Here is a 72,089-nt window from a genome sequence, read left to right on the forward strand (position 1 = left end):
AAAAATTCTTTTAAGAAAATCTCTTTTGAAAACTGGTTTAAAATTTTGAAAATCATACACCTGGTCGTTATTACTATATGAGTTGATTGTCGTTGTTTTCAACCACTACAGAGTATCAAATTGGGAACACAATCAGATAAAAGCTCATTCATTTCTGTATATCCTCTATCCCTCATTGGGTCCACCTTCATTGGTCGAAAAAAATTCCAATTACTGTTGTGTATTATTTTATTCGTAACTTTACTTCCAGTCTTTCATACCGGTAACACTCCCATCATCATCTCTTATGATTACTAGGTATAACAAGTCTATCCAGTAATCATTAAATTCATTTTATAAAACAAGGTCGACTAATATCACATCACATTACTACTATACGTATCAAGATTGTTCATAACATCATCATTAATTCCAAGAAAACTCTCAATATTCAACCTTCTCAAATTCCTTTAATATCCATCTAGCTCACTTCACAAGATAATCATGGGTGGCATACTTACTAGTAGTTCCATATAACCTGGTAGCGGTTATCTTCCGGAACACATGTATCCTCACTCTAGGATCTTTCTCACATTTCTTAACACCTCGTATACTTATTATATGTTGTAGCTCTCGAATCCATCCTCATAGGTGTTGTTACTTCATAAGACTAGTTTTAAACGGATGTTATAGAACAAGGTATAAGGTAGACAAAAAAGATGCGCTCACAGCTTAATAACCAGTAGAACCAGAATCAACGTGGGGGATTCTTGAATAGGTAGTCTCACATCAGGGGATAGGATAATAGCTTGAAAAGGTGTAATCGTCGTAACAGGAGGTGATATGGATAACACCAGTGAAAGAGCGGGGCATGAATCAGATGCTGGTCCTCCGACTGAAGGCTTCGAATGATCAGACGATCCTGGGATAAAAGAATCTGCCATCGCAGCTATCTGATAATCGCGTTACTAGATAAGAATCTCGAATCTCATAACGAATCATACCAAAACCTACAATTTAGTCGCACTCAACCTCTCGACATTCTATCTTTCTATTTCCTAATCCTAAACCTCAATCCATTATCGACAATCTAGGCTTGTTTCAGTGACTTATAACCTGTAGCTCTGATACCAAACCTGTAACACCCCCCAAACCCGGGTTAGAAGTTTGGGGTCCACAACACACACACACACCATATTTAAACCTGTATATAAAATGTTATATATATTGACCCTTCTTTACACAACCACGGATCGTAACAGGCTAAAGTATAAAAACAAGCCACCACCTTAACTTTTATTTCATCGTACCGAATCCCACCTAGTTCAACTTACAACTGATAATAATATCATTCTTACAATCTTGCATAACTCATCTGCAAAATAAAGCTCCTGCTAGCTCGATCCAACTTAACCTGGAATCCTAGCTTGCACACTAGACTGGGAATCCTCGTTACCAACAATTTCCATTTTCAACTGTTTAAAACATAAAAAGGTTTGCAAGAGTGACCTACTAGCTCAGCAAGTCATAATAGCAATAACTGGGGTTCAACAATAATCAATTAAAATGATTCAGAAAAATCAAGTTTCTGAATAAGCAGTGATTAAAATTGGATATTCACTTTTTATTTTAAAAACCAAGGTTAGGTTGCTGATCAGTCACGCACTAACCCCGAGCAAGGCTCCCAGCTTTGCTATATATACTGGATCCAAGGCACGCATTGGCCTATTATGACCATGAATCTGGTCCGACCACGAATCTGGTCCGACCACGAATCTGGTCCACATTTATTAAACCATCCAATTCTAAAACAATTCAATATGATAACCAATATAATTCAATAAGTTGAATCATAAACAACATTTATCTTAATGCATATGGTGATTCACAATACAATGAAGGTATAACAAGGAATTCAAAAAGATTGGCTTTCAATTAAGGAAAGAATCAGAAAGTAGAAGACCAAGGGTTCAACGGTTCCAAGGATTGGTCTTTTGTTAAACAAAGAATAAGGGTTGGTATTTCAGACAATTCAATATCAGAAATCAGTATATGGTAGATATGTATTTATGGAGTAGTATCTCGTATGTGTCTGGATCGTATCTGAGAATTCAACAATCAATATGAAGAATAAGGCTTATAGCTCAAGATCAATAAGAATCATGGTTCAAGGTTGAATAGTTTAAAGCGCTTGCAATATAAAACATGATTTATTTTGAATACTAGAAACATGTTATGAGAATGTTTGAAAATATTTGCAATATATCTTGAAGAAGGTTCAGAAGTACTTTCCTTATCACAGATGATTTCCAACTTTACTTGTACTCATCTAACAGTTTTACTCTTCAATCACTTTCCTTCTTTTTCTATGCCTTGCCTCTATTCATCAATCACTTGCTTTCTTTTTCTACACTTCAGTTCTATTTACTGATCACTGGCCTTCTTTGCTATGCCTCGCTTACTCTGCTAGGCATCACAAGTATCTATCAATATTCAATCTTATATCATTCTAATCATCACATAGACGTCAAAAGCTTTTATGTACCCTTCATTTTACCCAAATCCGATTTACGGATTGAAAGTTATGACCAAAACAGTCAAAAAATAACCACATAGGCATATAACACATCAATCAGATAGCACGTAGCACAGAGCATGCAAGATATTCGATCAAAATAATTTTTCAAAGAAGATTCGGGGTCAAAATGATTTTATAGGTATTTATTACGAATTTTTGAACATTTTTCGGAGTTAAAACGGGTTTTCAAATCATTTTATAATTAAATAATAGGGTTCGTACGCCGAATCTAGCTTTAAAATAATTTTATAATAATTATCGAGTCTTGACAATAATTTTAAATAATATTTTAAAGCTCAAAACTATTTTTCAGTATTTTTAAATTAATTTTAAAAAATTAAATCTAATTAGTAAATCAATTGAAATTAATTAATAGTTAATTAAATTAATTAATCAATTAATATTGAATTGATCGATTAATTAAAGTAATTAAAAACTAATTAAAATTAAATAATAAAATAAATCAGATTTATTTTTAAGTAAATAAATTATTAAAAATAATTTTCTGAATTAAAAATAATTTTCCAGAATTAAAATTATGATTTTTGAAATTTTTAGAAATTAAAAATCATTTTTGAAAATAATTTATAAAAAGAAATCTGAATTCTGAAGGAATTTAAAAGAAAAATCCAGAATTTGTAAAGTTCTGGAAACTTTAGGGGCTAAAGTGTAAAAACAAGGTTTCAGAAAAATTTTAGGACAAAAATGGATTGAAGTCGGGTCAGACCCCGGTCACAGTCGACCCGAACGGGTCACCCCCTTTGCTGAAGAACACCGGTAGTTTGCATATTCTGGCGAGTGTAAATCTGGCCAAAACACGGATGATTCTTGCCTGTTTTTTATCCTAATTAATCCCTTAGTGATCCAGAAACACAACCCAGACCTTCTTACTCTCAGAGGCATTCCCGGTTATCTTCCCCAGTGAAACCGCCATTATCGCCGGCGAAGCTACGAGCTTTTCCGACAATACTTTTCCGGCATCCAACACAGAAATCAAGCACATGACTGATCTTGTTTTTAAACGATCTATTCACTGGTCTTACTCAATCGAACTCAGAATCAACCAAATTAAAAATCCCAATTTCAATTTAGAACATTCAAATGATTTAAACCCTAATTTAATAACCCGAGAATCAAACATCAATTTCTATATGTTATTGAACTTTATTTTTGACATATAATATACCAAATTGACCAGAAAAATATTATCTACATGATGAAATCATCAAATCATATCAACAACCTCAAGAACAAATTTTCATAATTTAATCTTTAATAAATTTGAAATAAAACAATTAAATAAGAAAAAAATATTTTGATTTCTGCACCAAAATAGTTGTGTGATTCAGAAAGAGTTTTTCGAGAGCTTTGTTTTGATATATACCACTGTTAGGTCACACACACTGTAGAAGGGGGTTGAATACAGTGTATACTATAATCAAATCGAATTAAGAACACAAGTACGAAACACAAAATAATCTTATTAATAAAACAATATTACAATGGAACCGTTCTCTCTCAGTGATGAACAAATATCACGAGAGCTGTTAGGGTTACAATGAATAATATTCTCGATTAAGATAACACTTATAGTGTAAACCCTATGCTGTGTTTATATAGACACGCAGTTACAAGATAAACTTCTAATTGATATCGAACATAAGTTTGCATCCTAAAATATATCAACTAGTGATCTTTTCCTCCAAGTCTTTTATTCTTCATAGAATTCTTCTTCATGCATATCTCTTCTTGTGTTTGTCTTAATCTTCTTTCCTTCAATCAGCCGTCTTCCTTATCTGAACGTCTTCTTAAGTCCTGATATTATCTCCTAATAAATATCTTCTGATAACTTAAGTTCTGATATCTTAAGTTCTGACTTCAGTATAAGTACTGATTTCCAGTTAAGTCCTGATTTGTCCTGTTAGTTAAGATCTGAAAACTAAACACAAATCATTATTAGACATGACATCACAAATATATCTAACAATCTCCCCCAACTTATAAATTAGCATAATATACAAGTTCAATAGATATTTGATGATGTCAAAAACATTAAGTACAAATGCATATGAGAATTTGATTAAATAACTACAACTCACAGTCTTTATAGCTTTTACCATCCTTAAAGTCTGATATCAGCTTTAACCTGTATATCCTTCAATATTTATCAGCTGTAGTTATTGACTTGGCTTCAGTGTGTGATCTCTTTAATGTCAGGAGTTGTTCTGAGATAGTTCTTCAAAAGAGTTCTCTCAGCATATTCAAGTTCATTCTGCATCCTCCTTTTTACATCTTTAAGTTCAACTATATCTTTACCTGTCTGAAAGATAGCAGCCCTGAGATCATTTATTTTTGCTTTCCTTATATCCTGATCCAGTCTGATGACATAGGCTTTATCAGACTCTAGATTGAATTCAAGACCTTTAGTACCAAGAAATGTAGTGATGATTTTGGCAGTATTAGGCTTCATCTCAACAATATCACCATTGTGAGCTCTATACTTAGGATAGTATGGTCTGTCAGACTTTACAGAGTAAAGTTTCTTCTGCCTTTGAATATCAGATTTTAAGTAACTGGCAGCACCATCTGTTGATCTGTTTTTCACTTGAAGTAGAAATAACACATGTTGCAATTCTTCAAAGTACTTCAAACAATAGCATTCTTTCTAATCTGGAATACCCTCTCATCTGTCATGAAGTATAGCATGATATCTTCTTTTAATACAGAGTGGTAGACCATTTGTACAGACACTAGTTGACTCAATCTTTCAGGAGTTGTTCCTACTCCTGGTTCACTCAAAGAAGTTGGATCAAAGGTAGTATTATTTACTCTTTTTCTTTAGAACTACCCAATCCTGATCTTGAACAACATGAGCTATGTCAGAGGTTGTTTGAATATTCTTTTTCTTCAAAATCAGACTAGTATCTTCATCAGATTTTGCTTCCAGATCCATGATTGGAATATATACCTTTACAGGTTCATCAATTTTTGCTTTACCCTTGGATCTAGGATCAACTTCCACCCGTGATTTGGACTTGGCCTTAAATGCCTCAGTATCTGTCCTCTCTTTAATCACAATGCCCTTAGGCTTAGGTGGTTTCTTTGCAATAACTTGAGCTTTAGACTTTGACTTGATATTTTCTGCTTTAAGTCTGGCTTCTTCTTCCTTCAGACTTTCAATATCCATGCCTAGATTGTCCTTTAGGAACAGCCTTTTGGAAATCTCTTCATCAAGTTTCAAAGTTTGTTCACTAGAACTCATCATTTTACCAGTATCAGAACTTGTTCTTCTCCCAGCATCAGAACTTGTTCTCTGTGTAGAAGTTCCTGCTTTCCTAGATGAAGAGCCTTTGCCTTGACCATGACCTCTACCCCTTTCAGAGTTTCCCTAGTCATCATTATCATCATCCTTACCCTTCAGTGGTTGATCAGTTTTGCATTTGGACTTAATCACTTTCTCCTCATTTTTGGCATCATCAGGTAGAAGGAGAGAGACAAGCAATTCCACAGAATTTTGGATTTCATTGAGTTGATCTTGTTAAGCAGCTTGATTCTTCAAAATATCAGATATTTGAGCTTGCTGCTTTTCTTGAGTCTTTTCTATATACCCAATGCGGTCAAATGCTGGCTTAAAAAACATGTTCTTTTCCAATTTGACATTCATGTCTTGCTGAATTAGGGTTTCTTGAATTTTGTTCACCTTGGCTTGAATTGCTGAGTGTTGACCTTGAAGGTGCCTTGTACTCAATGTAGTAACTCTGAGCTATGCTTTGAAGTCATCATTCACCAGCATCTCATCAGCTTTAGCCAGGTGCTCAGCAAGAATATTTGCAGTAGGAACAAAGTCAACTTTGTTCCGCTCCTTTATCCATTCTTTTCCTCTTGGAGTTTCACTTCAAGTACTGGTGCATCATCTCTAACAAACTTTTTATTCAAATCAGCTTTATTAACTGTTTGTAGAGGTGCATGTCCTGAAGGACCAGCTGTATCAGCATTTTCAATTGTAGCAGCTTCACCAGTATTTTCAGCATTTGCAGCATCAGAACTTTCAGAGCCTGCAGAATCAGCTTCCTTTGATAAAATGATAGTGTGTGAGGCTATAGAGGTTTCAAAATCATCCTCTAAGTTCTAATCAACATCCAAATTCTGATGCTCACCTAATATATGATCTTCATCATCTAGATTCAGAAGAGGTGTTGTTGGAATATCTGCATTGAAATCAGCATCTAAAATTGGTGTTGTTGGTGGAGTATGTTGAAGAATGGTTGGAGCTTCCAAGTACAGAACCTCAGGCACAACCAAGTTGAGAATATCTATTTCATCACTTGTACATGTAGTTTCAGCATGTACTTGATCAATGATAGGAGACACAGGAGGTGTAGGCATTGGCTCTGGAATTTTCTCTGGCTCTTGAATAGGAGATTTGTGAGCTTCAATAAGGTCTGGTTCAGGAGTGGGAAGTAATTCAATCACAATTGGTTCTGTTGAGATCAGAGATTCCTGACCCCCTTCCTTAGCTGCTGCTTCCATCCCTTCTTCAGAGTTTGATGATTCACTTATAGCCCTCCTTGCTCTTTGCTTTTTAAGTCTCTTAACTGAAGTAGAGACTCTGGGAGCTTCATCATCAGAGTTTAGCTTTCTAACCCTTTTTAGGGGCCTAGAACTCCTAATTTCATGAGCTTTCTGAGAAGACACTTCCTCAGCTGCTTTGCAACAGGTTCTGATGTGTGAACCTGTGCCTCATCTTCTGATTCATCTCTCAGAATCATCCTCCTTCTATTCTGTTTTGTCTGAGGTACAGACTTTATCCTCTTTGCTCTAGAAGAAGAAGGCTTCATTGTAGGTGCTGATGATTGATTGGCATGTGCTGATGTCTGTGTTTGTGGAGTGGCAGGAGTAGGTGCTGATGGTTGTTGTGTGTTGGTAGGTTGGACATCAGGATATAGCAATGAATATGTAGCAGCATCAACATTTAAAAGAGCTTGCTTTACTGATAAAGGAATGCAAAGGGGTCTCAAAACTCCCTTCTTGTTGTCAGCAGTGAAAAGATCAGTAAAAGCCCTTTTTGCTAACCTAAAAGGTTCCATGAGTTCACCTGCTAGTTTTGGTTCATCTGATGTACAATAATTGTAAATTAACTGACAGAACCTAGCAAAGTAAACTACATTCTTGTCCTCTTTCATTCGGTCTCCAATAAAACATAACATAGTCTTTGCATAATCAAAATGAGACAGGTTTAAAAGTGCATACCCAATTTGTTGTGTCAGAATAGGAATGGCATCAAAATTTGAGCATTTGTTGGCAAACGTCTTCGTGATGCAATTGAAGAAAAAGCTCCATTCCTTTCGAATATATGGGCGTTTGAGTTGACCTAACTTAGCCAAACTCTGTTCATACCCAAGATTAGCCATCATTTGCTGTAGCAGGGGCTCTTCAACAGCAGAACTAAACTGACAGGATTCAGGTAGGTGTAGAGCTTTTCGAACTGCTCCCGGAGTAACAACATACTCAACCTCATTTGCTGTAAATACGATGCTTGGAGTCCCATGCTTACCACCATAATCATAATGTCCAGTACGCCAGAATGTCAGAACTTGAGTGCCACATATACTAAATGGTTGTGTCAATGCGAACCCAATTTCACTATGAGATAAGAAATCCTTAATAAAATGAAGTTCCGAAGGAGCTTCACTCTTAGTGAGAAAGGTAGCATAGTTGTTGGGAACGAACTTTGCTCCATCAAAGATTATATCCTTGAGTGCCATTGAAAATATGTGAGAAGTTAGAATGCCTGAAAAGTGTTTGATAAAATGTATGTATAGTAAACCGTCAGAAAATATGAGAGAATAAGTAAAAGAGAGAGAGTAAGTAGAATAGAAATATAAATAAAATATTTGAAAATCTTTTATCTATTTTACTTAGACACCCCACGTGATAACATTTATTGAGAAGTGGAACAGACGTTACACCTATCATCCATGTTGCAGTTAAAACAAAAATTAATGGGCACGAGATATAAGTAATGATTTTAAAAAAACTGTTCCCACTAAACAAATGATTATTACTGTCTTTATCTCACATAAACCAATATTCTGATAAAATATAACTGTTAAAGCATTGACCTAAAAATAAATCAAGAAAATAAATACTGCCACATCAGCATCAGAACTTGATTATTATCAGAATTTAAAAGTCATCAGAATATGGCTTCTTTACTCAAAAAGTGAATGTTTATTTTTTTAATTCTTCACACAAATACTGATATGGTTTCAATCAGAACTTCCATCAGAACCTGTCCTCAGAATTTAAGCAATCTGACAATAAACTGTTCATCTAAAACAACATTGAACGCCACAGTAATTTTCATCATTCATATGGAGTGTAAGTGTGTGCATTAAGCTAAATATCAGACAAAGAGTAAAGTCCGATTCACTTCAGTACATCTTAGAAATTAGGCATAACTAAGAACTTTGCTCAAAACCTGTCATTAGTTTGAAGTCTACTATAGAATGAGGTCATGCATAAATCCACCTCAACTATTTTGTTCTCATTTTATGCATCTTTTGAAATTCCTTTTTACAGTGGCTTCTCAGTGTAAGTGAGTCACGGCTGCTTATCAGAATTTATGCTATTATCAGAGTATTTCTCCAGTAATCAGAGAATGTGAAAAGTCACCAAAAAAATTTTATTTTGCTTTTCTAATGCGTATTACTTAATACCAGCAATGCACTTGGGTCTTCCCCTCCACATACATTTTTCTCTAGATCTCAAAGGAGTACCTGATATTTATTTCTTTTCTTTTCTTTTGATAAGTGAGGCTTATCAACACTTAGTACATCCATAAGATTTACCAACATCAGAACTTAACAGATAAGAAGCACTATTCTAGTTTGTAACTTACTAATAAGATACACAAAGTAAACCTAACTAAGCTCAATATCCACTACGCCATAGATTGGATACTGCAACCCCAAGAAACCGTAACTAAAGGCCAAAAAAGCGTTGCTAAAGGCCAAAAAAAGGCTATGGCGACTCTTATTCGGGGTTGCAATTTTAGGCGTTGCAATAGAGTTTTTTGCAACCCCGGTGACACCCTGTTTTAACCCTTGGTTATCCGTTACAGAAACGTGCTATTGCAACACCAATGGGGTTGCAATAGGTCTTGAAAAGTATTACAGGGTTTGGGCTATCAGTACAATATTTGTGGGCCCCACAATGGGGCCCACATGTGGGGTTGCAATAGGTCTTGAAAAGTGTTACAGTAGGGTTTTCAAGAATTCTGAATAACTACATAGTTATTAATCTGTTCATTTGGTAATCCATGTACAAATAGTGATATGATATCAGCAGTCTAGATGTTATGCTACATAAGAAAGTAAACTGCTGAATTTTCCAACAGGGAAAAATAATATAAATGTACTAGATACGTGATAATTTGGTTATTCAGATCAAATTTAGCAATTGCATCACAAGAACAATATAATGTTCTTGCACGTGTGTTTCGATACATTTAGTCTTTCTCAAAAGTTGAAGGATAACTCAATGTGAGCATCTTTCCTATTACGTACATCGTAGTGGTAAACATTTTACATTCCTCTGCTTTTCCGGATCTCAGATGATGATACATATAACGACTCGTGTATTTTTATTTTATTTCTAATATTTGGAAGTGTAATAAAGGTTTAAGTAAATAAATAAAATGTGTCTATTGATTTTGGCAGCGGTTACGGATTGTTATTTAATTATTTATGATATGTTGGTATGTGGGATTGGATTTGTGTGATTTATTGGTGAGTTATATGATTTTATTTCGCTTGTAAATGAGATTTTATTGTAGTTTTAATTCCATAAATATTTGGGTTGTCTTTAAAATTGGATTTCTAATTTTATAATTTCAATAATCATTTTTAGGACTTTCTAAAATTGAGAAATCAACATTTCATCAATTATTTATTTTTAAATGATTTTCTGAGTGTGTTTAATGCTAAAATCCATATTTAATTATGAAAATCTTTAAAAATTATGAAAATTATATTTTATTAAGTTCGTATTATTCTGAGAATTTTAAAATTATTTCAGGAATTTTTGGGATTTATTTACCCGCGTGTTGATTCGTTTATTTGTTAAAAGCGGGTATAAATTGTGTTTTAAAAATTAGTTTAAAATTTCGAAAGTTACGTTTTTATTTACTTCGGGATATTTATAATATTTTAAAGCTATTTTCATAATTTTCGGAGGTTATTTTATTCGCACCTTATTTCGTTTAATTTCGAGTTTCGGGGTAAAACAGACTATCAAACCTACATATTTATCCCAAATTCTACGTGTCAGCATTTCAGTAAATTAGTACTACGTGTTGCAATTGGAGTAAAGGAGAGGAAAAAAAGAAAAAAGAATAAGACACCCCCACCCCCTGTTTCTCCCCGGCTTCACTCCACCATATCTCAATTGTCTCTCTCGTTATCTCTCATCTTCGTTTCTCTTCCTCTCTTCTCCACTTACAGTCTCTCTTCTCTCCTCCCTCCTGTTCTTTCGCCGTCCCTGTTCTTCCATTTTCCACCGCTTTCCGGTGAGCTTCCAGCCGGTTATTCCAGCGAGTTTCCTAGTTTCATCTCTGTGGATGCTTATATATATACATACAAAGTTGTATGCGTATGTTTGAGTTGTGTGTAGTGGTTACTTTGTTTCCTGTTGTGTTGCTCTGTACCTTTCTGGTGGTTCTGGTGGCGCGTGGTTTACACGCGCGGTTGGGTGTTTTGTGCACATTCTGTGTGAAATTTTGTTATTATTTTACTAATTAATTTTAATCCCTTTTTATGCAGGAATTGTTTGATTAATATCCGTGATATTATTAATAATTCGTGCAGGAAATATTTTCGAATAATCGGTAGAATTTATTTGGATACCCGAATATTTTCGGGCACCAATAAATTTTGCCGCCGTACCGCGATGACTTGTTACGAGCGGACGGTGGACGGTGATGACGATGTTCTGAGTCCTAAATTTTATAAATAAATAAAATGATTATGTAAAATATTTTTCGGACTTAAATAATTAACTTTGATTGGTGTTGGGATGTACGTTGTATAAATGGTGGAGTAATATTGTGGATTGTTTTGATTATTGACGTCGATCGTAATCGACGGGTAGTTTTATAAACAAATAAGGTGCTGCCAAAGTTTTTCTAAAAATATATTGTAAATGACATAATTATATTCTACGTGTTATCTCTATTTATGTTCGGGATATGTGATTACGGGTTTATGTGTATAATATTGATACGAGTCGGTCTATCGGATTGAGTTGTTAGAATTTGAGGATATCAAGCATGTCGGTGTAACTAATTAGGGTATTATGTATTTGTAGATTCCGATCTGGTTTTCCCAGGATTAAAGTCAGTGTGAAAACTACTTAGGGTTTTGTAAAGCGTTGCAAGGCAAGTACCCTGACCATTCTTTTATGGTTTAGTATATGTGAATAACTAAATGTTTTACTTTCATAATGGAACAAAAATGTTTTAAGTTACGTATCCCCCGTATTTGAAAATGTTGTTAAAATTATGTTTTGGGGAAAAGTAACTTCTGAAAACACCTATCTCTAAACATGATTTAAATGAAAAGAGAATTTGAATAGTGTGCTGTGACAGAATTGGTTTTGAAAAAGAGATAGGTAAAAGTGATTTTGAAAACTGGATTAAAACGATCAGATATGGGATACGTTGGGGCCAGAGTAGGCCTATTGAGGTGGCGTAAGAGGCTAATTCGGTTGCGCGCACTGTATAACCGATTAGTCTAGCAGGTCAGAGACCTAGCTAGTCTCTGAGTTCCGGAACAGATAAATGAGATGGCTGTTGGAGCCATCTGGTGTTGATAGCCTGATCATCTGTCTTCACATATCCTTTACGTGTCTGATTTGGTTTTGTGATTCTCGTAAGGGTACAAATATTTGATACAGTAATTTTACAAGAGTGACTAGCATGCTAAAATTGGACTCTGGTGTTTTTACAGCACACTGCTATGTTGTTTTGATAAAGCATGCTAGTTAGTGATATCCAGTTTTCTCTGATTTTGTTGCATAATGTTGATATCATGATTACAGTTCTGTTCCTATTATTGTTACATTACTGTTTATTCTGTTATTCATATTTTGGTACTGCTGAGCGATTATGCTCACCCTTGCAAACTATTATGTATATTTCATAGATGCCTAGAAGATTAGTCAGACCGACCTATGTTTCCGCCCCTACTGGACCCGGCTCCTCTGAGGTAGTTTGTATCAGACCATGAGGTCTGAGGAGTTGCTGAATAAAGTTAGAATGTGTTAGATGTTGAATAAAGAGTTTGTAGTATTGAGAACTTGAATTATACTTGAACCTGGATCGGATCTTGGTTTGGGGTCAAGTTGGTATATTTTAATAATATTTCTGTTGTTTATATTTTTGGTAATTGTGTTTAGTGACGTCAACTCCTGAACCCGGGGTTGAGGCCGTCACAATACATCCATTGTGAACTTTTCGGCTGGTATTGATATGAACATATCTTTTAACTCCTCTGGAATGTTAATATCTTCAAGAACCTACAGGCGTTTTAAAATTAATTAATTCTACACATGCTACTCTATAGTCACAAGAAACTGAATCAAAAGCAATCATAACCACCATTTTTGTAAGGTTCAGTATAGAAGCCTAACCTTAAATTATCATCCATATTTCGACCACCTACAAGGAAAGAAGATCCTGTGTTTTTGCAGCTGAGCAGGATTTCTAGCATTTTGCCATAATCACCGCCATTGTACTTGGGCTGCATAGACATCAACATATCCATGATCCAAAAAAGATGACCGTACACGTGCTTGACAATGACATTCCCAATCTGTCAACTAAATTTAAATGGACAAAAAAATGATGGGGGATTGTGTTTTATTGCACTAAATAAAGACATAACTCAAAAGAATGTTTATTTACTTATTAACGTGGTAGATTGAAAAACTGTAACAAGTCTTAAGTTAAATTGTACTAACTATCAGTGTTTTAGATCTACAAAAATAATTAAAAGAAATCACCAAGAAAAAACTTGGTTTGGTGAAAACCTGGTGAAAGCTTTGAAAAAATAATATAAAAACCTGGCGAAAGCTTTGAAAAACCCCCCGAAGCTTTTCTTGAAAGCCCTTCATCTATTTTGTCCACTCCATGCTCCTTAAAAGGGAAAACAATACGAGATTACTTTTTGGCTACTTCATAGAGATTGACCAGTTCTAGTGTCACCTCTGCCGTGCAGTACTATTGGTATTTGAGTCAGATTAGCTTCTATCTGGACAATGTAAAGCAAGTCCAGTTTTGACAATTTGATTCATTGGTTGATGTAATAGTTTTTAGAACTAATACAATTTCAAAGTAAATTAATCCCTTCAAGGCTTGAAGCTGTAAAAAGAAAAGTGAAACAAGTTTGGTGACTTATGACATCTGCCTGCCCCTTGTTTTTTAGCTGGAAGATGATTCCCCTATAAAAATAAAAAGGACTTAAATGACATGCTAACAAGAGTAACCATTCACATCTTGATGCAGCAACATCTAAACTAATCATTTATTATTACTATTATTATTATTATTATTATTATTATTATTTTACTTTTATAAGTTTACTTTCAAGATTGAATTACTGTATTATATAGTATTTTAACTAGCAGATAATACTGAGAAACAGTATATTGGTTGGACAGTACTAAGATGTTGGCATTTTGATTTTGAATAAAGTTCTCATCATGATGGTAATTTTATAGAAGGCCCTAATTTTTATGCACATTACTGGGCATAAAAATCCTGGGGGTATTATTACACCATTTAAATCTTTAAACACAGCAGTGAAATAATACTTGGTGAAAACAAAAAAACAACAGTAGCGCATAAAACTCTGATTCACATCACAACATGCATATATTAGATAACCTAGAACTACCAAAATTAGAGTACCTTGACATTCATGTCTGAAAAAGAATTACAAAATTTCTCAATGCATTGCAGATGTTCATTTTGTTGACTTATTGATGTAGCCACTGTGTTGCAGAGGGTACGGATTTCTCGTGTCAATTCTGCTTGATAATTGTTCACAACTGATCTATTATCAGCATTCAATTTATCCCCTCTACCTGTGAAATAGTTAAATGACAAAAGGTACAATAAACATTTTTAGGAAAATCATATTAGGTGTAAGTGATACAAGTATCATAAATGAGAATAACTCTGTTCTGCATACCAATTTTTGAAAATAATGATGCATTATCTTTTAGGGACTTCTCCAAGTCCGCCAAATGAGAACTACATAACCAATAATTCAGCCAACAACACTACACAAACAATTGAAAATAACACAACACTAAGGGGGCAGTTGAATGGTTGGTGGTAATGTGGGTAAATGGGAACAATATGGTGTCTTAAAGGGCGTAGACTGCAGAGGCAATGACATATTTACCTACCAAGATAGAATATGAAGTTCTCATTTTCATACAATAAAACCCGTAATCCAAAAACGGACACATAAGATTAATCTTCCAATTCCCGGTAATCCAAACACCTACACATGAGATTAAGCTTCCAATTCCCATTATTCCGGCTTATTAACCATGAACCAAATTGCCCTCACATCACAAATTATTATAATTAATCTACATGACTACATTCCAATCTCTATCAAGCACAAAATACCAGCTAATTTTGTGAACTGTTAAAAATGTCAAATCTACAAGTCAAAAATGCAAACTCCTACTACTAATTTAGGAAATGGGGAGGTAAAAACCTGTAAATAATTAGCCATAGTTTCAACAGTAGCAGTCTTGTTAACTCCAACTTCATAACACCTCACAATAAATTTTTCCTTATACGACAATCCATCTTCAGCTAATCTTCCAAACCTCAACTCCTCCGCTAGCTCTTTGCTACCTCACCACTCTTATAAGCTGGTGATTTTTTGACCATGTCAAGTGCCTGCAGGAAGGATACATACAAAATTATTAAAACTAGCTGAGAAGAAAACATAAACCATGAAACTATGCAGTGACAGAGCCAGGAAGTTTACTTCACACGGGCACCGCATAATTACTATGTAAAAATACAATTATTTGCTGACAACTTTCTCAACTGAATTCACCAGAATTCTTACAAGTACAAAAACACATATCTCTCGAAATTGACACTGAGATAATAGTGAGATGAGGACTCTCAAATGCAATAGAAGTATAAAATATTGGAATATATTAAAGTTGAATCAAGTAGTTAAACATGTGTTGTAAAACTAGTAAAGTCTTACATCCTTTATCCGATAGAGAAATAGATTGAGAGGGAGACAGAGAGATAGAGTGAGAGAGAGGGAGGGAGGAGAAAGAGAGGCGAGAGAGAAGAGAGAGGGAGTGAGAGTGAGAGAGACAGGGAGAGAGAGACAGGGAGAGAGAGAGACGATGAGAGAGACAGAGAAAAAAAATCACAGTATACAAACATTATACACACAACATCAACAAAGAGGGAAAAGAGCTTATACCTCATAATCATCAAACACAAGCATAAGTTGTAATTGGTACGTAGCTTGAACCCTAATCGAATCCTAATTGAAATCCTTGAAATTTGTCGCTCCAACAGTTAAAATCCTTGAATCTGTGACTCAATTTTGTTGCTCGAGACCAACCCGATCCCTTACTGAAATAATTGTTTTCCCCAATTTAAAATATCCCTTACTAATCTGAGAGAGAGAGAGAGCGAAAGAGGTAATTTACCCTAATTCATTTCCCCCTTATTTTTTTATCTGAAATTTTCACTTCCCGCTTGCTCAAAAACTTAGCGGGTCAAAGTTTAATGGCCCAACCCAGTTATTTCAGCAGCCTGGTCATTGCCAATTTATTTATATTTAATTTTATAAATTTTATTAAATTAAACACATTCTATTCATTACAATTAATTGATTACATTAATTTATTTATAAAATTTTAAAACTATTACAAGATGTTATGTTCTATACTCAATTCATTTAGTGATTTTAATTAAAAATAATTCATATACTGTTAGATATATTTGATAATATCATGTCTAATATGATTCATGTTTAGTTTTCAGATCTTACTTAAATAAGACAAATCAGTACTTAACTGAAATCAGCACTTATACTGAAGTCAGAACTTAAGTCGTCAGTACTTAAGGTTCAGGAGATATTTATCAGAAGATAATATCAGGACTTGAAGGAAACGTTCAGATAATAAGGAAGGCAGCTGATTTACAGGAAGAGAAGATTGAGACAAACATAAGAAGAGATATGCATGAAGAAGGAATTCTATGAAGAATAGAATACTTGGAAGAAAAGATATCTGATTGATATATTTTAGGAAGCAGAATTATATTCCATATCAATTAGTGATTATCTTGTAACTGTGTAGTATATAAACACATACATAGGGTTTACACTATAAGTGTTATTATAATCGAGAAGATTATTCATTGTAACCCTAGCAGCTCTCGTGATATTTGTTCATCACTGAGAGAGGATAGTTCCATACTGTAACAGAGTTTATTGTTTTGAATAAAGTTTGTTTTCTGTTACTTGAGTTATTAAAGTTCGATTTGATTGTGCTATACACCGTATTCACCCCCCCCCCCCTCTACAGTGTGTGTGACCTAACAAGTGGTATCAAAGCCTATCTGTTAACACACAAACAGTTTAAGATCCAAAAACAATTATGTCTGAAGTAGAAACTCCAACTAAGCCCACTAAAACTGAAGAACCTCCAAAGACACAAATCCAAAGCCGATATGAGACTATTAGAGCTCTCATATTAAGACCATCTGAATATCCCATATGGAAGGTGATGATGACCATGTTTCTGGAAGCTACAGATCCAGAATATCTTGATAGAATCAAGGAAGGGCCTCACAAACCAACCAAGCTCGCTGTTGCAATTGCAGATGAAGCAGCAAAGTCAGTACCAAAGGAAAAGAGTGATTACACTGCTGAAGATATCGCATCAATTGCTAAGGATGCTAAGGTACGACACTTACTGCATAGTGCCATTGATAATGTAATGTCAAACAGGGTAATAAACTGCAAGACTGCAAAGAAGATATGGGATGCCTTGGAAACAAGATGTCAGGGAACTGATACGATTAAGAAGAACAGGAAGACAATACTCACTCAAGAGTATGAACACTTTGACTCAAAGGCTAATGAGTCATTGACTGATTTATATGATGGATTTGTCAAACTCTTGAATAATTTGTCACTGGTTGATAAGGAGTATGATCTTGAAGATTCAAACCTTAAATTCCTATTGGCTCTTCCTGAAATCTGGGATTTAAAGGCAACAACAATAAGAGACAACTATAATCTTGATGAAACAACTCTTGATGAAATTTATGGGATGCTCAAGACTCATGAACTTGAGATGGAACAAAGAAGCAAGAGGAAAGGAGGAAAGTCAAGGACAGTTGCTCTTAAGGCTGAAGAAGAATCCCCCAAGGCAGCTACCTCAAGGAAAGGCAAGGGTAAAGCTCTCTTCACAAAGTCTGATACTGAGTCATCAAGTTCTGAAAGTGATGATGACTCAGAATCTGAAAACTTGCTTGAGACGGATGTTGATGAAGAGATGATGAAGCTGTGTGCTCTTATGGTGAAAGGAATCACAAAGATTACATACAGGAAGTTCAAGAAGGGAAAGAAGTTTTCCAGGAAAGGTGCAAGTTCTGATAAGAAGAATTTTAGAAAATTTGAGGGCAAAGGAGGAAAGTCTGACAGAGGAGATTATACAAATGTCAAATGCTACAACTGTGGTGAGAAAGGCCACATATCTCTTGATTGCAAGAAAGTGAAGAGTGACAAAGGAAAGGCTCTTGTCACAAAGAACAAAAGCTGGACAAACACCTCAGATTCTGAAAGTGAGGAAAATTATGCCTTGATGGCAAATGCTGATATGGCAAGTGCTGAAAGCAGTTCTGAAGCTGCTGAGTTAAAGTTACCTCAAAGTACTTATGCCTTTCATACTGATGATATTAATGAGTTGAGAAGATATCTTAAAACCATGTTCATTAGCTATATAGATCAAACTTTAACATGTGAAAGATTAACTTCTGAAAATCTTGTTTGCAAAAAGAGGAATGATTATTTAGAAAAAGAGTTAGTCATGTTCCATCAAACTCAGAAAGATAGAGATGATGCTTTCTATGTTAGAGATGAAGTGCTTAAAATGAATGAATCTCTAAAACCTGAGTTAGAAAAGGAAAGAGAGATTATTAGGACTTGGACTAACTCTGGCAGAACAACTCAGAATTTGTTAAGTAGTGAAAACTGGAAAGAGGGCTTAGGTTATGGAGAGGATAAGAATGATAAAGGAACTGTAGATATTAAGCCTATAGTTGTTAAACAAAAGCCAAAGATAAATCCTGTTAAGTTTGTAGCTGTAAAGTCTGATACTGAGAAATCAGAAGTTAAAAAGGAATTAACTTCTGACAAACTAAAACAGGAAAAGACAACTGAAGTAAACGTAGGCTTAATGACAAAGAAGCAGCTTAAGCATAAGCTGAAAGATGTTAAGAATGCAAACAAGGTAAAATCACCTAGGAAAAATATGAATGGAAAGGAAGGTGTGAATAAAAGCAATGATTATAAGTCTGTTCCTGATACTCCTAGAAAAACATGTCATAACTGTGGAAGTTCTAATCATCTGGCTTCTTTTTGCAGGAAAAATAAGAATATAAACTCCTTACCCTCAAAGTCAGGAGTTAAGAGTCAGTCTGTTAGATATAAGCCACAAAATCCTTGTTTTCATTGTGGTAGTTTATGGCATTCCATTTATACTTGTAAGGAATATCATAGTCTGTACTATGATTATTATCAAATAAAACCTTCTTTAAAGAAAGTTAACATTGTTCCTTCTAGTGTAAGTTCTGATTCAAAGTCTGATAGTGTAAATTCTGATAAGAAAAATGTTAACATAAACTCTGATGCTAAATCCGCTGCAAATGTTAACAAACTTAATAAGGCCAAAGGATCCAAGCAAGTCTGGGTCCTTAAAACTAATCATTAGTGGTCTTTGTGATTGCAGGGCAACAGGAAAAACATCCTAGTTCTGGACAGTGGTTGTTCAGGACATATGACAGGAAATAAAGCCCTGCTATCAGACTTTGTGGAGAAGGCTGGCCCAAGTGTTTCTTATGGAGATGGCAACATTGGAAAAACATTGGGATATGGAAATATCAATCTCAGGAATGTCATCATTAAAGAAGTAGCTCTGGTCTCAGGACTTAAACACAATCTGCTGAGTGTCAGTCAAATCTGTGACAGAGGTTATCATGTGGATTTCTTTGAAGAACACTGTGAAGTTGTAAGTAAATCTACAGGCAAAGTTGTTCTAAAAGGATACAGGCGTGGTAACATTTATGAAGCCAAGCTTTCAAAAAGTACTGATGGTTCTGCAATCTGTCTGACGAGTAGAGCATCAATTGAAGAAAGCTGGAATTGGTACAAGAAACTCTCTCATTTAAATTTCAACAATATAAATGAACTAGTCAAGAAAGATCTTGTGAGAGGACTGCCAAAGTCAGTATTTGCTCCTGATGGCCTTTGTGATTCTTGTCAGAAGGCTAAACAAAGGAAATCCTCATTCAAGAGCAAGACTAAATCATCAATTCTTGAGCCTTATCACCTTCTACATGTTGATCTATTTGGTCTAGTAAATGTCATGTCTATTGCAAAGAAGAAATATGCCATGGTCATAGTGGATGAGTTCACCAGATACACATGGGTGTATTTCTTGCACACAAAAAGTGAAACTGCATCTATCTTGATTGATCATGTCAGGCAACTGGATAAATTGGTCAAAGATTCTGTGAAAATAATAAGAAGTGATAATGGTACTGAGTTCAAGAATTTGATAATGGAAGGGTTCTGCAAAAACCATGGAATCAAGCAAGAATTTTCTGCTCCTGGAACTCCACAGCAAAATGGACTTGTTGAAAGAAAGAATAGAACTCTCATTGAAGCTGCACGTACAATGCTTGATGAAGCAAAGCTTCCAACCTATTTCTGGGCTGAAGCTGTGCAGACTGCTTGTTTTACTCAGAATGCAACACTCATTAACAAGCAAGGAAAGACACCATATGAGATGGTGAAGAATAAGAAGTCAAATCTGAAGTATTTTCACGTATTTGGATGCAAGTGTTTTGTTCTTAAGACTCATCCTGAACAGCTATCCAAATTTGATCTAAAAGCTGATGAAGGAATCTTTGTTGGATATCCACTTTCCACAAAAGCCTTCAGAGTCTATAACTTGAGAACAAGAGTGGTCATGGAATCTATCAATGTCTCCTTTGATGATAAAAAGATTACTGGACTTGAAGATTTTATTGATCATGATCAGCTGAGATTTGAAAATGAAGACTTAAATTCTGATGCTGAAAATCCTGATAGCCTAAATCCTGATACTGCAAACTCTGATGGATTAAACTCTGATGGTATTGAAACTGTGGTGACTACGCCAAAGGAAGATGCACCTATGCAGGGGAAGCATACTCAAGATACAACCACATCTCAAGAAGCATCAGAACATACATCTGGCTCTTCAAGTTCTGATTCGTCAAGTTCTGATTAGCCATGTTCTGATAGTTCTGAGAACTTAAATTCTGAAGGATCCAACTCAGAGAGCATAGTTTCAGGGGGAGCATCAGAAAATATTGATGAAGATAGCATGGATCATGGGGGAGCATCCAGTTCTAGAGAAAACCTCTCATCTGCAAGGAAGTGGACTAAATCACATACACCTGACTTAATTATTGGAAATCCTGATGTAGGTGTCAGAACTAGAACAGCTACTTCAAGTGAATGTCTTTACAATCCTTTTCTTTCTCAGACTGAACCAAAGAAAGTGGAAGAAGCTCTTTATGATGCTGATTGGGTGCAAGCAATGCAGGATGAGTTAAATGAATTTGAAAGAAACAAAGTCTGGACCCTAGTGCCAAGGCCAAAGAACAGATCTGTTGTTGGTACAAAGTGGGTATTCAGAAACAAAACTGATAGTGATGGCATAATTACAAGTAATAAGGCAAGGTTAGTTGCAAAAGGATATTCTCAACATGAGGGAATTGATTATGATGAAACATTTGCACCAGTTGCTAGATTGGAAGCCATAAGGATATTTTTGGCTTATGCTGCTCACAAAAAGTTTACTGTCTTTCAAATGGATGTGAAAAGTGCTTTTCTCAATGGAGAATTGGAGGAGGAAGTATATGTTGAACAACCTCCAGGGTTTGTAGATCCCAAATATCCTAATCATGTCTACAGGCTTGATAAAGCACTTTATGGCCTTAAGCAAGCTCCAAGAGCATGGTATGAGACTTTAGCTCAGTTTCTTCTGGAAAGTGGATTTAACATGGGAAAAATAGACAAAACACTGTTCTACCTCAACCATGGAAAGGACTTACTTTCGGTTCAGATATATGTTGATGATATCATCTTTGGTTCTACAAATGACAGACTTTGCAAGAAGTTTGCCAAACTGATGCAGTCAAGATATCAAATGAGTATGATGGGGGAACTTAGCTATTTTCTGGGCCTTCAAGTCAAGCAGAATGCAGAAGGCACTTTTATTTGTCAAACCAAGTACACCAGAAATTTGCTGAAGAAATTTGGAATGCAAGATTGTTCAAGTGCATCCACTCCTATGGCCACTGCAACAAAATTGGATAAGGATACTGGTAACTTAGTAGATATTACTGATTACAGAGGTATGATTGGATCTCTACTCTATTTAACTGCTAGTAGACCTGATATCATGTATGCTACCTTTCTTTGTGCAAGATTTCAAGCAGATCCAAGAGGACCTCACTTAACAGCTGTGAAAAGAATTTTCAAATATCTTAAGGGAACAGCTGATCTGGGATTATGGTATTCCAGAGAATCAGATTTTAAGCTAATAGATTACTCAGATGCAGATTTTGCAGGTTACAAAATTGACAGGAAAAGCACAAGTGGAAGCTGCCAATTTCTTGGAGGCAGATTGGTTTCTTGGTTTAGCAAGAAACAAAAGTCAATTTCCACATCAACTGCAGAAGTAGAGTACATTGCTGCAGGCAGCTGTTGTGCACAGATTCTTTGGATGAAGAATCAGTTACTGGATTATGGGTTAACATATTTTAAAATCCCTATATACTGTGATAATCAAAGTGTTATTGCTATGACAGGTAATCCAGTTCAACACTCAATGACAAAGCACATCAGCATTAGGTACCACTTCATAAGGGAACATGTGGATGAAGGTACAGTGGAATTGCACTTTGTTCCAACAGATCAACAACTAGCAGATATCTTCACAAAACCACTGTGTGAAGCTACTTTTACAAGATTGGTAAATGAACTTGGAATGGTTTCAGGTTCTTTCTCTAAATCTGCTTAGTTTTGTTCTGATACATCAGACTTTATGATCAGTATTTACAGAAATTACTCTCTTTGTGTATTCTGTGCTTAATTGAAAATTGCCTAAGTACCGATTGTTGTCTGATGTGTGTTTCTAAACTCTGATAGTGATATGACTGTTTATGTGCCTATTCAATCCTATGAGGATAACTGTGCTAGATGCTGACCTAGTAGTCTTTAACATACTAGAGATCCCATGTTAGCAGTAATTATTTATGTGGAAATCTATTGACACAAACAAATTCTGATATTGAGCTTAGTCACGTTTACTTTGTCTATCTTATTACTAAGTCAAAAACTAGAATAATGCTTCTCATCTGTTAAGTTCTGATGTTAGTAAATCTGATGAATGTACTAAGTGTTGATAAACCTCACTCATCAAAAGAAAAAGTAAATGAAAAAGAAATAAAAATCAGGTACTCCTTTGAGGTCTAGAGTAAAAATGTGGAAGGGACGACTCAAGTGCATTGCTGGTATTAAGTAATATGCATCAGAAAAGCAAATAATTATTTTTCTTGGTGACTTTTCACACTCTATAACTACTGGAGAAATACTTTGTTAATAGCATAAATTCTGATAAGCAGTCGTGACTCACTTACACTGAGAAGCCACTGTAAAATGGAATTTCAAAAGATGCATAAAATAAGCACAAAACAGTTGAGGTGGACTCATGCATGAACTCATTCAATAGTAGGCTTCAGAATAATGACAGATTTTAAGCACAGTTTTAGTTATACCTTATTTCTAAGATGTACTGAAGTGAATCAGACCTTACTCTTTGTCTGATATTTTGCTTAATGCACACACTTACACTCCATATGAATGATGAAAATTACTGTGGCGTTCAATGTTGTTTTAGATGAACAGTTTATTGTCAGATTGCTTAAATTCTGAGGACAGGTTCTGATGGAAGTTCTGATGATTAAGTTCTGAAGAACCGAAATCAGAATTTGTATGAAGAATCACAGAGATAGGCATTCATTTTTCGAGTTAAGAAATCATGATCTGATGACTGTTAAGTTCTGATATTAAATTCTGATCCTTTACTTGGCTTATTTATGGTTACAATCTGAAACAGTCTCCTTTTCAATCAGAATATGTTTGGGTGGAATATTAACAGTCAATCTAATTAGGGTTAGTAGAATGCGTACATGCACAGTAATTTTTTTTCTTGTTTGTTGTGCGTATTAAACCCTGTTTTACTTTTCCAATGACTGTTTTTCTTCTTCCCAGTCTAGGGAGACGAGGCAGAATTATTTCTACCTGTCAGCATTAAATTTCCTTGCATCTCCTGGCATTCTCTTGCCTATATAAATCAACACCTCAAATCAGCCTACACATCATTTCTTTTCTCACACACTCACTCTCCTTTCATTCATACCAACACAAACATGGTCAACTAAATATGTTTTTGAACTATGAAACCTTCAACATGGAGTTGAGCTGTGATGACTGGCAGCAGGAATGGCACATAACTGTCATTCCTGATGAGATTTGGGACTCGGTTCCCCAGGAGGTTCTCACACACCTCCTGTTCTTTTACATGGACTACCATCGCCATCTGGAGCGATTGGAAGATGAAAGGCTGGAAGCTCTCCGCCAACAAGAGCGAATCATTCGACTCACTATTCTTTTTTAGAGAGTCGGAAGAAGAAATAATTTATTTTCTTCTTCCTATTTTTCTTCATCGTCAGCTTTTTCCAGCTTTTTAGCCAAGGACAAAAGCAGTTGATGTTAGGTTTAGTAGCATAGGACAATCTTGTAATGCTCTGTTGTAATTTTAATGGATGTATTCTCTTAATATATTAATGGAATTTCTTATTCTTGCAAGATTCTGTTTCTGAGATGTTTGCAATTTTACTGCACTGTTAAATCCTGATATATCTTTAATTATTGATTTAAATTATGTTCTAATTTTAAAATATCAGTACTTGTTTACTTGCTTTATTTTGGTCATTCTCACACTCGAACAGAATATTGGTTTTGCAGTGAAAATAATTGAATAAGTGGGAACAGTTTAAATTTTGAATTAAAACTGACTTACCTCAATTACTGGGATTACTGGGTAAGTGGAACGGTTTTTCCTTGAAAAACTGCATGTGATAAGTAATGATTGTTGTTTTCCCGTGCCCATTAACTATTCATTATTGCTGCATGTCTAACAGGCTTCCAACAGTTATATTTTTTTTACCAAGTATAAGTAAGAGAGAGAGAAGATTAGACAATCTTTTATTTACTTTTACAGTTTATCTCTCTTTCTTTGCTTTTACTCTCTCTCATCTCCTGACGTTGGTTTTTCATACAGACATTTTATCAAACACCTTACAGGCAATCTTAATTTTCAATTTTTCTCATGGCACCTAAGGATTTGATCATCGATGGAGCTAAGTTTGTTCCCAACAACTATGCTGCAATCCTAAACCATGATGAAGCTCCGTCTGAGTTGCATTTTGTGCAAGATCTTCTTACACACAGTGAAATTGGGTATGCATTGACCCAGACTTCAGTCTTTTCAAGCCAACAAGTTCTGACGTTTTGGCGGACTGGGCATTTTGATAATGGTGGTGCTGATGGTATTCCCAGCATTGTTTTTGAAGTGGATGATTCTGAACATGTGGTAACTCCTGGAACAGTTCGCAAGGCCTTACATTTACCAGAAGGCTGCATTTTCTCAACATCGGAGGAACCATTACTACAGCAGCTCATGGCAAGTTTGGGGTATGAGAGGAGTTTGGCTAAGCTTGGACAGTTGAAATGAGCACACATCAGAAAATAATGGGGCTTCTTCTTCGACTGCATCACTAAAGCCTTCGGGAATAAGTGTTCTAACTTTGATGCCATTCCTATAATGAGTCAGCACATCGGGTATGCTATTATTAACCAAACTCATTTTGATTTTGCAAGTGCTGTGATAGGTTTTATTGGGGATAGGATGACAGAGGATAGGAATGTTGTCTACTTTGCTAGATTCTGTCTGCTTATATATAATTTCTGTTGTGTTGATGAACCCCAACCTACCACTGACTTATATCCACCTTTCAAAATTGCAAAACGAGCCTTTAATGACTTGGTAAATGCTGATCTTAAGAAAATGGTGGTTAGACCTTTACAGATTCCTCAGTCTATAAAACAGATCCTAGTAAATACTGATCCTCAAACCAATAGATCTGTTTATCCTAATGTACAACCTACCACCACATCTCAAACACCACACCCACCATCAGAACATACCATAGATACATCTATACCTCAACCCTCCCTCAAAACATATCTTAAAACATATCTCACACCTTCACAGACAGCTAACCCTTCATCCTCAGCACCTACTGTGAAGCCTTCTTCTTCTAAGCCCAAGCGGACAAAAACTGTTCCTCAGACACCACAGAAGAGAAGGAGGATTGTTCTGAGAGATGAGTCTGATAGTGAGGAACAGGTTTCTGCATCAGAACCTGTTGTTACAGAAGCTGAGAAGGTTTCTTCTCAGAAGCATTCTGGAATTGGGGGATCTAAGCTTCTCAAAAGGCTTAGAAGAATGACTTTTGCTGAATCTCCCAAGGAATCCCCACCTTCAAAGAGATACAAGAAACAGAGAGCTAAAAGGCCAGCTTCAGATGATGAGGAAGCAGTAGCTAAGGAAGGAGATCAGGAATCTCTGATCTCAAAGGAACCAGAATTTGATGAATCTACTGCATCTCCTTCTCCATTGTCCCAAACTCAGGAAGCTGCTACAGACAAGGCAAACACACCATCTGTGTCTCCTGTACATGAAACTGTATCTCCTGTAGACCCAGGCACAAGTGCTGAAATTGATATTCAAAACCTGGTTGTGCCTGAGGTTCTCTACTTAGAAGCTCCAACAACAATTAATCCATCAACAACACTTGTTCCTGATGCTACTCAAACTCCAGAATTGTCTACTACACCTTCTCTGTATCTAGATGTTGATGATCAGAATATAGGTGAACATCAGGATATGGCTGTTGATTAGAACTTAGAAACATATCAGCACTTAGATGATGATGCGGAAGCCTTGATTGCTTCTCATACTGTTGTTTTATCAGAAGATACTGATTCTGTCAGTTCTGATGTTGCAAATGCTAATGATACTGGTGATGCTGCTCCAAATGCAAATGCTGATGAAGCTGGTCCTTCAGGACATGCACCTTCATAAACTGTTTCTAAATCTGAACTAGTCAAGAAGTTTGTACGAGGAGAAGCACCAGTACCTTGGATTGAAACTCCTAGAGGACAGGAGTGGACTAAGGAATGGAACTCAGTTACCTTTGTTCCATCTGAAAAGATTCTTGCTGAGCACTTGGCAAAAGCTAATGACATATTAATTCCTGATGATTTCAAGACACAGCTTCGAGTCACTACATTGAGTACTAGACATCTGTAAGGTCTCCATTCAACAACTCATGCAGAGTTACGTCAATTTAAGGAATAATTGCTCAAACAAGATATGATTAGGAAACTTGATAAGAAAAAATTCTTCCAACCTACCTTTGACAGAGTTGCTTACATTGAGAAGACCCAAGAGAAGCAACAGTCTCAGATTGCTAATATTTTGAAACATCAAGCTTCTCAGCAATCTCAACTTGATGAAATCCAAGCCTCAGTGGAATTGCTTGTCTCTCTTCTCTTACCTGCTGATGCCAAAAAGGGGGAGAAAGTAATTAAGTCCAAATGCAAAACTGATCAGACATTGAAGGGGAAGGATGATGAAAAAGATGACCAGGGAAACTCTGGAATGGGTGGAGGTCATGGTCAAGGTAGAAATTTCTCATCAAGAAGAGCTGAAATTACAAGTCACAGGACAAGTTATGATGCTGGAAAAAGAATTACTTCTGCTACTGGTAAAAGGATAAGTTCTGATGAACTTTTGGATCTTGATGAAGAATTATCAAGACAGTTATTTCTAAAGGAGAATCCAGGAATGGACTTGGAAAGTCTGATGCAAGAAGAAGCTAGACTTAAGTCAGAAAAACTCAAATCTAAATCCGAAGCTTCCGTTGGTAAAAAGAAACTTCCAAAAGTCAAAGGCATTGTGATAAAAGAAAGAACAAATCCTGAAGCAACCAAGGCTAAATCACAATTGCAGATAGATCCAAGGTCTAAGGGCAAATAGAAAATTAGTGAACCTATCAAGGTTTATGTGCCTCCTGTGGATGAAGAAATTATTGTTGAAGATGCTGATCTTGCTCTGACTTCAAGAAAAATTTCTAAGACAGCCTCTGACATGGCTCAAGTTGTTTAGAGTAAAGATAGAGTTAGTTCTGATATCTCAAAGAAGCAAGTAACCTCTGACATAGCTCAAGTTAACTTGATATCAGAAGATAAATCAAAGGAAACCTCTGACATTGCTCATGTTAAACCTTCAAAGATGCTCCTACCAGGATTCACCAAAGCCAAACAGACTCAACCTTTGAAGACTGCTGCAAGTGGTTTTGAAGCAAGAGTGGTTACTGGAAAGGAAGCAAAAGATAAAACTGGATTGGGAAGTGCTGATGAAAGAAGAATACAGAACACAACCAATGATCCAACTTCCTTAAGTGAACCAGGTATTGGAGCAACTCCTGAAAGATTGAATCAACTAGAATCTATGCAGATGGTTTACCATACCTACTTGAAAGAACACATCTTTTTGTACTTCATGACAGATGGTAGGGTTTATCATATAAGGGAAAATGCCATTCCACTGAAGTATTATGAAGAATTGGAACATGTATTATTCTTACTTCAAGTGAATGACAAAATAACAGAAAGTACTGCAAACTATTTGAAGAATCAGATTCAGAGACAGAAAAGGCTTTATTTTGTTAAGTCTGACAGCACATATCTTCCAAAGTACAGAGATCACAAGGGTGATATTATTGAGATGAAGCCTAACTCTGCTAAGATTATAACTACGTTTCTGGGTTACAGGGCTGTGGAATTCAATCTTGAGTCTGACAAGGCGTATTTGATGAGACTGGATCAGGACATAAAGAAAGCTAAAATTAATGATCTCAAGGCTGCAATCTTTCAAACTGGTGAAGATTCTGTAGAACTTAAAGATGCTAAAAGGAGGATGATTGATGAACTCAGATATGCTGAGAGATGTTTGTTAAAGAACTATCTCAGAACAACTCCTGACATCAGAGAGATCAGAAGATGAAGCCAAGTCAAGATCTACAACTGCTCAAATTCTGATATGAATATAGACTAAAGTTGTTATCAGAAGTTAAAGTTGGTAAAGCTTTAAGGACTGTAAGTTGTAGTTATCTAGTCAAATTCTCATGCATTTGTACTTAATGTTTTTGACATCATCAAATATCTGTTAACTTGTATATTATGCTAATTTACAAGTTGGGGGAGATTGTTAGATATATTTGATAATGTCATGTCTAATATGATTCATGTTTAGTTTTCAGATCTTACTTAAACAGGATAAATCAGTACTTAACTGAAATCAGCACTTATACTGAAGTCAGAACGTAAGTCGCCAGTACTTAAGGTTCAGGAGATATTTATCAGAAGATAATATCAGGACTTGAATGAAACGTTCAGATAATAAGGAAGGCAGCTGATTTACAGGAAGAGAAGATCGAGACAAACATAAGAAGAGATATGCATGAAGAAGGAATTCTATGAAGAATAGAATACTTGGAAGAAAAGATATCTGATTGATATATTTTAGGAAGCAGAATTATATTCCATAGCAATTAGCGATTATCTTGTAACTGTGTAGTATATAAACACAGACATAGGGTTTACACTATAAGTGTTATTATAATCGAGAAGATTATTCATTGTAACCCTAGCAGCTCTCGTGATATTTTTTCATCACTGAGAGAGGACAGTTCCATACTGTAACAGAGTTTATTATTTTGAATAAAGTTTGTTTTCTGTTACTTGAGTTTTTAAAGTTCGATTTGATTGTGCTATACACTGTATTCACCCTCCTCTACAGTGTGTGTGACCTAACATATACTAATATTATTAACTTTTAAAAATAAATAAAATATATATTTCAATTACTATTTCATTTCTATGTAAATTATTAATTATTTAAATTCAGAAAAAATCATCTTTAATTATATATGTCATTTTAGTAACACATTTTGACTCTACCGCAACATCAAAAAAGAGGGGTTGCGGTAAACATTGATTTTGATGGCTACTATTACACTTTTCTTTGTAACCCCACTGTGAAGGGTTACGGAATCCAATCTATGGCGTAGTGATCAGAATTTGCTTGTGTTAAAAGATTTCCATATAAACAATTACTTCAAACATGAGATCTTTAGTATATTAGAGACTACTAGGTCAGCATCTAACATAGTTATCCTCATTGGATTGAATAGTCACAGAAACATTCATATCACTATCAGAGTTTAGAAATTCACATCAGACAACAATCAGCACTTAGTAAATTTCAATTTAAGCAGAGATTAGTAAAGTTTGTAAATACTGATCATAAAGTATGATGTATCAGAACATAAACTAAACAGATTTAGAGAAAGAACCTGAAACCATTCCAAGTTCATTTACCAATCTTGTAAAAGTAGCTTCACACAGTGGTTTTGTGAAGATATCTGCTAGTTGTTGATCTGTGGGAATAAAATGCAATTCCACTGTACCTTCCATCACATGTTCCCTTATGAAATGGTACCTAATGCTGATGTGCTTTGTCATTAGGTGTTGAACTGGATTACCTGTCATAGCAATAACACTTTGATTATCACAGTAAATAGGGATTTTAGAAAATTCTAACCCATAATCCAGTAACTGATTCTTCATCCAAAGAATCTGTGCACAACAGCTTCCTGCAACAATGTATTATGCCTCTGCAGTTGATGTGGAAATTGACTTTTATTTCTTGCTAAACCAAGAAACTAATGTGCCTCCAAGAAATTTGCAGCTTCCACTAGTGCTTTTCCTGTCAATTTTGCACCCTGCAAAATCTGCATCTGAGTAACCTATTAGCTTAAATTCTGATTCCCTAGGATACCACAATCCTAGATCAGCTATACCCTTAAGGTACTTGAAAATTCTTTTCACAGCTGTTAAGTGAGGTTCTCTTGGATCTGCTTGAAATCATGCACAAAGACAGGTAGCATACATGATACCATGTCTAATTACAGTTAGATAGAGTAATGAGCCAATCATACCTCTATAATCATTAATATCTGACGATGTACCAGTATCCTTATCCAATTTTGTTGCAGTGGCCATAGGAGTGGATGCACTTGAACAATCTTGCATTCAAAATTTCTTCAACAAATTTTTGGTGTAATTAGATTGACAAATATAAGTTCCTTCTTCATTCTGCTTGACTTGAAGGCCCCAGAAAATAGCTAAGTTCTCCCATCATACTCATTTAATATCATGACTGCATTAGCTTGGCAAACCTTTTACAAAGTCTGTCATTTGTAGTACCAAAAATGATATCATCAATATATATCTGCACCAAAAGTAAGTCCTTTCCATGGTTGAGATAGAATAAAGATTTGTCAATTGTCCTTCTGTTAAATCCACTTTCCAGAAGAAACTGAGCTAATGTCTCATACCATGCTCTTGGAGCTTGCTTAAGGCCATAAAGTGCTTTATCAAGTCTGTAGAAATGATTAGGAAATTTTGACTCTACAAAACCTGGAGGTTGTTCAACATATACTTCTTCTTCTAATTCTCCATTAAAAAAAGCACTTTTTACATCCATTTGAAAGACTGTAAACTTTTTGTGAGCAGCATAAGCAAAAAATATCTTTATGGCTTCCAATCTAGCAACTGGTGCAAATGTTTCATCATAATCAATTCCCTCTTGTTGAGAGTATCCTTTTGCAACCAGCCTTGCTTTATTTCTTGTAATTATGCCATCACTATCAGTTTTATTTCTGAACACCCACTTTGTACCAACAATAGATCTGTTCTTTGGTCTTGGAACTAGGGTCCGGACTTTATTTCTTTCAAATTCATTTAACTCTTCCTGCATTGCTTGCACCCAATCAGCATTCATTTGATGTTGTTGTTCTTGTTCTAATACATGCTTCAGGATCTCGAATAATCAAGTCAGGTATATGTGCTTTAGTCCACTTCCTTGCAGATGGAAGGTTATCTCTAGAACTGTATCCTCCCCCATGATCCATGCTGTCTCCATCAACATTTTCTGATGCTCCCCCTGAAATTATGCTCTCTAAGTTGGATCCTTCAGAATTTGAGTTTTCAGAATTATCAGAACTTGGCCCATCAGAACTTGATGAATCAGAACTTGAAGAGCCTGTTCTAGGTTCTGATGCTTCTTGAGATGTGGTTGGATCTTCAATATGCTCCACCTGCACAGGTACATTTTCCTTTGGCGTAGTCACCACAGTTTCAATAACATCAAAGTTTAACTCATCAGAGTTTGCAGTATCAAAATTTAGACTATCAGAATTTACAGAATCAGAATTTAAAACTTCATTCTCAAATCTCAGCTGATCATGATCATTGAAATCTTCAAGTCCAGTAATCTTCTTATCTTTCAAAGAGACATTGATAGATTCCATGACAACCCTTGTTCTTAAATTGTAGACTCTGAAGGCTTTTGTGGAAAGTGGATATCCAACAAAAATTCCTTCATCAGCTTTTAGATCAAATTTGGATAGCTGTTCAGGATGAGTCTTAAGAACAAAACACTTGCATCCAAATACATGAAAGTACTTCAGATTTGGCTTCTTTTTTTTACCATCTCATATGGTGTCTTTCCAAGCTTGTTGATAAGTGTTGCATTCTGAGTAAAACAAGCAGTCTGCACAGCTTCAGCCCAAAAGTAGGTTGGTAACTTTGCTTCATCAAGCATAGTTCGTGCAGCTTCAATAAGAGTTCTATTCTTTCTTTCAACAACTCCATTTTGCTGTGGAGTTCCGGGAGCAAAGATTTCCTGCTTTATTCCATGGTCTTTGCAGAACCCTTCCATAATCATATTCTTAAACTCAGTGCCATTATCACTTCTTAAAAAATTTCACAGAGTCTTTGACCAATTTATCCAGTTGTTTGACATGATCAATCAAGATAGATGTAGTTTCACTTTTTATGTGCAAGAAATACACCCATATGTATCTGGTAAACTCATCTACTATGACCATAGCATATTTCTTCTTTACAATAGACATGACATTCACTGGACCAAATAGATCAACATGTAGTAGGTGATAAGGCTCAAGAATTGAAGATTCAGTCTTTCTCTTGAATGAAGATTTTCTTTGTTTTGCCTTTTGACATGAATCACAAAGGCCATCAGGAGCAAATACTGATTTTGGCAGTCCTCTCACAAGATCTTTCTTGACTAGTTCATTTATATTGCTAAAATTTAAATGAGAGAGTTTCTTGTGCCAATCCCAGCTTTCTTCAATTGATACTCTGTTTAACAGACAGATTGCAGAACCATCAGAACTTATTGAAAGCTTGGCTTCATAAATGTTACCATGCCTATATCCCTTTAGACAACTTTGCCTGTAGATTTGCTTACAACTTCACAGTGTTCTTCAAAGAAATCCAAATGATAACCTCTGTCACAGATTTGACTAACACTCAACAGATTATGTTTAAGTCCTGAGACTAGAGCTACTTTTTCAATGATGACATTCCCAAGATTGATATTGCCATATCCCAGAGTTTTTCCCATGTTGCCATCTCCATAAGAAACTCCTGGGCCAGCTTTCTCCACAAAGTCTGATAGCAGGGCTTTATTTCCAGTCATATGTCCTGAACATCTACTATTCAGAACTAGGATGTTTTTCCTGTTGCCCTGCAATCACAAAGACCACTAATGATTAGTTTTAAGGACCCAAACTTGCTTGGATCCTTTGGCCTTATTAAGTTTGTTAACATTTGCAGCGGATTTAACATCAGAGTTTATGTTAACATTTTTCTTATCAGAATTTACAGTATCAGACTTTGCATCAGATGTTACACTAGAAGGAATAATACTAACTTTCTTTAAAGAAGGTTTTATTTGATAATAATCATAGTACAAACTATGATATTCCTTACAAGTATAAATGGAATGCCATAAACTACCACAATGAAAACAAGGATTTTGTGGCTTAAACCTAACAGACTGACTCTTAACTCCTGACTTAGAAGGTAAGGAGTTTATATTCTTATTCTTCCTTCAAAAAGAAGCCAGATGGTTAGAATTTCCAAAGTTATAGCATTTCTTTCTAGGAGCATTAGAAACAGGCATATAATTATTGCTTTTATTCATACCCTCCTTTCCATTCCTATTTTCCCTAGGTGGCTTTACCTTGTTTACATTCTTAATGTCTTTCACCTTATACTTAAGCTGCTTCTTTGTCATTAAGCCTATATTAACTTCAGCTGGTTTATCCTGTTTTAACTTATCAGAAGTTGACTTTGCCTTAACTTCTGTCTCACTATCTTTCATCTTTTCAGAATCAGACTTTACAATTTTAGCTACAAACTTAACAGGATTTACCTTTGGCTTATTAGTCTGTTAATAATAATTGGCTTAATTTGTTCAGTTCCTGTTTCACTTTTGTCATCTCCATAACCCAAGCCCTCTTTCCAGTTTCCACTACTTAACAAATTCTGAGTTGTTCTGCCAGAGTTAGTCCAAGTCCTGATAATCTCTCTTTCCTTTTCTAACTCAGTTTTTAGAGATTGATTCAATTTTAACACTTCATCTCTAACATAAAAAACATCATCTCTTTCTTTCTGTGTTTGATGGAACATAACTAACTCTTTTTCTAAATAGTCATTCCTTTTTTTAAAAGCCAGATTTTCAGAAGTTAACCTATGACATGTTAAGGTCTGATCTCAACTCAGTAATATCATCAATATGAAAAGCATAAGTTGTTTGAGGTACCTTTAACTCAGCAGCTTCAGAACTGCTATCAGCATTTGCCATCAAGGCATAGTTCACCTCATGTTCAGAAGCTGAAGTGTCTGTCTAGCTTTTCTTCTTTGTGACAAGTTCCTTGCCTTTGTCACCTTTTCCTTTCTTGCAATCAGGAGATATGTGGCTTTTCTCACCATAATTGTAGCATTTAACATTTGAGTAATCTCCTCTGTCAGAATTTCCTGCTTTGCCTTCAGATTTTATGAATCCCTTCTTATCAGAACTTCCACTTCTCCTGGAAAACTACTTTCCCTTTCTGAATTTCCTCTAAGCTATCTTTGTGATGCCCTTCACCATAAGAGCACACAATTTCATCATCTCTTCATCAGCATCCATCTCAGATAGACTTTCAGTTTCTGAATCCTCATCACTATCAGAACTTGATGACTCAGTATCAGACTTTGTGATGAGAGCCTTTCCTCTGCCTTTCTTTGAGGCAGCCACTTTGGGGGATTCCTCCTTAGCCTTAAGAGCAACTGTCCTTGACTTTCTCCCATGCCTCTTGCTTCTTTGATCCATCTCAAGTTCATGAGTTTTGAGCATACCATAAATTTTATCAAGAGTAGTTTCATCAAGAGCAGAGTTGTCTCTTATAGTAGTTGCCTTCAAATCCCAACTTTCAGGAAGAGCTAAAAGGAATTTAAGATTAGTATCTTCAAGATCATATTCCTTATCCACCAGTGACAGATCATTCAGGAGTTTGACAAATCTGTCATATAAACCAGTTAATGACTCATCAGGTTTTGAGTCAAAGTGCTCATACTCTTGAGTGAGTATAGTCCTCCTGTTCTTCTTAATTGAATTAGTTCCCTGGCATCTTGTCTCCAAGGCATCCCATATCTCCTTTGCATTCTTGCAGTTAATTACCCTATTTGACATGACATTATCAATGGCACTATGCAGCAAATGCCTTACCTTTGCATCCTTGGCAATAGATGAGATATCTTCAGCTATATATTCACTTTTCTCCTTTGGTATAGTCTATGTTGGCTGATCTGCAACTACAACAGAGAGCTTGGTTGGCTTATGTGGTCCTTCATTAATTTTGTCAAGGTATTCTGGATCTGTAGCTTCCAGAAACATAGTCATCCTCACTTTCCATATGGGATACACAGAAGGTTTCAGTATGGCAACCCTAATAGTCTCATATCGATTATGGATTTGAGTCTTTAGAGTTTCTTCAGTTTTGGTGGGCTTGGTTGGAGTTTTCTCTTCTTCAGACATGATTGTTTTGGATCTTTACTGTATATGTGTTAACAGATTAGCTCTGATACCACTTGTTAGGTCACACACACTGTAGAAGGGGGTTGAATACAGTGTATACTAAAATCCAATCGAATTAAGAACACAAGTACGAAACACATAATAATCTTATTAATAAAACAGTATTACAATGGAACCGTTCTTTCTCAGTGATGAACAAATATCACGAGAGCTGCTAGGGTTACAATGAATAATATTATCGATTAAGATAACACTTATAGTGTAAACCCTATGCTGTGTTTATATAGACACATAGTTACAAGATAAACTTCTATTTGATATCGAACATAAGTCTGCATCCTAAAATATATCAACTAGTTATCTTTTCCTCCAAGTCTTCTATTCTTCATAGAATTCTTCTTCATGCATATCTCTTTTTATGTTTGTCTTAATCTTCTTTCCTTCAATCAGCCGCCTTCCTTATCTGAACGTCTTCTTAAGTCCTGATATTATCTCCTGATAAATATCTTTTGATAACTTAAGTTCTGATAACTTAAGTTCTGATATCTTAAGTTCTGACTTCAGTATAAGTACTGATTTCCAGTTAAGTCCTGATTTGTCCTGTTAGTTAAGATCTGAAAACTAAACACAAATCATTATTAGACATGACATCACAAATATATCTAACAACCACGCCCGAATCGGAGTTCGATAACGCCTTCGTTTGTACGTTTGATTATGAAGAACGCAATATTTTTAGGGTTTTTATCTGTAAATCTTATATATTTACTGATCGATTATGATTTTACGAATAAAATGATATAATAAAAGGGCTATATATATTTATGGAATATTGGTTCATGTTGGATCATTTTGGATCGATAAATTAGTTGCTTAGCCGTCAAGTAACTGCAAAAACGATGCGATTTGATACCCGTGTTGGATAATTATCCAAACCGGGCTTTTTATAAAACACTTTATACTAAAATAATGTAATATTATCCCGTCTTTCAAGAATACAGGTTTTGTTGATATATTGAAATAATTATCGTATCAAAAATTGTATGTCGGGATGCGTACGGGTCAAACCGTAATTCAGATCGAAAAAGTCAAAACACGGAAAATGTCCGGAATTACCAGATTAGGTTAGGAAGGAGTTTTTGGACAAGTTTCGGGTTGTAAAAATGTAAAAACGGTTGAGGTTGGACGATTCCCAGCTTTATAAAATAATTTTGTAATTATTCAAAAAAATAGTTCATAAATTCATAAATCAATATAAAATCATATAACAGTCCAAAAATTACCAGAAAAATATCGTAATTATCTATATTTTATTCTGGTCATAATAAAATTAACATACTTATACTTTACCATATATAAGCATCCACATATCCATACCAATCATCAGATAATTCACCAAAAAACATATATTGATCACATAAAAATCACTTATTGATAAAAAAAATTACCCGCAATATCCCGGATATTACATCATTGGTGCAAGCCTGAGACCACAAAGAGCTTTGAATAGAAAGTATATGAATTACACCATATTTGAATCTTCAAAACCTGGAGGTAGTTCCACATACACTTCTTCTTCGATCTCACCATTCAAAAATGCACTCTTCACATCCATCTGATAAACTTTGAAGTCCAAATATGCAGCGAATGCGAGAAACATCCTGATTACCTCTAGCCTAGACACACTATCGAAGGGGGTTGAATATAGTGTTTATACATTCAAATCGATTTCAACACAAGTATGTAACAAAGATCAAGTATATTTAAATAAACTCTGTTACAATAGAATTGTTGTTCTCTCTCAGTGATGAACAATATCACTAAGAGCTGCTAGGTTACAATGAATAATGTTTCTCGATAATGATAATACATATAGTGCAAACCCTAATCTGTGTTTATATAGTACACAGTTACAAGATATCTTCTAATTGATATTGAATATAATTCCGTGTCCTAAAATATATCAATCTCTTCTACAAGTCTTCTAGTCCTCTAACTCTTCATGCATATCTTCTTTTGTTTTAGTCCAGATCTTCTCCTGTAAATCAGCCGCATTCCTTATCTAAAGTCTTCCCGCACTTAAGTCCTGAAATATATCTTTTGACGCCTTAAGTTCTGATATTAAGTTCTGACTTCAGTAAATCTGATTTCAGTAAGTCCTGATAAGTCCTGTTGTAAAGTTCTGAAAATTAAACACAAATCAGATTAGACATGACATCTAAAATTTATCTAACAATCTCCCCCAACTTGTAAATTATGAAAAATATACAAGTTAATAGATTTGATGATGTCAAAAACATTTAAGTACAAATGCAATGAGAGTTTAATAAGACAACTAACTACAACTTACAATCCTTGTAGCTTTTACCAATCTTACTGAGTCAATCTGAATCCAAAGTGATTCTTGATAAAGTTTGATATCAGCTTTTCTTCTTCATTCCTCAGGACTTGAGCTATTGTAGCTTTGACTTGCTTCAATTCTTCATCTTAACTTCCAATCTGGTAGATTGCAGTCCTAAGTGATGAGATGTGATTTCTTTCTATACCATTACCAAGTTTGATCACCCTTGGATGAGAAGAGTCTTCATTGTAGCATAGACATTTCTCTTTCAGAATTACTTCAAGTTTAGCAGAATCCTTCTTCATTAGAATTTCACTTCCATCATCTTCAACTATGTTTGAAATGAATTATGTAACCCTTGAACCAGATATTCTTGCTTTATCCCTTATGGTCTTCATTATGAAATTTGACCATCTCTTGGTAATCTCAGACTTTATCTCTAAAAGATAATGAAAGAATTGAAGTTCTTTCAGAGATTTGTTCAGCACATCTGATTCTGACTTTTGATATGTTCTTTCATCTTCAAGAAATAGAATCAGATTTTTTGGACATTATGTTTATCATGAGCATCCAGTACCACTTAACAGATATAACCTTATCAAGGTGTTTCTATGTAACATCTTCAAGAGGTTTGTCAGTCAATAAAAATGGATCTCTTGTAAGCACTTCAACTCCTGTCTTGATTTTGGCTTCATCAGAACCTAGTCCAGCTCTGTCTCTTGCTTCTCTGGCTTTCAATCCAAAAGTCATGAAATCAGATAGCAACTGGCTTTTCTTAGGATCTGATGGATTAATATACCGACTCGTATATTTTTATTATCTAAATGTGTAATTATGGAGTGATTAAATAAATAAATATGTGTATGGGTATTATCAGCAGGGTATTGTGTGTTATTATTTTATATGTGACTGTGAACGCATAGGGATTATTTGTGTAATTAAATATTTAGTGGTATTGTTCTGTTCCACTTTAATAAGTGGATTTATTTGCAGATTTATTTGCATAAATATTTGGAATGTCTCTAAAATTGTTTCCATGGTTTTATAATTACAATAATTATTTTTGGGATTTTATAAAATTTAGAAATCAATATTTTACCAATTATTTAGCCCTATGTGATTTTCTGATTGCATTTATTTGAAAAATACGTATTTAATTCCAGAATTTTTCAAAAATTACGAAACTCATATTTCTTTAAGTTTGGAATATTTCGAGAATTTTAAAATTATTTTGGTAATTTTTGGGATTAATTTCACCCGCGCGTTGATTCGTTTAATTGATAAAAGCGGGTATAAGTTGTGTTTCAGAAATTATTTTAAAATTACGAAATTTATGTTTTTATAAAATTCGGGATATTTTCAATATTTTAAGATATGTTTGGTAATTTTTCAGATTATTTTTGTTACGCGGTTATTCGTTAAATTCCAGAAGCGGGACAAAATAGGCCGCCTAAATAAGAGAGGGACACGTGTCTAGACATTGACAATTCATTTCGTGCGTGTCCACTTCGGATTGGCTAAAATAAAGAAGAAGAAAAAATATATGAGAGAAAAGATGAACAAGGTTATGTTCATCCCTCCCTCACCCAACTTCTCTGATTTTCCCCTCTTCCCCGTAGTCTCTTTCTCGATCATTCCATATTTCTTTTCCTTCTCTCTTATATCTCTATTCGCCGCCCCGCCCCTTCCTTTTTCCGGTTAGTTGCCCTCCTGTTTTCCGGCAAACCGCCGTTGGTCGTCCTTGTTGGTTTCCGCGGTTTGGATTCTCGGTATCCTGTTGTTCAGTTCGTAAATGGTTCCTTTAAGTTATGCATATATCTGTATATGTGTGTGGTTGTGTGCCGCTTGATTCAGTGTTGCCGCCTTATTTTTCTGGCCGCCCTGTTTCCTAGTGGCGCGTGACTTACACGCGTGTGTGTGTATATTGTACGCAGTCTGTGATATGGTTGGGTTATTATTTTGTTAATTTTTAATTCTGTTTTTATGCAGGAATTAAATGATTACTAAACGTGATTAAATATAATTTTTGTGCGGGAATTCGATTTAGTTATCGGTGAAATTTATTTGGATACCCGAATATTTTCGGGCACCTATAAATTTTGCCACCGTCCGCGATGAATTTATACGAGTGGATAGTGGACTGTGATGATGCTGTTCTGAGTCCTAATATTTTAAAATAAATAAAATTAGTTTTATATTTTTATTCTGGATCGAATTAGTTAATTCATAAATATTGTAATGAAACGGTTAAAGTGATTGTGATTATTAAGATTGTATCGAAATTGTGGTTGTGTAATTAATTGTGGTTGTTGTTGAGTGGTTGGGACTATAAATGGTGGTTGTTGGATTAATTGTTTGGATTGATTGATTGGGATTTGACGTCGATTATGTTTCGACGGGTAGTCCGATAAACAAAATAGACACTGCCCGAATTTCAGGAACGTATCTTGTAAAATATCGGAAATATCAGTCGAATGTATATAACTATATAATTATAAATAAATTATATTGTAAAATATAACTGACAACCCGTTTTCTGAAACAATGAGTATATGTATTTTCCGAAAGTGAATATCAAGCTGAGTTTTGAATACGTGAACCCTAACTGATGCCTGTATTACAATAATGTATGTGTTACGAGTCGGGTTTTGTTAACGCACGGGTAGATTGTTAGTGAGGATATGTCAAGCATAATCGGAAGTCTAAATTAGGGTATTTCGACTCTGTAGGTTATAGTCGGAAGGTCTGAGAATTGGCAATTGGACGAAAGATAGTTTGGTGGTCAGTCGAAAAGCTCAGTAAGGTTCCACTCAAAGAACTTAAGTGTTGAGGTCGAATTCAGGGAGATCTAGTGGATAGACAATAAAGCTTGATCGACAGAGTCGGCTCAGAGTCGATCAGTAATAATTGTAAAGCCCTGCAAGGCAAGTACTTCTAAATCTTTTTCGAGATATATTGCAAATATTTCTAAATTCTCTCGTGACATATTGTTAAGTATTGAAAATAGCTCTGTTTTATATTATAAGTACTTTGAATCATTCAGCCTTGAACCTGAGCCACATCATTTGATCTTTGAGCCGTAAACCTTATTCCTTGTGAACCATTCCTTGTTGATTTCCAAATACTAAAACCACACAAATATGATACTACGCTCCAAATATATAACTACCAAATACCAAACACTGAAACTGAATTATTTGAACATACAGAAACTTTTATACCCCAACCATTTTTTATAACATCAAAGAACTAAACCTTGAAAAAAAATCCTTGTTTATCTATTACCTGATTCCCTTACAGGCTGGAGGCCATTTCTTTTACATACTTTGATATACCCTCGTAGTACCCCTGAATTGCACCATACTCTTATGCAAATGTTTATATGCAAATATTTTATTACTCTTAATGATGAACTTTTTCATTAAGTTATACCGTTTATCATATTGAACTGCTTTAAAATTGGATAGTTTTCTTTATGTGGACCAGATTCGTGGTCAGACCAGATTCGTGGTCGAATAAGGCCAATGTGTGCCTTGGATCCAGTTTACAGAAAAGAGATGTGTGCCTTGCTCGGGGTTAGTGCGTGACTGATCAGCAACCTAACCTTAGTTTTAAAATTTAAAATGAATATCCAATTCTAATGATTGTTTAACAAGAAACTTGATTCTTCTGAATCATTCCATTTGAACATTGTTTAACCTCAGTTATTGTTATTATGACTTGCTGAGCTAGTTAGCTCACACTCTTGCGAATCTTTTTATGTATTCTACAGTTAAAAAGGATATGGTTGATAGCATGGTTCCTCGGTCCAGAGTACGAGCTAGGATTCCTGATTGAGTTGGATCGAGCTAGCAGGAGCTTTATATGGTAGTGAGATAGTAAGATTGTAAGAACAATTTCATTATTAGTTGTAAATTAAATTAGTTGGGATTTGGTACGTTGTAATATAAGTTAAGGTTGTGGCTTATTTTCATACTTTAACCTGTTGTGATCTGTGGTTATGTAAAGCAGGGTCATTGCAAATAATATTTCTTATACAGGTTTATATATGTGTATGTGTTGTGGACCCCAAACTTCTGACCCGGGTTCGGAGGGCGCCACAGGTTGGTATCAGAGCTACAGGTTATAAATCACTGAAACAAGCCTAGATTGTCGGGATTGGGTAGAGGGTTAGGATTAGGAATAGAAAATAGAAAGATAAGGCGTCTTGAGGTTGAGTGCGACTGTATAGTAGGTTTTTGGTATGATTCGTGTTGCGATTCGAGATTCTTAGCTTGCGATGTGATTTCCAAACAACGACAATGGCAAATCCTGATTTCCCTGTATCATCTGATCGTTTGGAGCCTTCCGTTCGAGAATCATCATCTTTTCTCAGATTTGATTTGCACCTTGTTCTTCCATCAGTATTAATGGTATTACCTTCTGTTATAGCAGTTGCACCTCTTCAAGCTATTCTACGCTATTCTACCACCTCTTGATACGAGACTACCTATTTAAGAACCTCCATCTGTTTATTCTTATTTTACTGGACATTCGGCTTTGAGGGTATCTCTTCTGTTTACTCTACACTCTGTTATATACCCCAGTTTAAAACTTGTCCTATAAAGCAATAGTACTTACGAGGATGGACTCAAGAGCTACAGTAAATGGTGAGTACCTGAGATATAAATAAAGGTGAGAAGAAGTTTAAAAAGAAGATTTAAGTGTTCCGGAGGATAGTTGCTGCCAGGTTGCAAGAAGCCATTAGTGAATAAGCCACCCCTGATTAGCCTGTAGAAGGGATTGGATGAGTTTTGAAAGAGAATTAGAGAAGAGTATGGATCTCGAACTCTCTTGAAGTTAGATATTGGTGTTATGATGATGGGATATATATATATATATATATTGTAACCATGTGATATGACATCAGCCGACTTGTTGACTATTGGATAGCCTGTTCTATTTAACGATTGCAAAGATGATGACGGAGGTATTACTGGTATAGAAGCTCTGATGTGAAGCTACAAATAAGATAACATGCAACAACAACTGAAGTTTTCGTCGGTTAAGGAAGACAAATGGAACCAATAAAGGAGAAAAGATAGATTGAAGTGAATGGACATTTTTGTGATCATTTCTTTAATTTGGTACCTTGTTATAGGTAGGAAGGACAACAACCAACTCATATTGTAATGACAACCAGATGTATGATTTTTAAAATTTTTAAACAAGTTTTCGAAAAAGATTTTCCCTTACAAAATTTCTAAAAGCCTTTTTGAATAAAATAAGTTTTAAAAATTGGTTGTCAAGTCACTACTTGAGTTTCTTGTTTGTTATAAGACCAGATTACTTAGAAAGTACGTGTTCCAGAAATTAGTATGGTTGATTCCGAGGGCCAAATGGACCCGTTATTACGAGGCAGTTTCGATTAATCCTAACAGCAGAATATAAATCTTATTTGATGAGATTAACAACATAACCGGAGTACGAAAAAGCTATTCATCTAGTTGCAGAGACCATTAAAGTTTAAAGAATTAATTGATTTAAAAGGAGCTTGGGCATGACCGAAGATGATTGGGAAGATTTTCAGACTTTTCTAAAGGAAGAACGTTCTTAACAAAAGAATCATTATTTTAAGTGGCATAGATAAAACTTGAAGTTACTCGGTAAGAGTGCACTTATGATAAAATTGTTAGAATATTGCAAGTACGAAGCTAAAGACACAAATAAGTAAGAATTTATCCTAGTGTTTAAATTACGATGACATTTCAGTAGACTTTCTGAAGTTATAAAATGAATCAAATGGGATTTATTGATCAAACCAGCTCAGAAGAGGTACAGGGGTGAAATGTGGACGGTGACAAATAGTATCATTCTTTTCTACAATGTTACAGTATATATTCCCTTTTTGAATCCTAAATATGTATGAACTTCTTTCCTTGAAAATTCTTTACGGTGATAAGAAAAAGGAGGATATTTCATTCCTTTTAAATTTAATTCTTTCCCTCAAGTTTGCTCTCTGATTGGGACGAGCAGTATTATGGTGAGACGCTTTGTCGGGATGACAAAGAGTCGGGTGGGACGCCACGTAATCATGTGATGTTTGCCATATGGTACGAAAGAATGGCCATCTTAAGTACCAATATGGTTGTCTCATTCACATTCAAATCATAACTTCTTCTTTATTTTCAACTCTAATTTTGTTAAATTGTGAATCCTTCTAGTTGTTTCACTGTATTGTCATTCTATGCAAGAGTTTCTCAAACAAAAATCAACGTATCATGAATCAAGCGGGAAAAGTTCTAACTACCTCTCATGCATGGAAAGGAAATAAGGGCATATGGCGAGGATTGTAAATCACTAGCCCCAGTGAAGGATCCACTAAGAGTCGGGGGAATCTACTCCAATAAGGAATACGTCTCCAAGTACGAGAGTTTACGATTTGTCTGTGAAATATGTTATTAAGAATACACATGTGATGACGGGAATGATTATTGTGGATACCTTATGCGTTAAGTATTGAAAGATGTGGGAGCAACTTAATTGTTTATCTCTCAAAGTTTTGTTGATAATATAAATTACCCTGTTGAATTGATAAGATTATGACTAAAGGACTAGCAAGTCAAGAACGTGTAACTGCTAAGTTTGTGAGGATTTGATATTATTTAAGATAGGAGAATTTGACAATATTCTAAGAAAGGGACTAACTATTTAAGCGTGATGCCCAGATAGACCGACATGATGAAAAGATGGTTCTAAGGATGTCAAATGAGAATATGATGAGGTTTAGAGGACAAAGGAAGGTAAAGAATTTGTTAGCGATGATTTAAGTTAAAAGGTTACGGTGACCAAGATGTAAGCACTCTGGTGATTATGAATAGAAGTTAGGTGTAAACAGAATTTGAAGATTTTATAGTAATTAATGAGTTTCAAGATATGTATCCAAACGAGTTACCAATATTTCCTTCAGATAGAGAAATTAAGTTCGTGATTGACTTAGCACCTGAAATGAAGCCAGTGTCCAAGGCCCCGCACAAAATAGTGCCAGTTAGAATGAAGGAGTTAGCAAAGCAAATGCAAGAGATATTGGAAGAAGGAGCGATTAGACCTAGTGTACCCCATAAGGTGCACCCGTACTAATTATTAATAAGAAAGATGTAAGTATGAGATTATGCATCGACTAACGAAAGCTCAACGAGTTTCCTATCAAGAGTAAGTATTTGTTACCTCGAACTAATGATTTGTTTGATTAGATGGAAAAAGCAAAGTATTTTCTAAACTTGATTTAAGAGTTGGGTGTTACAAATTGGAGATTGAACCTATGGACATATCAAGGATAATTTTCATAATTAAGTACCGCAGCTATAAAATTCTAGTAATGCCATCTGAATTAACCCATATACCAGTAATATTTAAACTTAATGGACGGAATCTTTAAGGAATATCTGGATAAGCTATATTTGTGTTACTTAAAGTCAACGGAGGACCATGCAAAACATTTAATGATAAATGGGGAGTCGAAGAAGAAAGAAGTTGTATGTAAAGTTTACAAGGTAAGAGCCTTGATGACCGGGAGGTATAATTCTTAGCACAGATAGTCAGTGAGAAGAAGACCAAAGGGGATCCAACAAGGAATTAAAGTTACTATGAATGAAGAAAGACCAAAAGCACAAACAAGAGTAAGAAGTTTTATTATTGGCCTGTTATTATCGAAAATTTGTTCAAGAATTCTTGAAGATTGCAACACCTTTGACGAAGCTAACCAGAAAAAAAAGCAAGAAGTTTATATGAAATGGAGAAGGGTGAAGAAAGTTGTACGGATTTAAAGGAGAGAATGGTTGCAACACCTGCTTTATCAATTTGAAAGTATCAAGGAGATTTGGTAGTTTATAGTGATACTTCTCATAAGGGAATAGGATGTGTGTTGATGCAGCACAATAAAGTTATTGTATATACATCCAGACTACCGAAACCTTATGAGCAGAAGTACCCTACTCATAATTTGAAATTAGCAGTAATAATAATATTCGCTTTGAAATATTGGGAAACATTACATGTATGGAGGAAGGTGTAAGATCTATACAAACCATAAGAGTTTGAGTATGTATTCACAAAGAAAAGAGAATGTAGTGGCAAGCGATAAGCAAAAAGGAGAAAATAAACATAGAGACTGCACCGAAAAGAATTACCTATGGAATTTCAGAAGTTGGAGTTGGAAGACAGATATATAATCTAAAGGAAACAAGGATGGGTAGTATGATCTTTCATTCAGAGTTGTTAAGAAAAGATAAAGAGATGTCAAGAGAAGATAATGGATCACGATGTTAACAGTTAGTAAGAGGAAATTTATGCACTCAGAAGTACGATCACGATATTCTTAGGTTTTCTTCCAGCAATTGGATGCTACAAGTAAAAAGAATTAAAAAATGAGATCCTACAGGAAATTCACAATATAAAGTATTTAATTTATTTAAGAAATGCCAAGATATACGGAAATTTAAAGAAAATAGTGATAACTAGGTTTAAGAAGGAAATTTCAAAATGGATTAGGAAGTGTTAGACATGTCAAAGAATTAAGGCGAAGTATCGGAAGCCTAGTGGATAAGCCAGACCAAGGAGTGGTTTTACAATAAGCGAATCATAAAGTGTACCAGTGATGTTGTTAGAGAAAAAGGATGAATTTACGAGATTGTGTACTGATTATCGGGAGTTTAACAAAACAACGAATAAGAATAAGTGACCCCTATAAAGAATTGATTACTTACGAGACCTAATTCAAAAAGTGTGTTATGTCTCGGGGATTAACTTAAGGTCTGACTTGAGAACATATAAGAGATTATGAATAAAATGAGTTATGAGCATTGCAAGATCTGGTGATATTATGTGAAATAACAAGTGTATCAGTTGTCTATAAGGAATTAAGGAACATGGAGTATAAGGAGTACTCGGATAAGCGAACCGTATCTATTGATAACATCCTCAGCTATTCAAAGAATAAGACAGTATGTGTGGAATGCCTAAGGATTTTCCTCAAGGATTAGAAGGAAAGTAACTATACGTTGAAGCTTCAAGTATGAAACTTTGACCGAGGTTAACAAAAGATTCTGATTAATCCATTAACAACTACCTAAACAAAGCCACATGGTAACAGATGCTTTGTGCAGAAAGAAAGGATTAAATATAAACGAATTGGAAAGAGTGGAATATGAAGTTCAAATACCTAAAGGTGATAATAAGTGAATATATGAGATTACTTTTCAACCTTAACTGATAGAAATGAATAGGAGATGTTTAAATGTTTGAAAACTAAGTTGAAAATGAGCACCGCCTATCATCCTTAAACGAAGGGTCAAAGTGAGGGAGCGATTCAGGAAAAATAAGATATGTTGAGAGGTTGAGCTTTAAGGAAAACTGGGATGATCATTTATCATCGATGTCAGCTTTAGAATGCCACTTTACCAAGTCTTATGTGGACGCAAGTATAGGTCCCCACTTTATTGAGATAAAGTGGGAGAAAGGAAGTTGTCAAATCCTAAGTTAATTCAGCACACCAAGGGCATAGTGATATTGATTGAAGCAGCTCGGAGTAAGCAAAGAAAAAAGGCAGAATTGTATCGAGAGAGAGTATGAATATAGAAATAGGACCAGTAGTGTTAGTAAAAGTTTCATCTTGAAAGAGAGTGGATAAGTCTGAGTAGAAGGGACAAGTTGAGTCCTAAATTTAGTGAACCATTCGAGGTATTGATAAATATAGATAAAGTTGTTTATGAGTTGATGTTACCGTTGCAACAGTATGTACATATAATGTGGTTTGCCTGTCAATGTTAAAGCGATAAGTATCTGATTTGAAATAAGTGATTGATTAGGAGTCAAAGGGCTCTTGTCCAAGTTTGTTCTGCATATAGTGATCGATCCAAATTCTGGGTCGTTAAAGGCGAGTCCTTAGAAATGAGGATATATCTATAGTAAGTACGTTTAAAATCCTCGAGTAGAAGAGTCTACTTGGGAATTAGAGTCAGATATGCTTGACAATTATCCTCACTTGTGTAGTTGGGTCAGATTCTGGGGACAGTATCTTTTTAAGGGGGGAAGGATATAACGACTCGTATATTTTTATTATCTAAGTGTGTAATTATGGAGTGATTAAATAAATAAAATATGTGTATGGGTATTGTCAGTAGGGTATTGTGTGTTATTATTTTATGTATGACTGTGAATGCATAGGGATTATTTATGTAATTAAATATTTAGTGGTATTGTTCTGTTCCACTTTAAATATTTAGTGGTATTGTTTTGTTCCACTTTAATAAGTGGACGGTGGACTGTGATGACGCTATTCTGAGTCCTAATATTTTAAAATAAATAAAATTAGTTTTATATTTTTATTCTGGATTCAATTAGTTAATTCATAAATATTGAAATGAAACGGTTAAAGTAATTGTGATTATTAAGATTGTATCGAAATTGTGGTTGCGTAATTAATTGTGGTTGTTGTTGAGTGGTTGGGACTATAAATGGTGGTTGTTGGATTAATTGTTTGGATTAATTGATTGGGATTTGACGTCAATCATGTTTCGACGGGTAGTCCGATAAACAAAAGAGACGCTGCCCGAATTTCGGGAATGTATCCTGTAAAATTTCGGAAATATTAGTCGAATGTATATAACTATATAATTATAAATAAATTATATTGTAAAATATAACTGACAACCCGTTTTCCAGAAACAATGAGTATATGTATTTTACGAAAGTGAATATCAAGCTGAGTTTTGAATACGTGAACCCTAACTGATGCCTGTATTATAATAATATATGTGTTACGAGTCGGGTTTTGTTAACGCACGGGTAGATTGCTAGTGAGGATATGTCAAGCATAATCGGAAGTCTAAATTAGGGTATTTCGACTCTGTAGGTTCTAGTCGGAAGGCCCGAGAATTGGCATTGGACGAAAGATAGTTTGGTGGTCAGTCGAAAAGCTCAGTAAGGTTCCACTCAAAGAACCTAAGTGTTGAGGTCGAATTCAGGGTGATCTAGTGGATAGACAATAAAGCTTGAGCGGCAGAGTCGGCTAAGAGTCGATCAGTAATAATTGTAAATCCGTGCAAGGCAAGTACTTCTAAACCTTTTTCGAGATATTATGCAAATATTTCTAAATTCTCTCGTGACATGTTGTTAAGTATTCAAAATAGCTATGTTTTATATTATAAATACTTTGAATCATTCAGCCTTGAACCTGAGCCACATCATTTGATCTTTGAGCCATAAACCTTATTCCTTGTGAACCATTCCTTGTTGATTTCCAGATACTAAAACCATACAAATATGATACTACACTCCAAATATATAACTACCAAATACCAAACACTGAAATTGAATTATTTGAACATACAAAAACTTTTATACCCAACCATTTTTTATAACATCAAAGAACTAAACCTTGAAAAAAAATCCTTGTTCATCTAATACTTGATTCCCTTACAGGCTGGAGGCCATTTCTTTTACATACTTTGATATACCTTCATAGTACCCCTGAATTGCACCATGCTCTTATGCAAATGTTTATATGCAAATATTTTATTACTGTTGATGATGAAATTTTTCATTGAGTTATACCGTTTATCATATTGAACTACTTTAGAATTGGATAGTTTTCTTTATGTGGACCAGATTCGTGGTCGAATTAGGCCAATGTGTGCCTTGGATCCAGTTTATAGAGCAGAGCTGTGTGCCTTGCTCGGGGTTAGTGCGTGACTGATCAGCAGCCTAACCTTGGTTTTAAAATTTAAAATGAATATCCAATTCTAATGATTGTTTAACAAGAAACTTGATTCTTCTGAATCATTCCATTTGAAAATTGTTTAACCTCAATTATCGTTATTATGACTTGCTGAGCTAGTTGGCTCACTCTTGCGAATCTTTTTATGTATTCTACATTTAAAAAGGATATGGTTGATAGCGTGGTTCCTCAGTCTAGAGTACGAGCTAGGATTCCTGATTGAGTTGGATCGAGCTAGCAGGAGCTTTATATGGTAGTGAGATAATAAGATTGTAAGAACAATTTCATTATTAGTTGTAAATTAAATTAGTTGGGATTTGGTACGTTGTAATATAAGTTAAGTTTGTGGCTTGTTAATACTTTTACCTGTTGCGATCTGTGGTTGTGTAAAGCAGAGTCATTGCAAATAATATTTCTTATACAGGTTTATATATGTGTATGTGTTGTGGACCCCAAACTTCTGACCTGGGTTTGGAGGGAGCCACAATTAACATTCTTCCATAGGAGTTTTCTCTTATCAGTAAATGTCATTTTTACTCAAATCAACTTGAGCACTGTCAGAGGTTGATGTCTTGATGACTTGATCAGAATTTGTTATTTCTTCTGTAGCTTGATGTCCTCCATTCTGAACAACTTGAGCTATGTAAGAGGTTGTTTTAGATTCTTCATTTATCTTCCTTTTCTTCAGAGTTTGAAAAGTTTCATCTACTGCAGCAGCATCATCAAATACTTGAACCAGTTTGTATACAGGTTTCATCAGGATTTGAGGAATCTTCATCTCCTGTGGCTTTGTTGGTTCATCAATTTTTCCTTTCCCTTTATCTTTGGGATCAGTTTCAACTTGTGATCTTGTCTTGCGCTTAGATGCCTCAGAAATTGACTTCTCATTATCACAATGCCTTTTGCCTTAAGCCTTGGAGGTTTCTTTGCATTAGAAGCTTTAGACTTAAGATTTGTCTTCTCAGCTGCAAATCTAGCTTCTTCCTCCTTTAAATTCTCTAAATCCATTCCAGGATTATGTTTAAGAAATAATCTTCTAGCAATTTCCTCATCAAGTGTCTGAATTTTAGGATCTTTGTAGTAGACAGTAGTCTGCTTTCCCTTTAGCTTCAGAGTTTGCAATAACTTCTGAGAGTCTTGACTTTCAGTTTGAATCAGAACATCGGAACTTTATATCAGATTTTGATTATCAGAACTTGCTATTAGATTTTGAGTTTGAGCAGCTTCAGAACTTGTCTTCTTCTGTGTAGAAGATTTGCTAGCATCATAAATTAGTTTCCTTGAAGAAACTTTGCTACTTTGCTCTTGACCTTGACCCTTGCCCTTGCTAGGGTTTCCCTGGTCATCACCTTTATCATCTTTCTTCTTCAGTATTTTAGCAGGTGAGAATTTGGACTTAACTACCTTCTCCACCTTTTTGGCATCATCTGGTAGTAGGAGAGAGAGAAGAAGTTCTACTGAAGATTGAATTTCATTCAGTTGAGCTTGTTGAGAGGCTTGATTCTTCAGGACCTCAGTAATTTGGGCCTGTTTCTTTTCTTGAACCTTCTCAATTGCTTCAACTTTCTCATGAATAGGTCTGATAAGTCTTGACTTGTCTAATTTGAGAGTCATATCTAGATTTTCAGCTGATTCCAGAAGTTTGTCAACTTTTTCATGAGTTTGAGAGTGTAGACCTTGAAGAGATTTGGTACTTAGAGCAGTGGCTTTGAGTTGGTGCTTGAAATCAGAATTTATCATCAGCTCATCAGCTTTGAAAATGTGGTCTTCAAAACTTTTGAGCTTGGAATGAAATCAGATTCATTCCACTTCTTGGTCCACTCAACCCCTCTGTGAGTTTCTTCCCAAGGAACAGGAGAAGCTTGTTCAACAAACTTTTCAATCAATGCCTCCTTTCCAAGAATGGGAGCTGAAGTATTAACTGGAGCTGACTCTCCAGAACTTGCAGAAAACTCATCATCTTCTGACAGTACTAAAGTGTGTGTCACTGAAGGTGATTCTGATACAACTTCATCTTTGTCCACATCCAGAATAGGTGTGGTAGGAATATCAGCATGTAATGGAGAAACTGGTGGAGTTGTCACTTGTACTGTAGGAGCTTCCAGATGTAATACAGTTGGAATTATCAGCCTATGAAGGTCAATTTCAGGACTTAATCCTGAATCTTCAACTGTTGTTCCTTTAATTGGAGAGACAGGAGGTGTAATCACTGTTTCTGGAACAGTGTCTTGAGCTTGAGATGGGGATGGCAAAGCTTCAATTACAACAGGTTCTGATGAGATCAGAGATTTCTGATCCCCTTCCTCATCTTCTTCAGTATCCTCAGAATGAGGTTGTGCCAAATGCCTTCCTGCTATCTGTTTCTTTGATCTCCTGGATAGTGAAGGAGTTGCCTGAGCAACATCAGGACTTATAGTTCTTTTCCTCTTTAAAATATCTAAACCTTCAGCTTCAGTCTTTTTCTGATGGGTTGACCCTTCAGCTTCAACTGTCACAGGTTCTGATGCATGAACCTGTGCTTCTTCTTCATCTGATTCATCCCTAAGGATCATCCTTCTTCTCCTTGGTGGAGATTTAGAAACAGATTTTGTTCTTGAAGGTTTAGATCTTGATTTTATAGTAGATTGTTGAGGTTGAGATTGTGCTTGCTGGAAATATGTTCTGATGGTAGGTTGAGGTTGAGAAGCGGTAGGTTGTGTAGTGGTTGTAGGTGCTGATGGAGGTTGGGATGGTTGTACATCAGGATATATGGCAGTATAGGTGTTTGGATCAGAGTTTACTAAGACCTGTTTGACTGATTGAGGAATTTGGAGGGTTCTTAGTACATTCTTCTTATTATCAGTAGATAATAAGTCAGTGAAGGCCCTTTTAGCAAGTTTAAATGGTTGGATCAACTCACTAGCTAGTTGGGGCTTGTCAAAATTAGAAAAACTGTAAATAAGTTGACAGAATCTAGCAAAATATACAGTATTTCTGTCCTCTTGAATCCTATCCCCAATAAATCCTAGCACAACACTAGCATAATCAAAATGAGATTGAGTAATAAGAGCATACCCAATTTGCTGACTAAGGATTGGAATTGCATCAAAGTTGGAGCACTTGTTTATAAAGGCCTTGGTGATGCAGTCAAAAAAGAAACTCCACTCCCTCCTTATGTGGGGCCTCTTCAATTGTCCCAGCTTGGACAAAGATCTTTCATAACCAAGGTTTGCCATCATCTGTTGAAGAGCTGGCTCCTCAATTGTTGAACTGTAAATACATTTTTCTGGAAGATGTAAAGTTTGTCGAACAGTTGGAAATGTACCAAGTGTTCATCCTCTCATGTTATAAATATGATGCTTGGGGACCCATTTGCACCACCATCATCATAAACACCACTCCTCCAAAACTCCAGTACTTGAGTTCCTGAGATTGCTTCTGGTTGGGTCAATGCATACCAAATCTCACTGTTAGCAAGAAAGTCCTGAACGAAGTGAAGATCAGATGGAGCTTCGTCCTTGCTAAGAATAGCCATGTAGTTATTGGGAACAAACTTGGCTCCATTGAAAATGATGTCCTTTGGTGCCATTTCTGTGAGAAATAAGTGAGAAAGTTGTGTGTATAGAAGGTGTTTGATAAAATGCCTATAAGAAAATAGCTTCAGAGAATATTAGAGGGTGAGAGAAAATAAGAGAGATTAGTGAAAGAGAAAAGTAGGTAAAAGATTAGAAAATCTTTTAACTCTCTTATTTATACACCCCATGTGACAACAGCTATATTTGTGAAGCATGGAAGACAATTTACACCTGGCAGCATGTGAATAGTCAAAAAATTGTTAGTGGGCACGTTAAATGTGGCGCCCCGAAATCCGGGGTCAGGAATCTCGGAGGCCACGCCATATAAACTACTACAAACCACATACCTCACACTACAATATACAAATACTCACACTTTACGACCCCATACTAATCACACACACACACACTTATAGGTTATTGTCTTGGAAATGAACCATTCATAACTAGAGTAAATCAACCATAAAGTGATAATTATTACAACCCAAATGTAATTAAGTCTTACAGGGGAGTAACCTTTAAGTAAGGTCCGTCGGTCAAATATGCATTTCTTGTTTATTACCTTACATAAGTCATACTTATAAATAAGCCGACCTAAAAACAACTGAAACCAATCCAGCTTATTCGGACTACCTGTGGTACAGCACCAAACAATCTACGAAACAGCTGGCCATTTCCTACCCGTTTCCTGGATGTGGTTCTCATGGTAGGCATCTTGATTCACTGTTGTGTTGTGTCAATTTAAGGAAACAAGTGTGAGCTATAATGCCCAGCATAATAATGTACAGTATGAAAATGACTGTATGATAATTTACGTAAAACATCATATATGATAATTATGTTTTATTCGAATTTAGTTTTTCCTTGGTGACACACACCTTCTTATAAAAATAATTCTTTAGTGGATTTTATTATCCTGTGAATACCTTAATAATAAACCCAACACCTAGGCTTGAGTTATGGTATTGCATCACAATTCCAATTGGAAGAATAGGACATTCGTTGGAGCCACCTCATACGATGATCAGTCGTACTACGATAAAAGTAACCTTTTCTACATGTAGATGGATGATTCCCTTTTATTATTGGTTATCACCCAGGCCGCATTCAGGCCTTTTCTGTGTTCGTCCCTCTCAGGTACACACTTCGCGTCTATCGCTCTCAAGACACGGTTTTGCGCCCATCCCTCTCAGGTACGCATACTCCACATATTCATCAGTATATAAAATACTTTCTCATGTGGTAGTAAATTGGTAGTCTCCCCAGTCCACGAAGTACTGGAGTCTACCCCTCCCTGTCCTTGTAAGAATCCCATCATATATATGGAACTTATATTGTTCCCCAAGCATATTGCTTGTTGATAGGTACACTTGGATATGTACGTATATATATGTACTTCCGAGAATTTTCGGAGGAAGTACTAAGGATGTGAGTTGACCGTTGTCAACATATTTGTTATATAAGGGGGAGTTTCTTTTGAAACTATATTGAAAATATTTAAATAAGTCGAGATAATATTCTCCGACGTTCTGAAATTATTCGAATGATTTTTCCGAAAATCAGAAAGTATTTTAAATCAGGATCTATGATTTTTAAATCATAAATAAATCCTTTAATGAATAATAAATAATTAAATGATAATCGATAAATAATTAACCTCGAATGAGTTTACTCTTTAAAAGAATATTTAAAATACTATTCCTCAACTAGTTTATGTCTACGCAATCAATAATCTTTAATGTTTAATCGGGTTTGAAATCAATAATCGTTGGAGTATAATTCTCCCATAATAAAGGAATAGGTATATAATATTTATTGTTCGAATAATAAAATATAGTTGAGGGAATATGATCATTGGGAAATTGTTTTAATAAAAGTTCGAGATATTTTAATATTTCGTAAGTGGACATTGAGTCCCTTTAAAACGTACTATTATGGACTTGTAATTGTCCTAATATCACCGGAATGATTCCCGGATTTTCATCATAAAATCCCGACCGACTCTCGGTCTTATAATTATATATCACGCTTAAAGCGGAAATAAATATTTTACGATACATATATTTATCGTACAACATCGCTATATTATGCAAAAATTCAGTAACTATGTATCATGGAAAACATGGTATTTATGCAATGATAATAAAACAATCCTTTCACAACACAACAGTAAGTGTAGTTGGGTTCGTAAACTTTCCTGGGTATCTCGAGGTGGAGGATGCTCTAGGTTCCGCTCGGAAATCTATAATCATAATATAATTCACTTTGTTAGGTCTCGTTTTAATTTACGGCTACCCGCACTCATACGCTAATTATTATTCACCATCTCAACTTATTTTATCTTTATTATTCCTTTATGTCCTTATTCACATCATGGTCGCTTCATTTTTCAAAGAATCTTAAGTTCATTTTCATTTTCACCGTCGGCTCCGCTTATGGATTCTAGGGTCTCTAATCGCGCGGTCTCGGCTCCGATATTTTTATAAAACTGAAAAATCATTATTTTTACTTGAAATTTTTATGGCAGTTAGGAAACTCTCTGTAAGAATTTCATGATTTATGAACATTTTTAAGTCGATCCTTTATATTTTCAAAGTTCGTGATTCGTAGCAGTTTTTGTCACGTAAATCACTTTTAGTAAAACGGTCATAACTTTTGATCCGTAAATCGGAATCAAGCGATTCAAGCACCTAAACGATCCTTATAACATTGTCTATCATAATCAAGGGTTATTTTCAAGAAACTACAGTTTACATCTGCCGGACTTTCTGCAGAAACTTAAAGTTATGTTTTGTTCATTTTAATGAGATTACGTTTATGATCGGAGTTTCGTTTACGCCTTAAATCTTTATACTACCACCAAAAATCACCATATCATCATCAACACACTAACTCCTCTCAAGAACATCATGTTATTGAGGCAACAACAATCAACCTTAAATCTACTTAACTAAACATCAAGATCTTAACAATATCACCACTAAAACTAGGTTTATAACTACATACTAAAAGGATCTTGAATTTGAATCTTAAATAAAGTTGGGTCAAAGATTTTTACCTTTATTGAAAGCTTGAGATGTGTTCTTGAGGATGGTGGAGTCTTGGGAGTGCTTGGTATGGTTTTTGGAACCTAAAACCACCATTGAAATCAAGAAACCAAAGAAGAGTTACTATTCATACTATTCACTAGCAACTTTCTTGAGTTTATTTCACCCATCAAACCTTGATAAAAAAAGATCAAAGAATTATCTTACCTTAGAAATCTTGAGAATTAATGGGAGAATTTATCCATGGCTAGAACTTGGAGATTTGATTTTGAATTCCTTGGTGATGAAGAAGAAGCCGAATGGAAGAAATGGGGAGAGAAGAAGTGTTTTATACTTGCTTCCTTGGTTTCTTCTAGGAAATTATGTTGGTGATATCTTATATTGATTTGATATTCTCTAGTTTAGAATCCTAGGTTTATTCTTGTTGTCAAATCTATGCACAAATCTAAGTAGCTTCCTAGTTTACAAGCTAAGCTGCTTGTTTTAGCTTCCTTAGCTTACTATTTCATTAGCCTTGGTTGATCATCCTATATCTAGCTCACTATTTGATAAAGTAACCATGGTTACTTTCTTACCATGGTTAGTTAGTGCGTTACGTTTATTTAATCGTTTACGCGTTCGCTCAGTCGCTTAAACGTTTCCGTAATACTTCCTCGCAAATGGTTCGCGATGTAGTTCCTTTCGCATTTATTCCTTATGTTTTGAATTATCATACTTGGATATAAATCCGTAGGCTTTTAATCTTATAATTATATTAGGATTCCCGTAATCCTCGATGAGTCATAAATATGGTCGTTTTTCAAAGTTCGTTTTCTTCGAAAACTAATAGCGTTTACATACACTCATTTGGTTCGTATAATCATAATATCAACTCCGAAACTCATTTTCTCACGCACTGCATAGTGTGGGCTCAAAAGTTTTTCCCGTCCGTCAGGGTTACTATTCATTAAACATTTTACAAGGTCTCAAAAATTTGAGTTATTACAGTTAAACGTGCAGTAATTAATGCGCACATGTAGTTACCAAAACAAACACACGACCAAATGATTATTACTGTTTTATCTCACCTAATTATTTTATGATATATATGGCCGTTACATGTAAATATTAGAAATAAGTCAAGTAATTAAATAATGTCACGTAAGCATCGGAATTTGCATCAGAACTTGACTATTATCAGAACTTAACAGTCATCAGAATATGGCTTCTGTACTCAAAAAGTGAATGTTTGTTTCTGTGATTCTTCATACAAATACTGACTGGGTTCTTCAGAGTTTAATCATCAGAACTTTCATCAGAACTTGTCCTCATAATTTATGCAAATAATACTTAACTGTTTGTCAAAAACAACTTAATCAGCACAGTAATTTGCATCATTCATATGGGGTGAGAGTGTGTGCATTTGCAAATGATCAGATAAAGATTAAATCTGATAAACTTCAGTATATCTTAGAAATAAGGCATAACTAAGAAAAGTGCTAAAAATCTGTCTTTAATTTTGAAGTCTACTATAGAATAAATTTATGCAAGAGTCCACCTCAACTGTTTGTGCTCATTTTATGCATCTTTTGACATTCTTTTTACAGTGGCTTCTCAGTGTAAGTGAGTCACGACTGCTATCAGAATTTATGCTATTATCAGAGTATTTCTCCAGTAATCAGAGAATGTGAAAAGTCACCAAAAAAAATTATTTGCTTTTCTAATGTATATAACTTAATACCAACAATGCACTTGGGTCTTCCCTTTCACATATATTACTCTAGATCTCAAAGGAGTACCTGACTTCAATATTCTTTTCTTTCCTTTTCTTCAGATAAGTGAGGCTTATCAAGCATGTAGTTCATCCTTAAGATTTATTGACATCAGAATTTGACAGATAAGAAGCAAAAATCTAGTTTGTGACTTAGTAATAAGATACACAAAGTAAAATTGACGAAGCTCAAAATAAGAATTTGCTTATGTTAACGAATTTCCACATAAACAACTAATTCAAACATGGGATTTCTAGTATGTTAAAGACTACTAGGTCAGTATCTAGCACAATAATCCTCATTGGAATGAATAGCCACAGAACATTCAAAACACTATCAGAGTATATAGAATCACATCATATAACAATCAGTATTTAATATATTACAGTTTAAGCACAGATTACATAGAGATAAGACAATCTGTAAACACTGATCATAAAGTCTGATGCATGAGAACAAAAACTAAGAAGATTTTGAGAAAGAACCTGAAACCATTCCAAGTTCATTTACCTGTCTTGTAAAAGTAGCTTCACATAGTGGTTTTGTGAAGATATCTGCTAGTTGTTGATCTGTTGGAACAAAATGCAATTTCACTGTACCTTTCATCACATGTTCCCTTATGAAATAGTACCTAATGCTGATGTGCATTGTCATTGAGTGTTGAACTGGATTACTTGTCATTGCAATGGCACTTTGATTATCACAGTAAATGGGTATTTTAGAAAATTCTAACCCATAGTCCAGTAACTGATTCTTCATCCAAAGAATCTGTGCACAACAGCTTCCTGCAGCAATATATTCTACTTCTGCAGTTGATGTGGAAATTGATTTCTGTTTCTTGCTAAACCAAGAAACCAATCTGCCTCCAAGAAATTGGCAGCTTCCACTAGTGCTTTTCCTGTCTATTTTGCATCCTGCAAAATCTGCATCTGAGTAACCTATTAGCTTAAAATCTGATTCTCTAGGATACCACAATCCTAGATCAGCTGTACCCTTAAGGTACTTGAAAATTCTTTTCACAACTATTAGATGAGGTTCTCTTGGATCAGCTTGAAATCTTGCACAAAAACAGGTAGCATACATGATATCAGGTCTACTTGCAGTTAAAAAGAGTAAAGAGCCAATCATACCTCTGTAGTTACTAATATCTACTGATGATCTAGTATTTTTATCTAACTTGGTTGCAGTGACCATGTGAGTGGATGTAGTTGAACAGTCTTGCATTTCAAATTTCTTGAGTAGATTTCTGATGTACTTGGATTGATTTATGAAAGTACCTTCTTCATTTTGCTTGACTTGAAGTCCCAGAAAATAGCTATGTTCTCCCATCATACTCATTTGATATCTTAACTGCATTAGGTTTGCAAACCTTTCACAGAGTTTGGCATATGTAGAATCAAAGATGATATCATCAACATATATCTGTACCAAAAGTAAGTCCTTTCCATGGTTGAAGTAGAACAACATTTTATCAATTGTGCCTCTGTTAAATCCACTTTCCAGAAGAAATTGAGTTAAAGTTTCATACCATGCTCTTGGAGCTTGCTTAAGGCCATAAAGTGCTTTATCAAGTCTGTAGACATGATTAGGAAATTTTTGATCTACAAATCCTGGAGGTTGTTCAACATATACCTCTTCTACCAATTCTCCATTGAGAAAAACATTTTTCACATCCATTTGAAAGACTTTAAACTTTTTGTGAGCAGCATAAGCCAAAAATATTCTTATGGCTTCCAATCTAGCAACTGGTGCAACTGTTTCATCATAATCAATACCCTCCTATTGAGAGTAGCCTTTAGCAACCAGCCTTGCTTTGTTTCTTGTAATTATGACATCACTGTCAGTTTTGTTTCTGAACACCCATTTTGTGCCAACAATAGATCTGTTCTTTGGTCTTGGCACTAGGGTCCAGACTTTATTTCTTTCAAATTCATTTAACTCTTCCTGCATTGCTTGTACCCAATCAACATCGTGAAGAGCTTCTTCCACTTTCTTTGGTTCAGCCTGAGAAAGAAAAGAATGATAGAGACATTCATTTGATGTTGTTGTTCTAGTTCTAATACCTGCTTCAGGATCTCCAATTATTAAGTCAGGTGTATGTGCTTTAGTCCACTTCCTTACAGATGGAAGTTGTTCTCTAGAACTGGATCCTCCCCCATGATCCATTTTATCTCCATTAGCATTTTCTGATGCTCCCCCTGTAGTTATGCTCTCTAAGACTTTAGAATTTGAGTTGGATTCTTCAGGATTTGAAGGATCAGAGTTTCCAGAATTATCAGAATTTGGCTCATCAGAATTTGATGAATCAGAACTTGAAGAGCCAGTGACAGGTTCTGATACTTCTTGAGAGTCTTGAGTTGTGGTAGGATCTTCAGCTTGCTCCCCCTGAACAGGTGCATTTTCCCTTGGAGTAGTTACCACAGTTTCAATGACATCAGAATTTAACCCGTCAGAACTTACAGGATTAGGATTTTAGCCATCAGAATTTTAATCTTCATTTTCAAATCTCAGCTGATCATGATCATTGAAATATTTAAGTCCAGTAATCTTTTTATCATCAAAAGATACATTGATAGATTCCATAACAACCCTTGTTCTTAAATTTTAGACTCTGAAGGCTTTTGTGGAAAGTGGATATCCAATAAAAATTCCTTCATCAGCTTTTAGATCAAATTTTGATAGCTGTTCAGGATGAGTCTTAGAACAAAACACTTACATCCAAATACATGGAAGTATTTCAGATTTGGCTTCTTTTTCTTCACCATCTCATATGGTGTTTTTCCATGCATGTTTATAAGTGTAGCATTCTGTGTAAAACAAGCAGTCTGCACAGCTTCAGCCAAAAAGTAGGTTGGCAACTTTGCTTCATCAAGCATAGTTCGTGCAGCTTCAATGAGAGTCCTGTTCTTTCTTTCTACAACTCCATTTTGCTGGGGAGTTCCGGGTCCCGAGAATTCCTGCTTTATTCCATGCTATTTGCAGAACTCTTTCATGATTGAATTTGTGAACTCAGTGCCATTATCACTTCTTATTATTTTAACAGAATCTTTGATCAACTTATCCAGCTGTCTGACATGATCAGTTAGAGTAGATGCAGTTTTATTATTCTTGTGCAAGAAATACACCCAAGTGTATCTTGTGAACTCATCCACTATAACCATAGCATATTTCTTCTTTGCAATGGACATGACATTGACTGGACCAAATAGATAAACATGCAGTAAGTGATAAGGCTCAAGAATTGAGGATTCAGTTTTGCTCTTGTGTTAGATATATTTGATAATGTCATGTCTAATATGATTCATGTTTAGTTTTCAGATCTTACTTAAACAGGACAAATCAGTACTTAACTGAAATCAGCACTTATACTGAAGTCAGAACTTAAGTCGTCAGTACTTAAGGTTCAGGAGATATTTATCAGAAGATAATATCAGGACTTGAAATAAACGTTCAGATAATAAGGAAGGCAGCTGATTTACAGGAAGAGAAGATCGAGACAAACATAAGAAGAGATATGCATGAAGAAGGAATTCTATGAAGAATAGAATACTTGGAAGAAAAGATATCTGGTTGATATATTTTAGGAAGCAGAATTATATTCCATATCAATTAGCGATTATCTTGTAACTGTGTAGTATATAAACACAGATATAGGGTTTACACTATAAGTGTTACTATAATCGAGAAGATTATTCATTATAACCCTAGCAGCTCTCGTGATATTTGTTCATCACTGAGAGATAACAGTTCCATACTGTAACAGAGTTTATTGTTTTGAATAAAGTTTGTTTTCTGTTACTTGAGTTATTAAAGTTCGATTTGATTGTGCTATACACTGTATTCACCCCCCCTCCACAGTGTGTGTGACCTCACATATACTAATATTATTAACTTTTAAAAATAAATAAAATATATATTTCAATTACTATTTCATTTCTATGTAAATTATTAATATTTAAATTCAGAAAAAATCATCTTTAATTATATATGTCATTTTGGTAACACATTTTGACTCTACCGCAACATCAAAAAAGAGGGGTTACGGTAAACATTGATTTTGATGGCTACTATTACACTTTTCTTTGTAACCCCACTGTGAAGGGTTGCGGAATCCAATCTATGGCGTAGTGATCAGAATTTGCTTGTGTTAAAAGATTTCCACATAAATAATTACTTCAAACATGAGATCTTTAGTATATTAGAGACTACTAGGTCAGCATCTAGCATAGTTATCCTCATTGGATTGAATAGTCACAGAAACATTCATATCACTATCAGAGTTTAGAAATTCACATCAGACAACAATCAACACTTAGTAAATTTCAATTTAAGCAGAGATTAGTAAAGTCTATAAATACTGATCATAAAGTATGATGTATAAGAACATAAACTAAATAGATTTAGAGAAAGAACCTGAAACCATTCCAAGTTCATTTACCAATCTTGTAAAAGTAGCTTCACACAGTGGTATTGTGAAGATATCTGCTAGTTGTTAATCTGTGGGAATAAAATGCAATTCCACTGTACCTTCCATCACATGTTCCCTTATGAAATGGTACCTAACGCTGATGTGCTTTGTCATTAAGTGTTGAACTGGATTACCTGTCATAGCAATAACACTTTGATTATCACAGTAAATAGGGATTTTAAAAAATTCTAACCCATAATCCAGTAACTGATTCTTCATCCAAAGAATCTGTGCATAACAGCTTCCCGCAGCAATGTATTCTGCCTCTGCAGTCGATGTGGAAATTGACTTTTATTTCTTGCTAAACCAAGAAACTAATCTTCCTCCAAGAAATTGGTAGCTTCCACTAGTGCTTTTCCTGTCAATTTTGCACCCTGCAAAATCTGCATCTGAGTAACCTATTAGCTTAAAGTTTGATTCCCTAGGATACCATAATCCTAGATCAGCTGTACCCTTAAGGTACTTGAAAATTCTTTTCACAGTTGTTAAGTGAGGTTCTCTTGGATCTGCTTGAAATTATGCACAAAGACAGGTAGCATACATGATACCAGGTCTAATTACAGTTAGATAGAGTAATGAGCCAATCATACCTCTGTAATCAGTAATACCTAATGATGTACCAGTATCCTTATCCAATTTTGTTGCAGTGGCTATAGGAGTGGATGCACTTGAACAGTCTTGCATTCAAAATTTCTTCAACAAATTTATGGTGTACTTAGATTGACAAATAAAAGTTCCTTCTTCATTCTGCTTGACTTGAAGGCCCAGAAAATAGCTAAGTTCTCCCATCATACTCATTTGATATCTTGACTGCATTAGCTTGGCAAACCTTTTACAAAGTATGTCATTTGTAGAACTAAAAATAATATCATCTATATATATCTGCACCAAAAGTATGTCCTTTCCATGGTTGAGATAGAATAAAGTTTTGCCAATTGTCCCTCTGTTAAATCCACTTTCCAGAAGAAACTGAGCTAATGTCTCATACCATGCTCTTAGAGCTTGCTTAAGGCCATAAAGTGCTTTATCAAGTCTGTAGACATGATTAGGAAATTTTGACTCTACAAAACCTGGAGGTTGTTCAACATATACTTCTTCTTCTAATTCTCCATTAAGAAAAGCACTTTTTACATCCATTTGAAAGACTGTAAACTTTTTATGAGCAGCATAAGCCAAAAATATCCTTATGGCTTCCAATCTAGCAACTGGTTTAAATGTTTCATCATAATCAATTCCCTCTTATTGAGAGTATCCTTTTGCAACCAGCCTTGCTTTATTTCTTGTAATTATGCCATCACTATCAGTTTTGTTTCTGAACACCCACTTTGTACCAACAATAGATCTGTTCTTTTGTCTTGGAACTAGGGTCTAGACTTTATTTCTTTCAAATTCATTTAACTCTTCCTGCATTGCTTGCACCCAATCAGCATCTTGAAGAGCTTCTTCCACTTTCTTTGGTTCATCCTGAGAAAGAAAAGAATGATAGAGACATTCATTTGATGTTGATGTTCTAGTTCAATACATGCTTCAGGATCTCCAATAATCAAGTCAGGTATATTTTACACCCTGCAAAATCTGCATCTGAGTAACCTATTAGCTTAAAGTCTGATTCCCTAGGATACCATAATCCTAGATCAGCTGTACCTTTAAGGTACTTGAAAATTCATTTTACAGCTGTTAAGTGAGGTTCTCTTGGATCTGCTTGAAATCATGCACAAAGACAGGTAACATACATGATACCAGGTCTAATTACAGTTAGATAGAGTAATGAGCCAATCATACCTCTGTAATCAGTAATATCTAATGATGTACCAGTATCCTTATCCAATTTTGTTGCAATGGCCATAGGAGTGGATGCACTTGAACAGTCTTGCATTCAAAATTTCTTCAACAAATTTATGGTGTACTTAGATTGACAAATAAAAGTTCCTTCTTCATTCTGCTTGACTTGAAGGCCCAAAAAATAGCTAAGTTCTCCCATCATACTCATGTGATATCTTGACTGCATTAGCTTGGCAAACCTTTTACAAAGTATGTCATTTGTAGAACCAAAAATGATATCATCTATATATATCTGCACCAAAAGTATGTCCTTTCCATGGTTGAGATAGAATAAAGTTTTGCCAATTGTCCCTCTATTAAATCCACTTTCCAGAAGAAACTGAGCTAATGTCTCATACCATGCTCTTAGAGCTTGCATAAGGCCATAAAGTGCTTTATCAAGTCTGTAGACATGATTAGGAAATTTTGACTCTACAAAACCTGGAGGTTGTTCAACATATACTTCTTCTTCTAATTCTCCATTAAGAAAAGCACTTTTTACATCCATTTGAAAGACTGTAAACTTTTTATGAGCAGCATAAACCAAAAATATCCTTATGGCTTCCAATCTAGCAACTGGTGCAAATGTTTCATCATAATCAATTCCCTCTTGTTGAGAGTATCCTTTTGCAACCAGCCTTGCTTTATTTCTTGTAATTATGCCATCACTATCAGTTTTATTTCTGAACACCCACTTTGTACCAACAATAGATCTGTTCTTTTGTCTTGAAACTAGGGTCCAGACTTTATTTCTTTCAAATTCATTTAACTCTTCCTGCATTGCTTGCACCCAATCAGCATCTTGAAGAGCTTCTTCCACTTTCTTTGGTTGATCCTGAGAAAGAAAAGAATGATAGAGACATTCATGTGATGTTGATGTTCTAGTTCAATACATGCTTCAGGATCTCCAATAATCAAGTCAGGTATATTTTACACCCTGCAAAATCTGCATCTGAGTAACCTATTAGCTTAAAGTCTGATTCCCTAGGATACCATAATCCTAGATCAGCTGTACCCTTAAGGTACTTGAAAATTCTTTTCACAGCTGTTAAGTGAGGTTCTCTTGGATCTGCTTGAAATCATGCACAAAGAGAGGTAACATACATGATACCAGGTCTAATTGCAGTTAGATAGAGTAATGAGCCAATCATACCTCTGTAATCAGTAATATCTAATGATGTATCAGTATCCTTATCCAATTTTGTTTCAGTGGCCATAGGAGTGGATGCACTTGAACAGTCTTGCATTCAAAATTTCTTCAACAAATTTATGGTGTACTTAGATTGACAAATAAAAGTTCCTTCTTCATTCTGCTTGACTTGAAGGCCAAGAAAATAGCTAAGTTCTCCCATTATACTCATTTCATATCTTAACTGCATTAGCTTGGCAAACCTTTTACAAAGTATGTCATTTGTAGAACCAAAAATGATATCATCTATATATATCTGCACCAAAGTATGTCCTTTCCATGGTTGAGATAGAATAAAGTTTTGCCAATTGTCCCTCTGTTAAATCCACTTTCCAGAAGAAACTGAGCTAATGTCTCATACCATGCTCTTAGAGCTTGCTTAAGACCATAAAGTGCTTTATCAAGTCTGTAGACATGATTAGGAAATTTTGACTCTACAAAACCTGGAGGTTGTTCAACATATACTTCTTCTTCTAATTCTCCATTAAGAAAAGCACTTTTTACATCCATTTGAAAGACTGTAAACTTTTTATGAGCAGCATAAGCCAAAAATATCCTTATGGCTTCCAATCTAGCAACTGGTGCAAATGTTTCATCATAATCAATTCCCTCTTGTTGAGAGTATCCTTTTGCAACCAGCCTTGCTTTATTTCTTGTAATTATGCCATCACTATCAGTTTTGTTTCTGAACACCCACTTTGTACCAACAATAGATCTGTTCTTTTGTCTTGGAACTTGGGTCCAGACTTTATTTCTTTCAAATTCATTTAACTCTTCCTGCATTGCTTACACCCAATCAGCATCTTGAAGAGCTTCCTCCACTTTCTTTGGTTCATCCTGAGAAAGAAAAGAATGATAGAGACATTCATTTGATGTTGTTGTTCTAGTTCAATACATGCTTCAGGATCTCCAATAATCAAGTCAGGTATATATGCTTTAGTCCACTTCCTTGCAGATGGAAGGTTATCTCTAGAACTGGATGCTCCCCCATGATCCATGCTGTCTCCATCAACATTTTCTGATGCTCCCCCTGAAATTATGTTCTCTAAGTTGGATCCTTCAGAATTTGAGTTTCCAGAATTATCAGAACTTGGCCCATCAGAACTTGATGAATCAGAACTTGAAGAGCCTGTTCTAGGTTCTGATGCTTCTTAAGATGTGGTTGGATCTTCAATATGCTCCCCCTGCACAGGTGCATTTTCCTTTGGCGTAGTCACCACAGTTTCAATAACATCAAAGTTTAACTCATCAGAGTTTACAGTATCAAAATTTAGACTATCAGAATTAACAGAATCAGAATTTAAAACTTCATTCTCAAATCTCAGCTGATCATGATCATTGAAATCTTCAAGTCCAGTAATCTTCTTATCTTTAAAAGAGACATTGATAGATTCCATGACAACCCTTGTTCTTAAATTGTAGACTCTGAAGGCTTTTGTGGAAAGTGGATATCTAACAAAAATTCCTTCATCAGCTTTAAATCAAATTTGGATAGCTGTTCAGGATAAGTCTTAAGAACAAAACACTTGAATCCAAATACATGAAAGTACTTCATATTTGGCTTCTTTTTCTTCACCATCTCATATGGTGTCTTTCCATGCTTGTTGATAAGTGTTGCATTCTGAGTAAAACAAGCAGTCTGCACAGCTTCAGCCCAAAAGTAGGTTGGTAACTTTGCTTCATCAAGCATAGTTTGTGCAGCTTCAATAAGAGTTCTATTCTTTCTTTCAACAACTCCATTTTGCTGTGGAGTTCCAGGAGCAGAGATTTCCTGCTTTATTCCATGGTCTTTGCAGAACCCTTCCATAATCATATTCTTGAACTCAGTGCCATTATCACTTCTTAAAAAATTTCACAGAGTCTTTGACCAATTTATCCAGTTGTTTGACATGATCAATCAAGATAGATGTAGTTTCACTTTTTGTGTGCAAGAAATACACCCATGTGTATCTGGTAAACTCATCTACTATGACCATAGCATATTTCTTCTTTACAATAGACATGACATTCACTGGACCAAATAGATCAACATGTAGTAGGTGATAAGGCTCAAGAATTGAAGATTCCGTCTTGCTCTTGAATGAAGATTTTCTTTGTTTTGCCTTTTGACATGAATCACAAAGGCCATCAGGAGCAAATACTGATTTTGGCAGTCCTCTCACAAGATCTTTCTTGACTAGTTCATTTATATTTCTAAAATTTAAATGAGAAAGTTTCTTGTGCCAATCCCAGCTTTCTTCAATTCATGCTCTGTTTAACAGACAGATTGCAGAACCATCAGAACTTGTTGAAAGCTTGGCTTCATAAATGTTACCATGCCTGTATTCCTTTAGACAACTTTGCCTATAGATTTGCTTACAACTTCACAGTGTTCTTCAAAGAAATCCACATGATAACCTCTGTCACAGATTTGACTAACACTCAGCAGATTGTGTTTAAGTCCTGAGACTAGAGCTACTTTTTCAATGATGACATTCCCAAGATTGATATTGCCATATCCTAGAGTTTTTCCCATGTTGCCATCTCCATAAGAAACGACTGGGCCAGCTTTCTCCATAAAGTCTGATAGCAGGGCTTTATTTCCAGTCATATGTCCTGAACCTCTACTGTTCAGAACTAGGATGTTTTTCCTGTTGCCCTGCAATCACAAAGACCACTAATGATTAGTTTTAAGGACCCAAACTTGCTTGAATCTTTTGGCCTTATTAAGTTTGTTAACATTTACAGCGGATTTAACATCAGAGATTATGTTAACATTTTTCTTATCAAAATTTACAGTATCATACTTTGCATCAGATGTTACACTAGAAGGAATAATACTAACTTTCTTTAAAGAAGGTTTTATTTGATAATAATCATAGTACAAACTATGATATTCCTTAAAAGTATAAATGGAATGCCATAAACTACCACAATGAAAACAAGGATTTTATGGCTTAAACCTAACAGACTGACTCTTAACTCCTGACTTAGAAGGTAAGGAGTTTATATTCTTTTTCTTCCTTCAAAAAGAAGCCAGATGGTTAGAATTTCCAAAGTTATAGCATTTCTTTCTAGGAGCATTAAAAACAGGCATATAATTATTGCTTTTATTCACACCCTCCTTTCCATTCCTATTTTCCCTAGGTGGCTTTACCTTGTTTACATTCTTAATGTCTTTCAGCTTATACTTAAGCTGCTTCTTTGTTATTAAGCCTATGTTAACTTCAGCTGGTTTATCCTGTTTTAACTTATCAGAAGTTGACTCTGCCTTAACTTCTATCTCACTATCTTTTATCTTTTCAGAATCAGACTTTACAATTTTAGCTACAAACTTAACAGGATTTACCTTTGGCTTATTAGTCTGTTAACAATAATTGGCTTAATTTGTTCAGTTCTAGTTTCACTTTTATCAACTCCATAACCCAAGCCCTCTTTCCAGTTTCCACTACTTAACAAATTCTGAGTTGTTCTGCCAGAGTTAGTCCAAGTCTTGATAATCTCTCTTTCCTTTTCTAACTCAGTTTTTAGAGATTGATTCAATTTTAACACTTCATCTCTAACATAAAAAACATCATCTCTTTCTTTCTGAGTTTGATGAAACATAACTAACTCTTTTTCTAAATAGTCATTCCTTTTCTTAAAAGCCCGATTTTCAGAAGTTAACCTATGACATGTTAAGGTCTGATCTCAACTCAGTAATATCATCAATATGAAAAGCATAAGTTGTTTGAGGTACCTTTAACTCAGCAGCTTCAGAACTGCTATCAGCATTTGCCATCAAGGCATAGTTCACCTCATGTTCAGAATCGGAAGTGTCTGTCCAGCTTTTCTTCTTTGTGACAAGTTCCTTGCCTTTGTCACCTTTTCCTTTCTTACAATCAGGAGATATGTGGCTTTTCTCACCATAATTGTAGCATTTAACATTTGAGTAATCTCCTCTATCAGAATTTCCTGCTTTGCCTTCAGATTTTATGAATCCCTTCTTATCAGAACTTCCACTTCTCCTGGAAAACTTCTTTCCCTTTCTGAATTTCCTCTAAGCTATCTTTGTGATGCCCTTCACCATAAGAGCACACAATTTCATCATCTCTTCATCAACATCCATATCAGATAGACTTTCAGTTTTTGAATCCTCATCACTATCAGAACTTGATGACTCAGTATCAGACTTTGTGATGAGACCCTTTCCTCTGCCTTTCTTTGAGGCAGCCACTTTGGGGGATTCCTCCTCAGCCTTAAGAGCAAATGTCCTTGACTTTCTCCCATGCCTCTTGCTTCTTTGATCCATCTCAAGTTCATGAGTTTTGAGCATACCATAAATTTTATCAAGAGTAGTTTCATCAAGAGCAGAGTTGTCTCTTATAGTAGTTGCCTTCAAATCCCAACTTCCAGGAAGAGCTAAAAAGAATTTAAGATTAGTATCTTCAAGATCATATTCCTTATCCACCAGTGACAGATCATTCAGGAGTTTGACAAATCTGTCATATAAACCAGTTAATGACTCATCAGGTTTTGAGTCAAAGTGCTCATACTCTTGAGTGAGTATAGTCCTCAAGTTCTTCTTAATTGAATCAGTTCCCTGGCATCTTGTCTCCAAGGCATCCCATATCTCCTTTGCAGTCTTGCAGTTAATTACCCTATTTGACATGACATTATCAATGACACTATGCAGCAAATGCCTTACCTTTGCATCCTTGGCAATAGATGAGATATCTTCAGCTCTATATTCGCTTTTCTCCTTTGGTACAGTCTATGCTGGCTGATCTGCAACTACAACAGAGAGCTTGGTTGGCTTATGTTGTCCTTCATTAATTCTGTCAAGGTATTCTAGATCTGTAGCTTCCAGAAACATAGTCATCCTCACTTTCCATATGGGATACTCAGAAGGTTTCAGTATGACAACCCTAATAGTCTCATATGGATTATGGATTTGAGTCTTTGGAGTTTCTTCAGTTTTGGTGGGCTTGGTTGGAGTTTTCTCTTCTTCAGACATGATTGTTTTGGATCTTTATTGTATATGTGTTAACAGATTGGCTCTGATACCACTTGTTAGGTCACACACACTGTAGAAGGGGGTTGAATACAGTGTATACTACAATCCAATCGAATTAAGAACACAAGTACGAAACACATAATAATATTATTAATAAAACAGTATTACAATGGAACTGTTCTCTCTCAGTGATGAACAAATATCACGAGAGTTGCTAGGGTTACAATGAATAATATTATCGATTAAGATAACACTTATAGTGTAAACCCTATGCTGTGTTTATATAGACACACATTTACAAGATAACTTCTATTTGATATCGAACATAAGTCTGCATCCTAAAATATATCAATTAGTTATCTTTTCCTCCAAGTCTTTTATTCTTCATAGAATTCTTCTTCATGCATATCTCTTCTTATGTTTGTCTTAATCTTCTTTCCTTCAATCAGCCGCCTTCCTTATCTGAACGTCTTCTTAAGTCCTGATATTATCTCCTGATAAATATCTTCTGATAACTTAAGTTCTGATAACTTAAGTTTTGATATCTTAAGTTCTGACTTCAGTATAAGTACTGATTTCCAGTTAAGTCCTGATTTGTCTTGTTAGTTAAGATCTGAAAACTAAACACAAATCATTATTAGACATGACATCACAAATATATCTAACAACCACGCCCGAATCGGAGTTCAATAACGCCTTCGTTTGTATGTTTGATTATGAAGAAAGTAATGTTTTTAGGGTTTTTATCTGTAAATCTTATATATTTAATGATCGATTATGATTTTATGAATAAAATGAAATAATAAAAGGGCTATATATTTATGGAATATTGGTTCATGTTGGATCGTTTTGGATCGATAAATTAGTTGCTTAGCCGTTAAGTAACTGCAAAAATGATCCGATTTGATACCCGTGTTGGATAATTATCCAAACCGGGCTTTTTATAAACACTTTATACGAAAATAATGTTATATTATCCCGTCTTTCGAGAATACGGGTTTTGTTGATATATTGAAATAATTATCGTATCGAAAATTGTATGTCGGGATGCGTACGGGTCAAACTGTAATTCGATCGAAAAGTCAAAA

At 35.2% G+C, this 72,089-nt stretch overlaps 1 protein-coding gene across 9 annotated transcripts; it reads right to left on the reverse strand.

The window, feature by feature from the left end:
* Positions 1–4,027: 4,027 nt before the first annotated feature.
* On the reverse strand, positions 4,028–16,324 carry LOC141687424 (uncharacterized). Of its 9 annotated transcripts, none has more exons than XM_074492697.1 (6): positions 16,087–16,324; positions 15,349–15,536; positions 14,526–14,701; positions 13,679–13,751; positions 13,247–13,356; positions 4,028–8,348 (listed from the first exon to the last, which is right to left on the reverse strand). In XM_074492697.1, the coding sequence occupies exon 6, from the start codon at positions 8,320–8,322 to the stop codon at positions 7,207–7,209; it is 1,116 nt and encodes a 371-aa protein (XP_074348798.1). In that variant the 5' UTR covers positions 8,323–8,348; positions 13,247–13,356; positions 13,679–13,751; positions 14,526–14,701; positions 15,349–15,536; positions 16,087–16,324; the 3' UTR covers positions 4,028–7,206. The 9 variants fall into 9 exon arrangements, 4 of the variants coding, with proteins under 4 accessions (XP_074348798.1, XP_074348799.1, XP_074348801.1 ...); XM_074492698.1 differs by having other exon boundaries at positions 13,247–13,435; XM_074492700.1 differs by lacking the exon at positions 16,087–16,324 and adding an exon at positions 15,859–16,011.
* Positions 16,325–72,089: the final 55,765 nt, after the last annotated feature.

This window comes from Apium graveolens, chromosome 9 (assembly GCF_009905375.1).
Source record: "Apium graveolens cultivar Ventura chromosome 9, ASM990537v1, whole genome shotgun sequence".
In the NCBI taxonomy this organism is placed as follows: domain Eukaryota; kingdom Viridiplantae; phylum Streptophyta; class Magnoliopsida; order Apiales; family Apiaceae; genus Apium; species Apium graveolens.

What these genes read in the sequence shown, in the direction of transcription:
- LOC141687424 (XM_074492699.1), bottom strand. Translation starts at nt 8,322, where the DNA reads ATGGCACTCAAGGATATAATCTTTGATGGAGCAAAGTTCGTTCCCAAC.